Source organism: Gobio gobio, assembly GCF_949357685.1.
Source record: "Gobio gobio genome assembly, chromosome: 21".
Lineage (NCBI taxonomy): Eukaryota > Metazoa > Chordata > Actinopteri > Cypriniformes > Gobionidae > Gobio > Gobio gobio.
This window is the reverse complement of record NC_137117.1, coordinates 45,039,381-45,111,469: the sequence shown is the minus strand read 5'-3', so window position 1 is coordinate 45,111,469 and position 72,089 is coordinate 45,039,381. Positions and strand designations below refer to the sequence as shown.

The window sequence follows — 72,089 nt, the reverse complement described above, 5'->3', positions numbered from 1 at the left end:
GTTTTTGTTCTATTTCAGCAGCGAAAATAGTTCCAAACAAAGATCACAGCAGAACCGTAACGCATCTCACAGCATCAGTGTGTGTTAGTGAATGATTCAGCGTTTGAATGAATCGGTTGAATCAAAGATTCAATGACCTATTAGTAAACGATCGCCTAATTCTTGAATGATTCACTGAATCGACTCAATGATTCGCTCATTCAGACAGTCACAGCGCCACCTACTGGTGCTTTAGTTTCATCTTTCCAACATTTCTTATTTGTATATTCAAAAATATTTAAAATAATCTCATAACATTATTTAATACAGTTGTAATTTTTCAGTGTAAATAATTTAATTTAATTGGTAACAGCCTATAGTGTCTTATTCTAATTTAATTTATTGATCAAATTTAAAAATATAAAATGAAAGCTGAAGCATATCCTATATTTAATAAGATTATGGAAAAATGCCCTTTATAAAAAGGTAAAATATTTAAATATGTCAAAGCTGATTGAACTCTGGTGAGAATATTGCTTCAGAATAGATTATATTTACAAAGAAAATAAAAAATCCGGACAAGATAATTTTTTCCTCAGACAAGTGAATGACAAATGTACTTATCCGAAGGACAAGCATGTGAACCAGCTTAATGTCGAGTCCTGCAGAGGCTCCAAACGGTCCTCTTTATGTGTCCTGGATGCGGTGGGAATGTCGTGACTCCTGTTCTGTGTTCCTCAGGCGTTCAGGGAGAGCGATGAGGCAAAGAGCCGTCTTCTGGATTCCTACGAACTCATGCTTGGCTTCTACGGGCTACAGCTGCTCAACAGAGAGACTGGGGAGGTGAAGCGCGCCGAGAACTGGAGGGAGCGGTTCGCCAATTTAGAGAGGTGAGGTGTTCCTGCCTTCAGTCTTTTAGACCGATCATATCATCTAAAACAAATGAGAAGATGGCTGTTTAGTGAACACAGCATCAGTCCTCCATTTTGTTCAGTTTCCAGTCATTTAGATATTGTCTCAGGTGTGGATTAGTGGTCAAACCTTTTTTATTTTACATTTCCAATTAGGGATCGACCGATATGGATTCGTTCTTTTTTCCATCAGCCTCAGCCGGTGAGCGATACGGGCTGCAGATTTTCTTGAGCCGATATTTGGAGCCGATTCTGCTTTTGCTCCCTCAATTTACATCACAAAAATGACACCATGATCATGATGATAATTAAAAATTTACAATTTAAAAAAGGAACATTTATTGAACTAAAAAAAAACAATATTTAACAAATAGTAAAAACAGGCGAGGTAGAACAAGAAAAAAAGAGTTCAGTGGTGAGAATAAATATTTAAGCATAAATAAAATAATCACACTATTGCACAGTATCAACAAGCAAGCAGCATAATAAAGTGCACACTAACTTACTGTACTTCATTTAAAACTGTTTACAACATAGTCATTTAATGGTTACACTCTAAAAAATGCTGGGTTAAAAATAAGTTGGGTTGAATATGAAATAACCCAGCAAATTGGGTTGTTTTGACCCAGCGGTTGGTTTAAATGTTTGCTTAAAACAACCCAATTGATGAGTTAGTCCATTTTCAACCCAGCTTGGGTTATTTTTAACCCAGCATTGTTTAGAGTGCAGGTGCACTTCACTTAATCTCTTGTAGAGCAACACCAGCAGTAATTCAGGAAAAAATCTCCCAATGCTCCACGTGAAACTTCAGTCTTTCCGCCTTTTACCATCGTGTCAATTCTCAATTGATTTAGATTAATATGCGCGAGGGAGAGCAAGACAGTTTGAAGACGGTGAGAGCTGCCCTGTGGACGCTTGTCTGGAAATAATGCAGGGGGAAAAATATCGGCGAACGCAGCAGCCTTATATCGGCCGATACACGTAAAAATATCGGCAAACGCAGCAGCCTTATATCGGCCGATACACGTAAAAATATCGGCGAACGCAGCAGCCTTATATCGGCCGATACACGTAAAAATATCGGCGAACGCAGCAGCCTTATATCGGCCGATACACGTAAAAATATCGGCGAACGCAGCAGCCTTATATCGGCCGATACACGTAAAAATATCGGCAAACGCAGCAGCCTTATATCGGCCGATACACGTAAAAATATCGGCGAACGCAGCAGCCTTATATCGGCCGATACACGTAAAAATATCGGCGAACGCAGCAGCCTTATATCAGCCGATACACGTAAAAATATCGGCGAACGCAGCAGCCTTATATCGGCCGATACACGTAAAAATATCGGCAAACGCAGCAGCCTTATATCGGCCGATACACGTAAAAATATCGGCAAACGCAGCAGCCTTATATCGGCCGATACACGTAAAAATATCGGCGAACGCAGCAGCCTTATATCGGCCGATACACGTAAAAATATCGGCAAACGCAGCAGCCTTATATGGGCCGATACACGTAAAAATAGCAAATATCGGCCGATATATCAGTCTAACACTATTTCCAATGACTATAACTGATATCCAAGACGAAGCTGACCAATGGCCAATACATGCTGACCAGGGATGGAAATTAGCACCCGCCACCAGCCAAATGCGGGTGATTTTGTGTTGTGGCGGGTAGATTCGCTTCACCTACCGGCTACCGTGGCGGGTAAATAAAAATAGCATAGCCGACTGTTTCAGCTGGACAGCGGACACTTTTAGACGAGTCACACCTTCAAAAAGAAATGTGCCGTTACAAATCAAATTCACAATATGCAGTAGAGAAGTTAATTTGCGCGTGGTTGCGTTAAGCGGCTTTATTGCCATAGCGGCGGAGTCTCGAGAACATGCGCTGGAAACGTGCGCGGTTTTTTTAAAGACATATCGAGCTTGCGTCGCATCCACCGTTTGAACGCAAGAGGATCTCCAGATATAGAGCTGAATAGAAAAAAAGGTATCAATGGGTCTGTCCAGTAACTCGTGATGAACCTCAGGCGAACTGCACACTTTATGAGAAGCATTTCAGTTGCTCAGACTGACTGACTTAAAGCAGCAGCAGTGACACAGAGAGAGACCGGATAGCTGGACCGAATGGCTTCAGCCAAGTGCAAGCAAAACTCACGTAGGCAGGCTGACGTTTCACATGGGGTTTATTATCAGCGCCATTCCCATGCACTAATGGGGTAACGTTCGTTTGCAACACTTCACTGACAACAGCGTTATTGAATGGAAAAATAAACGATAAAGAGCAACAGAAATATATAAAGCATACATGCAGCTCACAGCTCGTGCTCCATCTAAGGACTGCCCACTCAGCGAGTGAGTGAAATAAGTGCCTTCCCCCTTAAAGGAGCAGCACCGAATTGTACTTGTTACAAGGTATAGGTCTATTGTTTTTTTAAATGGATAATATATTTATATAATATTCCATACATTATCAGAGCTTGGCAGACAGAATTATTATATATTTTTAGACAGGTTAATTAATAGATTATAGCCTAATTAATGTAATTATTAATGTATAATTTTAATCATACCTAATAAATAATCCTGCCATATAAAGTTTGCCCTTTATTAAAATAATATTTAGATAAAAATTGGACAAATAATTACATAATAACAGTCAAAATTTAAGTAAATTAATACAAAATTTAACCATTTTGAATTTCAGAATTGTCAAAAAAGTGATTAGTGGTTCAGAATGACTGCTTAAAGGGACAGTTCACCCAAAAATGAAAATTCTGTCATCATTTACTCACCCTCAAGTTGTTCCAAACATGTACACATTTCTTTGTTATGTTGAACACATTGGAAGATTCATTCCTACTATGGAAGTCAGTGGTGCCCCAGAGCAGCCTGGGTACAAACTTTCAGCAAAATATCTTCTTTTGTGTTCAGCAGAACAAAGAAACTCATACAGGTTTGGAACATCATGAGGGAGAGTAAATGATGACAGAATGTTTTAGTTTTGGGTGAACTATCCCTTTAAAGTGCACCAAATAGGCTTTAGAAATAAATTAAATAATCAAATGTAAAATAATATAAAAATGTTACATTGTCGTGAATGGGTGTCCCTTATTTTGCCAGACTGAAGGTGGCAACCCTAGTATGTCGTCAACACGCTTCAGAAGATGCCAAAACTAATAGTTTCATTGTTGGGACTAAAAACCTAAAACTGGAAGCCATAAAAGACCATGAATCATCCAAATGCCACATCCATTAATCTGCCCGACTCATTTAATGAAATTAATATCAGTTCATGGTTTGTGTGTGTATAAGAGAGAAAGAGAAAATGCCAGTATTTCATTGAGACTTGAGATTAAATAAACTGCTGAAGTATTGTAGAGCTTGTAGTATTAATTTTCACATGCAGTTACACATTGTCGGTTAAAAACAAGAAATGGCTGGTAAAAACATTGAGTGGCTGGTAGATTTTGAAATCCACCAGCCACAGTGGCCGGTGGACAAAAAATTTAATTTCCATCCCTGATGCTGACATATGTATATCACATTGACCCAACATGTAATTAAAAATAGAAAAATTGCATTATTCATTAACAAGATTTTAAAATCACCACATTTAATGGCGCGTTCACACTGCGCGAGTTTCAAACTCGTGGGATCGTGTGCATCAGATGGTGTGCGCTGTCCTGTATCTCGCTCTCATTGGCTGTAGGTCATCGCCAATGTCATTTTCAGTCAGAACACATTTCGGCAGGATTTTGAATCACGACAGGTCGAGATTTACCATGCAGGGCTCCAGACAAAAATATCAATTAAGGAGCCATTGGCTCCTATAAGGGAAAAACTTAGGCGCCAAATAATTTTTTCAAGTGCCACAAAAGAATGAACGTATTTAAATTTTTCATATGCAATTATATGGGCGGTGCTGAATTTCATTTTTGGCTTCTTCCATTCTTTCTCATTAAGACAACAGGTTAAGTAAAACATTTTTTTTTTTGTCTTTTTTGCCTGTGTAGAACTGAAACAACTTAAATCTATGCGCCTCTTAACATTTTAACAACACCACACACACAGAGCGATTTTCGCAGTTTTCTCCACTATAGGCTTTATTAATTTATTGTCATATACATAGAGCGCTTCACAGCTGCTGCACATCACACAGGCTGCACAACACTTGATTTGTCTTGTTAAACTACTTAAAACGCTCCCACATTTTTCTTTACTTTATTTCCTTCCTTTTGTTAATTTGGTAAATTTGGCAAATTAGAACCTGAAGAAAAAAGTTTTAAGCATGTTGATATTTCCAATCACTATGTTGGACAATTCTTACCAGAATCATTTCTATTAAGTTAGTGTATATTTTTTAGGTAAAAGTGTTAAATTATTAAGCAATATCTCATGTAGGATTTTTCCTTTGCGTTATATATACTGTCCACTAGGAGGTGCTCTAAGCATATCGCATCCTTGATTTGTTTTCACTGAATAGACGCTGGTTTTGTGAAAGAGTGACGCACGTTCGTTGCGTTTTACAGTGAAATGAGAGTTCTGTGTCTTTAATAATATCAACACATTAATTATTTATCTCTCATCCACCCGTAATTATTTACAATGTTATGATCCGCTCATCACAAACACACTCAAAAATATCCACTCACACACACACATCCGCTAAACTTCACTGCGGACAGATAAGCATGATCGAAAACATCTGTGATCTTATTTTTCCTTCAGATAACAAGTTAAGAGAGTCAATGCAAGGCAAGAAAGGAATTTTATTCCCTATTTAAAATAGCCGTCCGGCAGGCGGTGATACGTTTGGCGTATTCCTGTGAAGTTAAGGCAGTAACAGAAAAGTTTAATAAGAGTAAAATATATTGAGAATAAGTATCAGTATCAATTAAAAACGAGAATTGCTACTGATTAGTGACGTCCACACAGCCTTCCTGCACTTTTACAAGTAGAGTAGAGGACTGGATATTCATTCATGACACGTCTCTATCGCTTTCTATCTCTCTTTCTATCTCTTTCTATCTCTCTTTCTATCTCTCTTTCTATCTCTCTTTCTATCTCTCTTTCTATCTCTTTCCGGCCGTCAGTGTTGTTGCTTGATAGAGATGAGGGCTTTGAAAAAGCATGATATTTTCTGTTTTGACATCCGTTTCTGACGCGTATTTTGCAGCTCCGACTCAGCAGGTTTTTTCCTCTGTAACTTTGCTGCGCGTCGTCTCATTTTATTACGTCAACACACAACAAGACTGGTCGCCAATGGCGATCTCAGCAAAAATATCACTCGCAAATTAATATTTTTGGTGGCAAATGCGACCGTTTTAGTCTCAGTCTGGAGCCCTGCCATGCCAAACACTCAGATCGCGTCTTTGTTAATTCACACTGCCTGATTGTGACTCGCGTGCACGAGCACCGATTTTGCCTATGATTTCGCGCGTTTATCAGCGATTTCGCAAAACCTGTCGGCGAGTCATGAAAAATCAGTTCTTAGCAGCTAATAACTTGCATTGTAGTAGTAGTAATATAATAGGCCTACATGCTTTAATGTTCAAAAAAGTATTATTTTTCACGTAGTGTACATTAATGTAGCTCCTCTATTCCCAGTCTGTCTGAAATGCTCTGATTTCTACAAAGCCCCTCCTTCTGAAAAGCCCAGAGTGCTCTGATTGGCCAGCTCACCCAGTGCTCTGATTGGCCAGCTGACCCAGTGCTCTGATTGGCCAGCTGACCCAGTGCTCTGATTGGCCAGCTGACCCAGTGCTCTGATTGGCCAGCTGACCCTCAAGCGTGTCGGAATCGTAACTTCAGCTTCTAAGGCTTCTAAAGCGATTGGGGACACTACATTTTCAACTAAATATCCAAAAATAATCTAATTAAGTAAACTAAATTAACTATATAAACTAAATTACTGATCTAAAGCCCACATTGTCACTGTATGATAATTGAAATGAGCTGATGACATCACCGTTTTCTCCAGAGCGAATCAAATTATGCTGCATTATTTTCCTGTTTAACACTGTGAAGCTGCTTTGAAACAATCGGCATTGTAAGAAGCGCGATATAAATAAAGTTGACTTGACTTGATTGTAAACACAGTTAAAGGGGTAGTTCACTCACAAATGTAAATTCTGTCATTAATTCCTCACCCTCATGTCCAAACCCGTAAGACCTTCGCTCATCTTCAGACACAAATGAAGATATTTTGATGAAATCCGAGAGCTCTCTGACCCCTCCATAGACAGCTGTTTAATGAACACTTTCAAGATCCAGAAAGGAAGTATTAAAATAGTCCATGTGACTCCAGTGGTTCAGCTTTAATGTTATGAAGAGATGAGAATACTTTAGTGCGCAAAAAACCAAGTGAAAATAACAACTTTTTACAAGAATTAACTTTTTTGTGTGTGAACTAACTGTCATCGGCATCACCTATTAGTTCAAGCCCGAGTCAGATTTGTCAGAATGTTTCACAGTAAGTTTTTATTTTGTTACTCTTACCTTTCAGATATGACGTTATATGGTTTAATTCAATTCACAAAAAAAAAAAAAAAAAATACAGTATATTTTTCCTTTATTTAGGTGTGTATAGCCGGTGTCATACTCTCTGAGGCTGAGGACTTTTGGGTCGTACTTCTCAGGAACAGCATTACCAATAAATCTGAACTGATCCATTAGAAAACACACAGCGTCTCTGCAACAACACTACAATTCACTGAAGCCCCGTCTTCTTTCTTTCTCTGCGATGTGGCCGTTTGCAGAAGTAATATCTGGACTTGGATTGAGGCGTTTTAGGCAGGTCTGGATCAGTGTCTCTGTTAGACAGAATACATCTCTTTGAGGGAGACTATGAGCTTGGTAACAGATCTTTACAGGCACAAACAGATACATCACAGACTAGAGGAAGACGTTAAAAAGCATCCCTTTAACAGATGTAGGCTGATATATTTTGGTTACAGAGATTTTTAAATAATCTATTTATATCCATGTGAATGACAGAGAAAGGCTGTAATACTAATGTTGTAGATAAAAGAGGATAAAGCAATCCCCACCGCTATTTTGAAGCGTGTTCAACTTCATCAAGTGCACGAGGGAAGTGTTTGTGCAGACCCTTCTCCAACAGCCCAAGTCTATTATAATGTCTATTATGCTTTTTCTTACCATGTTGTCCACTGTTAGTAACTCTGGTTTACAACTCAAACACACTAAATACAACTATGGAAAGGCTGAGCTGGAGTGTAATGACGCACAGGCCTCATATCTTCAAATGTACTTCACAATTTCAATAAATTGACCCTATTAAGCCCTACACCCCAGTTTTCTAATAAAGTGTGTTTTCAAATGAAGGCGAGTCTGTAGAGCTGTTCCTAATAAGCCACTTGACAAATAGGATTTTTCTTTTTTTTTTTTCGACAAAACATTAAATTGTATTTTGGCTGATTTTTTTAATGTGGCTATTAACAGCTTTTATTAATTTTTGTTGTACAGCTTATCTTTGTAAGCATCACTCAGGCAGTGTCATAAAAATCTTTTCAATCCATCTTTAAAATGCCAAGATACAAAGTCACATCAGGTTGCAACAGATTTATTAATCTCTTAGTTTCAACTTTTTTAAAGGGCCCACACACACAGTTTCTGCCAGTCTCATGTTAATCTTGAGTAAGAGTCTTTAGTTTTATCATATTTATAACAGGCGTGCAGTGTCACAAGAGTCGCACACACACACACACACACACACACACACACACACACACGTTTGTTTTTGTGAAATGTGAGGACATTCCATAGGCGTAATGGTTTTTATACCGTACAAACCGTATTTTCTATCCCCTTACACTGACCCTAAACCTACCCATCACACACACACACACACACACACACACACACAAGAGCAAGAGCGCGAGCTTCGTTCGGGTTATGGAGGCCGTCGGCGGCGCTGGCATTTTGTTTTTAGACACGAGATCCACACAATGTCCCTAAAGAAGTGTTTCTGGTGTGAGGGAAAGATCACCTTCCCAAATAACCCAGTGTTAAGGGAACAGTGGAACAGTGGAGTTTGTGTTGCCAGAGTTGTGCAAGTGTGTGTGTGTGTGTGTGTGTGTTTGTTCCCGGTCACGAGTTGAAACCGCAGGCGGTGAGTGAAACTGCATCAAATGTCTGTGTTTTGATGGCAATTGACGCATAAGTGCATATAATGTGAACACCAACGTATAGTGAATCGAACGTTATCCAGGGATAATGCCATTGTGTGTGTGTGTGTGTGTGTGTGTGTGTGTGTGTGTGTGTGTGTGTGTGTGTGTGTGTGTGTGTGTGTGTCCGTCCATACAAGCAATTTTGCCCTTTATGATGTCATACAGGGCCATATACAATTTTTTTTTTCTTCTGAAACTTGTTTGAATCCTGAAGGAGTGTATTTGGCACTGAAATACTCCGTCATACGTCCATTTTGTGAAATTGTGGCCATGTTGTCCTAAATAAGTCAGAATGCATGAAGTAGCATTTACTGTTTTGTCTTTGAAGGCAGACAGCAAAGTGAGTGTCAGACAGAAGCAATGAAGTCGGCTCCAAATAAGAAATGAAGTGACCGTAACATTCGTGCATTTGCTACAAAATACATAAATATATTTCAAAATCACAAAAGGGCTGATCGGGTGTGATGTATCAAAACCATCCAAATAACTGCCTGATTTTTCTCTTCTTTTTTGTGCTTGTTTCTGTATATCACACATCACTGAATAATAATGTAATATTTGCTTTCAGAAACATGCACAATAACCTCCGAATCACCCGGATCCTCAAGAGTCTGGGAGAGCTGGGTTTTGAGCATTTCCAAGCCCCTCTGGTGCGCTTTTTCCTGGAGGAGACCCTGGTGAGGAAGACCCTCAGCAGTGTGAAGCGCAGCGTGCTCGACTACTTCCTGTTTGCCGTGCGAGACAAGCGTGAGCGCAGGAAGCTGGTCCGCCTCGCCTTTCTGCACTTTGAGCCCAAAGACAAGTTTGTGTGGTGCCCCAGGAAAATCCAAAAACGCTTCAAGAAGAAGTCGGAGAAGCGGCAGAACTCTTTATCTGGCAGCGGAGAGAGCGCAGCAAATGAGGAAAGCCATCCACGATACAAACACAAGGATGGAGAAGCCGCGAGTGAGCCAGTTGGAGATCTCATAGATGCAAAGAAGCCAGAGGACTCCGACAAACCCTCTGAGGGCTCATCGGAAGATCATCTAGATGCTCCTTCGGGAGAGTTGCCTCTCAATAATGGCACCAGTGTTGACAACGGAGAGATTGCTGGTGTTGAAGGCCAAGCAGGAGGAAAGCAGCCTGAAGCGGCTCCACAAGCGGAGGTCTCAGAGACTCTCTGTGAGTGTGTAGCTGGTTCTGCGGCCGGATCCAGCGACGGTGAGGATTCCCGGGATGAGATGGACAGTCCGGCTGACTCCCAGAGGGAACTTCTGGAAGAAACTGCCTCAGGTACAACTATGGACAGGACAGTATCTGACAGCCCCAAACACAACTCCCCAACGCCTAAAGAGCAGAGCGTCCGCTCGGAGAACCACCAGAACAACGGAATAAACTGCGACCAATCCAATGGATCAGAGAAGGAAGAGCCAATGGACATTGTGGACGCGAGTTCATAGCTCACCCATGAATCCTGAATATGATTACGCACTGAAAATGGACACTTTATAAACCTATTACGAGATGATTTGACCTTTTGTTTTCTAACGTTTATTTGTCCATGCTTTCAGATTCAGTTTTTTGTTGTTGTTCTGATTTGTTTTTTAAGTGAAACTGAAAGAAGAATGTGATTTTTACGTTCCACTAATAAACAACTATTGATGAAAATATGTCCATAGTGAATACACGTATGCTGTTTCTGCTGGCCGTGTCTTTTGCTAAGCTAATGGAGATGCCCAAGTTCAAAGATATGTTCAAAATAGAAGCATTAATATCTCTATGATCAGTTCCTTAGTGATTTTCTCAATGTTCAGCACATGCATTAACCCCCAATTTATAAATGAAAGCTTTTTACCTTTTGCGACATGCCCGTAAATGAACCCTTCATGGAATATTCTAGAATAAATGAAACCTCTTCACTTATGAATTACTGTTCATATATTGTTCTTTTGATGCTTTAAAAATGATTTCTCGTGTTCTCTGCACACATAATTATATGCTTTTTAAAGTCATAATTAAAGTGTACTTTGGTTTCTGCTTTTGATTAGGTGTATTTCCTGTTCTTTAAAACACAGTGAGCACTAATCATTTTAATAATAATATAATAATCAGCCTTTGTAAGGATAAGCTCGACATACATAGTATGAGGCTGTCGATACTGTATTATGACTGAAATTACTGAAGGTTTGTAAATATAAATAGTCACACATCATTTATGGAACATGCGTAATGGCAATACAACTATGAACATGGTAACAGAAATAGAGTGGTATATGAATATATTTAGTGCCATGTTATACAGGGCTGGACTGAGCTGGAGAGGGGTTTACTTTATTTATTTTGCAAGTGCATTGAATGCATTTACACTGCAATTAATTAAGATACATTTTTTAAATGGAAATATAATGGTTGAAAAAAAAAACCCGTTTTCAAAGCTGCGTCTAATCACACACTCTCTTGATTAGGTTCTTCATTTGAATAAGTACTTAGCAAGCCCTTAAACGATGTTCTACAGTCATGTGAAGAAGAAAGTACACCCTCGTTTGAATTCTATGGTTTTATGTATCAGTACATGATTAAAAAAAATAATAATCCGGTCCTTAAGTCTTAAAATTAGGCAAATACATCCTCAGATGAACAACTTCACATGATATATTACATTGTGACTATTTATTTAACAAAAAATAAAGCTAAGGAGCGATGTGGCATTCTGTTGAATATTTTAATAATAATTAAAAATTATGCACATTTGATCAAACTAAGTGTTATAGTATGACCAGTAGGAGACCATTGATGTGTAAACTGAATTTGGAGACACTACAGTGTGTAACATTGAAGTTGATTCATCTATTTTTGTTGTAACTCTTTTCGGGATTTGCGCTTTGCAGACGGCCCCTTATAGGTCGCCTGCTCATAGAGATAAATTTATATCATAAGGCTTGTTTTGATGAAAATTAGGTTGTAGCTTCTACGTTAAAGAGGGGCCATTTGTGTTTTAACAACGTTTAGCTCATGAGTTATTCATCCGGGAAGTTCAATTCTGGGAATATATTGCCACTATTGAACTAAGCACTGACTGTATTTCTTTATACTTAAGCCCAAATTCAAAATAAAACTCAATGAGCCGCTCCATTGTTAATGAGCTGTTTGAACATTTTCCACCTCCATGTTCCTTTAGGGTCTCCGTATCATTGGCTGCCCAGCCTGCAAACAACATCTACTTTGCCCCTGTAAAACACTGTAGTTTGTAGCTGAGACTGGAAGAGTTTGTTTTGTGTTGTTCAAGTTGAGAAGACGCTGTTTTCTGCTGCTAACGTAAATCCACTTTGATGAACTTCCAGGATGCCATCAGTACTGTTTGTATCACTGTGTGTACCTTTGTTGCTCAGAAAACCACATTTAAGATAAACAGATTTGTACCATTTGTCAAGCAAAAGGATTCTCGGAGGCAAAATGTTCAGTCATTTCTCCCACGTCTGCAGTATCTTTCTCTGTAGTTGCATTTACTAATTTTCTAGAGTCATCAGGAATGTTTTACACATCATAAAGATGTGCAATATGAAGATATGATTTTGACCACTTCATTAAGTTTGTGTTGTAGAAAGCCTTTCTTTAAAGTAAATTTCATTTTGTATAAATCTTAAATTTGTCATTAGCCAGTTTCCTGGATTAAATAAATAAGAAGCAAATAGTCTATAGCAGACAATATAATCATGACAATGATTTCAGACGAATACAATCAGAGTTATATTAATACATATCCTGGCTCTTCCACATGCGTTGCATGTGAACTGGAGCGCGTCTCATAAATAAACCGAAACTCAGGGTATCACAGACAAAAGAAATATGTCTATAGAAAACTTAAAATATCTACTTTTAAACGCAACAATTAGACTGATGTTGATTCCTTAAAATGGTTCCCTTTGGAGGGAACTTGCATTTTGTCATTGTAGTGACACTATGGGATTGCATTGTGAAGCATGTGTGAAATCAGTCCAATGGCATGGTGGAACGTCATAGATGGGTGACGTCATGACCAGGAAGCTATAAAACACACAGACAAAATAATGTTCTGTGCCTTCAGCAAGGAAAGAATGGAGACTTCACCCCAAGGTGGTGGAGCTCATATGGAGGGAGTTCGACTAGGCAGAAGTGGATCGTCTAGGTTACGATGGGAACCAGGGAACCTGCCCGGGGAGCGAAATAAACTCTCATATCCCATCTTAAGAGGGGAATGGCACGGCAAGCGAGACACAGAGAAAGCCTCCCCAAGTATTACCTGCTTGTAGCCAACACACAGGAAAAAACAAGCTCTACTCAGAGATTGTAGAATTCACAGACTTTAGGCCGCTACACACTCCGCAAGAACAGAGAAAAAAGTTCTCGCTCCCAGGGCTGCGAGAACAAAATGACATCATTTTGTTCTCGCAGCCCTGGTTTGGGAGTTCTTGCAGCTCGTTCTCGACACATCGTCTGAGCAGAACTTTTTTCTTGTGGGTGTCCGAGAACTATTGTGTGATTGGTCAGATTTTTAAAGTAAACTGCTTTTCTCGTGAAGTATGGAATGTCCTGGCCAGAACCAACTTTGTTCTTGTTCTTGCCACCTCGAGAAAACGAACAAATTTCTTTGTTCTTGCAGAGTATGTGCCAAGCTTTACCTTCTACTGCATCGTGATGTGCTGCGATAGCGGCAACATACTCTTTCAGGGTAGAGGGAGACAGCCTTCGCTCCTGCCCTTCTTGTGGGAAGGAAAGGACGACTCTGATCGGGCATTTACGGGGTCTTCTCGGTGAGTAGAACACCAGTCAATGAACAGACTCCACTTAAAAGCATAAGCGTGCCTCGTAGAGGGGTCTCTATCTGATGTGATTGTGTCTACTACATTGGGGGTAGGTTACTTAAGTCCTCCGCGTCCCATCCAGAGACACATGGAGGTTCCAGAGGTCTGGACAAGGGTGCCCCGTCCTTAAGAAAGCAGGTTCTTCCTCGGGGGAATCCTCCAGGGAGGAGCTGTCGTAAGGACCATCAGTTCTGGGAACCATCACAACTTGCCTCAGTGTCAGGGAGTAAAACAACTGGCAGTGGGACATGTCCATTGGCTGCATGATCGAGCTCACCCCAGAATGTGAATGGCACAAAGAGACCTGTGTTGCTTCTGACTCCAGACGAGGAGATGGCGGTGAGTTGCGAAATGCAACGGGTGCATAGACCACCTTGACGGTTGAAGTACTCAATGGTCACTGTGGACCAGTATATGCTTGCCCTGCAGCAGCGGTCGGAACTGGCGCAAGGCAAGGAATACTGCTATCAACTCAAGGCAATTGATATGCCACTGTAGTCACGGTCCTGTCCAGGAGCCAGAGGCAGCGCCCGTTGCACACAGCACCCCAGCCGGTGGTGGAGGCATCTGTTGAGACTACAACATGCCTGGACACTTGTTCTAGGGGAACTCCTGCCTGTAGAAAAGCAAGGTCTGACCACTGGCTGAAAGCTCAGCAACAGGCGGGTGTGATTGTCACCTGGAGTGTGGCATGGTGCCATGCCCATCTCGGGACTCGTCGTGTAACCAGTGCTAAAGCGGTCTTATATGAAGCAATTCCGGATGTGACCGGATGCCGTATGCCCCAGGAGCATCGGAAAGAAGTTCAGAACTTCTTCCTGGTTCTGTATACAACCACGAAAGATAAAAGCAAGTCAAGTCAAGTCAACTTTATTTATATAGCTCTTTTTACAATGCTGATTGTTTCAAAGCAGCTTCACAGTGTTAAACAGGAAAATAATGCAACAGAATTTGATTCGCTCTGGAGAAAACGCTGATGTCATCAGCTCATTTCAATTATCATACAGTGACAATGCGGGCAGATCAGTAATTTAGTTTATATAGTTAATTTAGTTTACTAATTATATTTATTTGGATATTTAGTTGAAAATAGTGTCCCCAACTGAGCAAGCCAAGCCAGAGGCAACAGTGGCAAGGAAACCAAAACCCCATCAGGCGACCTAATGGAGAAAAATAAACCTTGGGAGAAACCAGGCTCAGTCGGGGTGCCAGTTCTCCTCAGGCCAATTAACAAACAGCGTATGATTATTATTCTGGCAACTTTACAGGTCAGAGGTCATATTAGATCGGAATTTTCGAAAGATCGGAGGCAACACGCCGGAGACGGGTTTATTGGAGACAGGAGTACATGTGCGGGCCCGTCTGAAGTTTGCTAGAGAGCATTTGGATGATCCAGAAGAGGATTGGGAGAACGTCATATGGTCAGATGAAACCAAAGTAGAACTTTTTGGTAAAAACTCAACTTGTCGTGTTTGGAGGAGAAAGAAGAACACCATGCCTACTGTGAAGCATGGGGGTGGAAACATCATGCTTTGGCGCTGTTTTTCTGCAAAGGGACCAGGACGACTGATCCATGTAAAGTTAAGAATGAATGGGGCCATGTATCGTGAGATTTTGAGAAAAAACCTCCTTCCATCGCAAGGGCATTGAAGATGAAACGTGGCTGGGTCTTTCAGCATGACAATGATCCCAAACACACTGCCCGGGCAATGAAGGAGTGGCTTCGTAAGAAGCATTTCAAGGTCCTGGAGTGGCCTAGCCAATCTCCAGATCTCAACCCCATGGAAAATCTTTGGAGGGAGTTGAAAATCCGTGTTGCCCAGCGACAGCCCCAAAACTCAAATCACTGCTCTAGAGGAGATATGCTTGGAGGAATGGGCCAAACTACCAGCAACAGTGTGTAAAAACCTTGTGGAGACTTACAGGAAACGTTTGACCTCTGTCATTGCCAACAAAGGATATATAAAAAAGTATTGAGATTAACTTTTGTTATTGACCAAATACTTATTTTCCACCATAATTTGCAAATAAATTCTTTAAAAATCAGACAATGTGATTTTCTGGATTTCTCTCATAGTTGAAGTGTACCTAAGATGAAAATCACAATTGGTGGCTGACTAAATACTTTTTTGCCCCACTGTAAAGGAAGTTGACTTGACTTGAAATCTCACTTGCCAATGTCCATTGGCTTGTTTTGTACCACTTGAAGGTGATTGGGCTTTTAGGCGAGATCCCAATTCATCAGTCACTGACGTAACGTTGAACATACGTAACTGACTGGTAGGGAACTATTTGCATCTCAGAAAATGAAACACTCTCCAGGCTTAATCTAGTCCCAGACTAAAATGCATGTTTAAACTGTTGTAACTGAGATCATATTTCTGAATATGTCAGTGCCATTGTTTTGTCTCAAGATGCACAACAGTAATGTTTTTGAGTAAGGGAAAAGACCTGTTATTGTTTAATTATTTAATGTTGGACTTTATGTTTTATATGGTTTAACATTATCAAGTAAAACTATACATAGAACTAATTCAAAATGGTTTGCACATACTCAAATGATTTTTGTCCAATTTACATTAGTTTCTCTAGTTCGTAGAACTTTATTGTGGATTGTAGGAACTACTTAGGGCAGTCGTGGCCTAATGGTTAGAGAGTCCGGTAAGGCGAAGGTCGTGGGTTTGATTCTCAATATCGACAGGAAATGTACCGGAGCTGGTCATATAATTAGAATATAATCAAAAAGTTGATTTATTTCACTAATTCCATTCAAAAAGTGAAACTTGTATATTATATTCATTCATTACACACAGACTGATATATTTCAAATGTTTATTTCTTTTAATTTTGATGATTATAACAGACAACTAAGGAAAATCCCAAATTCAGTATCTCAGAAAATTAGAAAATTACTTAAGACCAATACAAAGAAAGGATTTTTTAGAAATCTTGGCCAACTGAAAAGTATGAACATGAAAAGTATGAGCATGTCCAGCACTCAATACTTAGTTGGGGTTTCTCCTTTTGCCTGAATTACTGCAGCAATGCAGCGTGAGGAGATCAGTCTGTGGCCTGAGGAGATCAGTCTGTGGCCTGAGGAGATCAGTCTGTGGCATGAGGAGATCAGTCTGTGGCCTGAGGAGATCAGTCTGTGGCAAGAGGAGATCAGTCTGTGGCATGAGGAGATCAGTCTGAGGCATGAGGAGATCAGTCTGTGGCCTGAGGAGATCAGTCTGAGGCATGAGGAGATCAGTCTGAGGCATGAGGAGATCAGTCTGAGGCATGAGGAGATCAGTCTGTGGCCTGAGGAGATCAGTCTGTGGCATGAGGAGATCAGTCTGTGGCATGAGGAGATCAGTCTGTGGCATGAGGAGATCAGTCTGTGGCCTGAGGAGATCAGTCTGTGGCATGAGGAGATCAGTCTGTGGCATGAGGAGATCAGTCTGAGGCATGAGGAGATCAGTCTGTGGCCTGAGGAGATCAGTCTGTGGCATGAGGAGATCAGTCTGTGGCATGAGGAGATCAGTCTGAGGCATGAGGAGATCAGTCTGTGGCATGAGGAGATCAGTCTGTGGCATGAGGAGATCAGTCTGTGGCATGAGGAGATCAGTCTGAGGCCTGAGGAGATCAGTCTGTGGCCTGAGGAGATCAGTCTGTGGCCTGAGGAGATCAGTCTGAGGCATGAGGAGATCAGTCTGAGGCATGAGGAGATCAGTCTGTGGCATGAGGAGATCAGTCTGTGGCCTGAGGAGATCAGTCTGAGGCATGAGGAGATCAGTCTGTGGCCTGAGGAGATCAGTCTGTGGCCTGAGGAGATCAGTCTGAGGCCTGAGGAAATCAGTGTGTGGCATGAGGAGATCAGTCTGTGGCCTGAGGAGATCAGTCTGTGGCATGAGGAGATCAGTCTGTGGCCTGAGGAGATCAGTCTGAGGCATGAGGAGATCAGTCTGTGGCCTGAGGAGATCAGTCTGTGGCCTAAGGAGATCAGTCTGTGGCCTGAGGAGATCAGTCTGTGGCCTGAGGAGATCAGTCTGTGGCCTGAGGAGATCAGTCTGTGGCATGAGGAGATCAGTCTGTGGCCTGAGGAGATCAGTCTGTGGCCTGAGGAGATCAGTCTGTGGCCTGAGGAGATCAGTCTGAGGCATGAGGAGATCAGTCTGTGGCATGAGGAGATCAGTCTGTGGCATGAGGAGATCAGTCTGTGGCCTGAGGAGATCAGTCTGAGGCCTGAGGAGATCAGTCTGTGGCATGAGGAGATCAGTCTGTGGCATGAGGAGATCAGTCTGTGGCATGAGGAGATCAGTCTGTGGCATGAGGAGATCAGTCTGTGGCATGAGGAGATCAGTCTGTGGCCTGAGGAGATCAGTCTGTGGCCTGAGGAGATCAGTCTGTGGCATGAGGAGATCAGTCTGTGGCATGAGGAGATCAGTCTGTGTTATGAGGAGATCAGTCTGTGGCCTGAGGAGATCAGTCTGTGGCATGAGGAGATCAGTCTGTGGCCTGAGGAGATCAGTCTGTGGCCTGAGGAGATCAGTCTGAGGCATGAGGAGATCAGTCTGTGGCCTGAGGAGATCAGTCTGTGGCCTGAGGAGATCAGTCTGTGGCCTGAGGAGATCAGTCTGTGGCCTGAGGAGATCAGTCTGTGGCCTAAGGAGATCAGTCTGTGGCCTGAGGAGATCAGTCTGTGGCATGAGGAGATCAGTCTGTGGCATGAGGAGATCAGTCTGTGGCATGAGGAGATCAGTCTGAGGCATGAGGAGATCAGTCTGTGGCCTGAGGAGATCAGTCTGTGGCATGAGGAGATCAGTCTGTGGCCTGAGGAGATCAGTCTGTGGCCTGAGGAGATCAGTCTGTAGCCTGAGGAGATCAGTCTGTGGGCTGAGGAGATCAGTCTGTGGCATGAGGAGATCAGTCTGAGGCCTGAGGAGATCAGTCTGTGGCCTGAGGAGATCAGTCTGTGGCATGAGGAGATCAGTCTGTGGCCTGAGGAGATCAGTCTGTGGCATGAGGAGATCAGTCTGTGGCATGAGGAGATCAGTCTGTGGCATGAGGAGATCAGTCTGTGGCCTGAGGAGATCAGTCTGTGGCATGAGGAGATCAGACTGTGGCTCTGCTCAGGTGCATTGTTGGGTCTGGCATATTGCATCTTCCTCTTCACAATACCCCATAGATTTTCTATGGGGTTAAGGTCAGGCGAGTTTGCTGGCCAATTAAGAACAGGGAAACCATGGTCCTTAAACCAGGCACTGGTTGCTTTGGCACTGTTTGCAGGTGCCAAGAAAATTAAATCTGCATCTCCATAAAGTTGGTCAGCAGCAGGAAGCATGAAGTGCTCTAAAACTTCCTGGTATACGGCTGCGTTGACCTTGGACCTCAGAAAACACAGTGGACCAACACCAGCAGATGACATGGCACCCCAAACCATCACTGACTGTGGAAACTTTACTCTGGACCTCAGAAAACACAGTGGACCAACACCAGCAGATGACATGGCACCCCAAACCATCACTGACTGTGGAAACTTTACACTGGACCTCAGAAAACACAGTGGACCAACACCAGCAGATGACATGGCACCCCAAACCATCACTGACTGTGGAAACTTTACACTGGACCTCAGAAAACACAGTGGACCAACACCAGCAGATGACATGGCACCCCAAACCATCACTGACTGTGGAAACTTTACTCTGGACCTCAGAAAACAAAGTGGACCAACACCAGCAGATGACATGGCACCCCAAACCATCACTGACTGTTGAAACTTTACTCTGGACCTCAGAAAACACAGTGGACCAACACCAGCAGATGACATGGCACCCCAAACCATCACTGACTGTGGAAACTTTACTCTGGACCTCAGAAAACAAAGTGGACCAACAGCTGCAGATGACATGGCACCCCAAACCATCACTGACTGTGGAAACTTTACTCTGGACCTCAGAAAACACAGTGGACCAACACGAGCAGATGACATGGCACCCCAAACCATCACTGACTGTGGAAACTTTACTCTGGACCTCAGAAAACACAGTGGACCAACACGAGCAGATGACATGGCACCCCAAACCATCACTGACTGTGGAAACTTTACTCTGGACCTCAGAAAACAAAGTGGACCAACAGCTGCAGATGACATGGCACCCCAAACCATCACTGACTGTGGAAACTTTACTCTGGACCTCAGAAAACACAGTGGACCAACACGAGCAGATGACATGGCACCCCAAACCATCACTGACTGTGGAAACTTTACTCTGGACCTCAGAAAACAAAGTGGACCAACAGCTGCAGATGACATGGCACCCCAAACCATCACTGACTGTGGAAACTTTACTCTGGACCTCAGAAAACACAGTGGACCAACACCAGCAGATGACATGGCACCCCAAACCATCACTGACTGTGGAAACTTTACTCTGGACCTCAGAAAACACAGTGGACCAACAGCTGCAGATGACATGGCACCCCAAACCATCACTGACTGTGGAAACTTTACTCTGGACCTCAGAAAACAAAGTGGACCAACAGCTGCAGATGACATGGCACCCCAAACCATCACTGACTGTGGAAACTTTACTCTGGACCTCAGAAAACAAAGTGGACCAACAGCTGCAGATGACATGGCACCCCAAACCATCACTGACTGTGGAAACTTTACTCTGGACCTCAGAAAACACAGTGGACCAACACCAGCAGATGACATGGCACCCCAAACCATCACTGACTGTGGAAACTTTACTCTGGACCTCAGAAAACACAGTGGACCAACACCAGCAGATGACATGGCACCCCAAACCATCACTGACTGTGGAAACTTTACTCTGGACCTCAGAAAACACAGTGGACCAACACCAGCAGATGACATGGCACCCCAAACCATCACTGACTGTGGAAACTTTACTCTGGACCTCAAGCAACGTGGATTGTGTGACTCTCCTCTCTTCCTCCAGACTCTGGGACCCTGATTTCCAAAGGAAATGCAAAATTTACTTTCATCAGAGAACATAACTTTGGACCACTCAGCAGCAGTCCAGTCCTTTTTGACTTTAGCCCAGGTGAGACGCTTCTGACGCTGTCTGTTGGTCAAGAGTGCGACAGCTGAAACCCATGTCTTGCATACGTCTGTGTGTAGTGGTTCTTGAAGCACTGACTCCAGCTGCAGTCCACTCTTTGTGAATCTCCCCCACATTTTTGAATGGGTTTTGTTTCACAATCCTCTCCAGGGTGCGGTTATCCCTATAGCTTGTACACTTTTTTCTACAATAAGTCGGTGACTTCGACATAATGTCTCTGTTCTCTCCTTCAGGGAACGAGGGATATATACGTAACCGAGATGTTTTTCCTGTGCGACTGAGGAGTTCTGCATTGCGACTCAACAGGGCACTTATTTGGAGAGATGATGCACCTCCATTTTTCCTGCATCCGTTTTGACATCCTCATCACATACGTGGGTACATCGTTACCAAAGCAACCCATGCATCAAAGATTTTGTATAAAACCATGCAAATCATTTAGCTAAATATTAGCCTGAATTGGTGAGTTTGGTTATGTCTTGACACACACAAATCTTATTGTGAGTGGACTCCACTGATGTAATTGTGTGTGTGTGTGTGTGTGTGTGTGTGTGTGTGTGTGTGTGTGTGTGTGTGTGTGTGTGTGTGTGTGTTGGCATGTTTTTGTGAAATATCAGGACACAAATGTGTATAATGACATGGGTATTACAAAAAGTAATCCCAAACGTTCCCCATGTCCTCACTTTTCAAAATGCTTATAAATCACACAGAACAAGGTTTTTTTTTCACAGAAAGTGAACTGCACAGTCTCCTGTGATGGGTAGGTTTAGGGGCAGGGGCAGTGTGTGTGTGTGTGTGTGTGTGTGTGTGTGTGTGTGTGTGTTTGATGGGTAGGTTTAGGGGCAGGGGCAGTGTGTGTGTGTGTGTGTGTGTGTGTGTGTGTGTGTGTGTGTGTGTGTGTGTGTGTGTGTGATGGGTAGGTTTAGGGGCAGGGGCAGTGTGTGTGTGTGTGTGTGTGTGTGTGTGTGTGTGTGTGTGTGTGATGGGTAGGTTTAGGGGCAGGGACAGGGGCAGTGTGTGTGTGTGTGTGTGTGATGGGTAGGTTTAGGGGTAGGGGCAGTGTGTGTGTGTGTGTGTGTGTGTGATGGGTAGGTTTAGGGGCAGTGTGTGTGTGTGTGTGTGTGTGTGTGTGTGTGTGTGTGTGTGTGTGTGTGTGTGTGTGTGTGTGTGTGTGTGTGTGTGTGTGTGTGTGTGTGTGTGTGTGTGTGTGTGTGTGTGTGTGTGTGTGTGTGTGTGTGTGTGTGCGTGTGTGTGTGTGTGTGTGATGGGTAGGTTTAGGGGCAGGGGCAGTGTGTGTGTGTGTGTGTGTGTGTGTGTGTGTGTGTGTGTTGGGTAGGTTTAGGGGCAGGGGCAGTGTGTGTGTGTGTGTGTGTGTATGTGTGTGTGTGTGTGTGTGTGTGTGTGTGTGTGTGTGTGTGTGTGTGTGTGTGTGTGTGTGTGTGATGGGTAGGTTTAGGGGCAGGGGCAGTGTGTGTGTGTGTGTGTGTGTGTGACATGTGTGTGTGTGTGTGTGTGTGTGTGTGTGTGTGTGTGTGTGTGTGTGTGTGTGTGTGTGTGTGTGTGTGTTGGGTAGGTTTAGGGGCAGGGGCAGTGTGTGTGTGTGTGTGTAACATGTGTGTGTGTGTGTGTGTGTGTGTGTGTGTTTGTGAGGTAAAAGCCCCCCTTGCCACCTCATACATTTATACAAATTTTAAACAAAATAAACCACTTTTTAAATTTATTTACACAGAAAGGATGTTGCTCCATAAATGTTCAATACAAACATATTGTTTCTGCACATGAAAAGAACATTTATCTTATGGTGTGCCTTTAGCCCCATTGTATTGAAATTAGAGGTGCACTAATATGCATTAATTCATCCTTAACTAATGCACAGATAATCAAGAGTTAATGTAAAACCATTTATTAATGATTACTGCATCAGAAACTAATGAAGAGACTATATGATTAATAGATGAAGTATTCAATAATTATTAACTAATTCAAAATTAATTCAAGAGCCATAACCACAATGACATATTAATAGGTAATACTAGTCATGTGCCTCAACAAGTAATGATACCTTTGCAAACGGTCAGCTAAGTTGAAATGCATGGCTTTGACCCATTGTGGTAATTAACACATTAATTTACATTATTAAGTAATATAATGTGTTATTAGGGAATTAATACATTATGTTATATTTAATTCATTGCAATTCATATATTACTTAATCTATTAATTAAAGTGTTACCAAATTAGAGTACCGTTGTTCTGTCATTAGTGATATTATAATGATCTGGTGATGATTGTTATTATGGGGTGCAGTGGAATTCTGAGCATGTCCCGCTGGAGCTCATGTCCATCCCCTCCGCCGACCGACTGCCCCTTTATCTGCCATCATAGCCAGAGTCTCCAGCACAGGGCACAGGACTGAGGCAGGACAGGAGCCATGGCCGTGTTCTCAGCGCTTCATTTACTCGTTCTGTTCCAGCTGCTGACATCCTCACTCGCCCAGGTAAGAGATGCGATGACCCTGCTGCTCATTTCTTCATCTCCACACTTCACTTCTGCCTAATAACACCCAGCGCATTGTGGGAACTATCAGTTCTCAAACGAGTTTATGAAGGTGTATTGAATCACTTATAAACATGTTTCAATGAGTTGTATACCGACTGAAATGTGCATTGTAAACTGTGCAGATTTCTAGCTGACCCTTCAATGGGATGTGTTGGTGTAACTTCAAGGGAACTTTAGGTATCTTTATTTCATGAGGGATAAAATCAGGTTACCCTGCAAAACCTTTTTTCCCAGTGTAATGTGATCGTCGCACAATGGCATCTTTGTCACGGTTTTTCACTCATTTGTGCTCATCATGCTGGTCTTTTTCTTACTGATATAAATGTAAAACTGTCTGAATAATAACCAGTTAGTTCCCTCTGATAAACAGATTTAATTCATCTTTTAATATGAGCTGTTGTTAGACATGAGGGAAACGGGACACTATATGAGCTGAGAACTGAGGGGTTTCTTTCTTTATCTTTTTTACATTTCTTTATTGGATTATTCTGGCTCTTGACTGTGTGTTTGTGTCTCCGGCAGAGGCCGGGTCCTCGCGGCACACCTGGAGCCCCGGGGCCATCAGGACCCCCAGGGAAAGATGGCATCGATGTGAGTATAGACGCAGGAAAATATTCCATCCATTCGCTTTATCAGTTCTTATTTGCTTCACATTTTAAGTGACAAACAAAATAATTTTCTTTTGTTTTTGACAGATTTAACTAATTCTCATTATGTTAATTTAATAATGTATCGCTAATAGGCAAGGTCCTTTAGTTTTCTAAACCGCATTATTATATTGCAGGTAGGCACAGTAATGGTTCGACTGTTTACACAAGCTGTGAATCGTTAAAGCCTATTACTTGTTAAAGGAAAAACTCTCAGGAATTTACGCATGTAAACGAGGAAAGCCGTGAATGTTTCCTTAGTAAACGAAAATCTGCTTAGGCAGCGCAGTGACAGAGAGCCCATTCATTCAGCCCCAAATCAAACACACACGTCTAGAGTTTCCCCGACCCCCTCCGGCATCGCACACACACTCCTCTCAGTGTTATTCAGCTCAGAGGAGACCAACAGACACACACATTATGACTGTAGTTATGATTGACTGTTATCTCTGCAGGGAAAACCTGGCCCTGCTGGACTTCCTGGAAAGCCTGTGAGTATCTCTGGACGTTTCAGATCTTCTCCGAAAGTATGAATCCAAGCACTGATTTACTCTGCTGGTGCAGTGTCCGAATCCGTGAAGATCCCGGAAGATGATTTGTCTGGCGCTCCCAAAGACTTTTATTTTGTGAAGATGTAAACATCAAATCTACACATGTCTGTTTTTAATCAGTTTCTCTGTTGATGGCAGGGGCCGAAGGGAAAAGCGGGGACCCCTGGGGCCGCAGGAAGCCCTGGACTGCCTGGTCTCCCTGGTGTGGATGTAAGTCATGAAGGAACAGTAGTATTTGCAGTGGCACACACACACTCTGGGGGATTTTTTTAACCTCATTTATATAAAGGAAATCATTAAGCGCTAAATGATTGGCTTGTCCTGTAGGGTTTGACCGGTCCGGACGGTCCAGCTGGCAAAGATGGACCCCCAGGAGCAGCAGTAAGTAACTCTCCACACCTAAACATAACCCCAACACACACTTTTCAGTTATGGCTTAAGCTCTTCTACTGTAGTATTTGTCTCTGAATCTCGTTCTATTAAAGGGGACCTTTTACAAGATGTAATATAAATCTCAGGGGTCCCCAGAATGTGTCTGTGAAGTTTCAGGTTTCCGCGGGGTCTTAAAAAGTCTAGAATTTCAAAATCAAAATTTTAGGCCTTAAAAAGTCATAAATTCGTGGAAGTATTGAGTTCTAGGTCTTTTTAAACAGGTCTTAATTTTCCTACGTCCATGTAACGCTACCTCTAATGCTCATTGAAATGCTCCCGCAGCGCTTTAGAATGTTTTTTTTAATTCTGGGTGTTGTAGTTCTTTCTTTCGCTAGTCCAACTATAGTTCGCTGTATTACGACTACAAATGAGACCAACATGCATCTTATATTGCAGCCAATCAGCTTTCGTGTTATTGGCGCGAGTCTCTTTCGGATTGTACCACAGACACATCAAACTGATTTTATTCTTCAGATAATAGTTCGCATTTCCACGATTACTAAATACAATGAAAAATCAACAATGCATTTTTTGAGATCCTGCATAATTCGTAATTTCACCACAAAATAATGGCAAGATAGCAAACTAAACAAGATTTATGCATTTTGTTTATTCTACTGTCATGTGTGACTATTGTGAATCTAACATAATCCAGTAAATGTGCTACCCTAATTATGAAAAAAAGTGCACATTTCTGGAAATCTCACCACAAATTCAGTCAATTTGATCTCAAATATCACCCAAAAAATGGGGAAGTGCAAGTTTATCGAATTGTTCAATTTGAATAAATACATTTACTTTGCAAGTAATTTTGTGACTGCATTTCCTTTATAGGTCTTAAATTTCATTCACAATGGTCTTAAAAATGTCTTTAATTTGACTTGATTAAACCTGCAGAAACCCTGCCTGCAGATCATTTATTTTAGGTAATATATGTCCAATTTGCCCCTCTTTGATGTGAGCAAAAACATGCGTTTTTGTGTGTGTAGCTTTAAATGCGAATGAGCTGTAGCGTCCCCTTTTCCAGCAGAGGGCGGAGCCTTTACAGCTCATGCTTCAAAGCCCTGTCCCAAATGGCTCACTTCATATGCACTTTCGGTCGTGTGACTTACAATGTCTGTTGAGTCCATGAGACCGTAGGGTGTCCCATTTGTCATTTTAGGTTTCAGAAGTGTGCTCGCAAGCGCCCCCTTTGCGGACGATATGCCCCCTAAATGCGCACTTTTGCTGAGTCCACACCTGTGCGAGCTCCACCGCAGACAAAGTGGTGTTACGTCACGAAAGTGCAAACTCGTAGGAAGATCGCGAGTGTTTAGGGTGCCATTTAGGACGGGGCCGAACACTCAGCAACAACAAAACTGGAGAATCTCACGCAGCCAAAATGTTAGAACTTGTCAGTAGCGGTGTGGTCGAACCGCAGTCAGACACCGATGGAGAGAGTTGAAGAAGTTGGTTAGTTGATGAATTTATGTAGTTGTTGTGGAGTTATGGATTTATGGATTAGCATGTTCCGTCGTGATCGTCTTTAAATTGTTGTACAGGTGCTCATGTGGGAACTGGAGTAGGATGTTGGTATCGACCCATCTTTCAGAATCAATCTTTATGCAAATCCAGTGTTGAACTGACCCTCGTTTGTGAAGCAGTCCTGCGTAAAATGATTTGCACGAACATATAAGACTTTACCTAATTTTTTTGGGCCACATTTCCTTCATAAATGAATTCATCCACTGTGTCCTCAGTGGCTCAGATACTGGGAGTCTGGGGTGGGCGATACACCGCTAGACACGATTAACCGATTATTTAAATGTCAACTGGTTGGTTGCTTATTGTTTGCATGCGTTTTTAAGCATTGCGGTTCAAAAAACCTAAACCATTGGAGCGCAATTAGCAGCGAAAGAGCACTAATTTGAGAGACAGGCTTTCTGTTTCTCTGCGCTGTCTGAGACGCGTGAGAACTGAACTGAGTGCCGTTTGCCGCCTTATTGGGCTTGAACGGTTAAATACACATACCTATGTGTCAAAGTGACATGTATTTGCAAGTAAACGGAGTCATTTATGTCTTATGTGAACGAGAAAGAGCTGAGAATTGAATATAGAAAGAACAACGCTCGAGTGTAATGGATCCGTGCTCTTAAAGTGACAGCGTCCACATTCACCTGCTGTCATTATAAAGCTAATCAAACAACAGCAAAAGAGAGAAAATCACTCACTGCTCTTGGCTGAATCATTTGTAATTTATAAGAATAAATGTATATTTTTTCTAGTCTTGTATTAGTCTTCAAATATTGAAAACGGTCATAAGAATTATGAAATTTTGATATCATAAAACGGTATTTAAAGCAAAAATAACTATATTGTGATATATATCGTTATCGTGAAATAAAATGAGTCGTATGTTGATATAAGATGTTGGTCTGTGGAGACTAGGGTTGGGTACCGAAATCCGGTTCCAATATGGAACCGGTACTTATATAACCGGTATGTACCGGACCGAATCAGAACGCTGATTTCGGTTCCTCATTTCGGTGCCAAAATTCAAACGTGCTTTCGCGCTTTGGCTGAGCCAGAGACAGACGCTCAGCGCTGGTCACATCACAACTCATGACAACTATTCAGTGTTTTCAACGACATCATGTTTATTTCAGGTTTCAGACATTTAAATGTTCATAAGTAACGTTAGGCTACTAGCAAAAAACACACACTGATGTCTATGAAAGCGGCAATGACAATCCTTTCAGACGGTTATAATTTGACTAACGTTACGTGTTTTATTCACATCAGATAAATGCACATTATATAGTAACTATATAGTTTACTCTATTCTTCTTCCAGTTCACTGGTCACTTACTTTCATGTATTTCGTGAGACGAGAATGATCTCAAGTGTTGTAACGTTAAATCCGACAGATCCGATTCTGAGGCGCAAACTAACATGGCGCCGCCCATTGCGCTTTATAGATCAACTAACACACATTCACTCACACATTTGAACCTCAGATAGTTCGTGACACAGTTAAGAAGTTTGTGAATATTTTGAATAAAAAGAAAAAACGAAATAAACCCGATACAGCTGAGCTGTCAGCGCTATTGCGGCTGCTGTGTCATGTGAGAAACATGACGCGTCACCATGGAAACATTAAGGCGATGCGTTCAAAAATATTTAGCCAGAGAATATGATCATATTTCAAAATAAAGCTGAAGCTCGAAGCTGGTTTGTAGCAGAGCAAGAATACAGACTACTGCTGTTATTACTGTAACTGTTTAGAGTTATATTAGGCTTGTTGTAGTTGGGTGGCTTAGGTTTTACTGTGAATTTGTAAATATGTCAATTATAATTTGTAAATAAGTAAATTGTGTTTTGTATTTATTTATATTCATACATTTAAGTATACATTAAACTTTTAATAAATGGTTCAATTTAAATAATAAATAAATAAATAAAAAGCCATTTAATGTCATCCACCTCGTTTGGTGGCCTTTTAAAAAAAAAAAGTATCGGTTCAGGCACCGTTTAGGCACCGGAACCGTTTTAAAAGTATCGGTTTGGCACCGGAATCGAAAAAAACCCAAACGATACCCAACCCTAGTGGAGACTCTTGTAATGTTTATGTGGCGCAGACATTATATCAACAGGTGCTATAGTGAGGATATAAACATGGCGGACTGTGTGCGGCTCACTCAGGGCGGGATCTATGCCAATAGGGCGGGGCTTGTGACGTCACAGTAGGGGAAATCTTGAACATTGTTATTTCAGACACTGTTTCTAATCTATGGGGATTATAAAAAAGGATTTCTATCATTATATCAGGTTGTTTACACACACTGTGGACACACATCTGTGTTCAGACACCATGTCAAAGTGAATTATGCATAATAGGTCTGTTTTGTGGCCATGAGTTGTGTCTTCATATTGTGTGCTCAGCGCAGCCACTAGCAGATCCGTATGGCAGTTTTAATGAGGATCAGGTGACTTCAGATGAATTCCCCTAATCCAGCCTGGAATGTGAAGTCTTCCCACCACAGGTTTTCTTTTAATTAGTTTCTTGAAATCAGAAGAAATCACCATCATCCTGTGTGACTGATAGCAGCGAGCCGTGACTGGGAAGTTCACGTGATATTTTATAAAAGAGAAAATGTGATGCGTAATATATGACTTTAGCTGTTTGACTCTGAACTAGTCAGTACTGAAGGATGAGTATGACTGCTTTTCATCAAGAGGCGTGTTGTTGAGAAATACTATTATTTCTATTATCAATCAAATTTTTTGGTGTAAAACATCCATCTCATCAAATAGTGAGTTAAGAAAGCTCTTGTCGTTTATGCAGTCACACAGAAATGTTTTGTTTACCACAAAATTTCTACCACTAAACAGTAAAAGCTGCAGTGGATGGCGTTAAAGGGTTAGTTCACCCAAAAATGTAAATTCTGTCATTAATTCCTCACCCTCATGTGGTTGGACACCCGTCAGACCTCCGTTCATCTTCAGACACAAATGAAGATATTTTAGTGTAAATCTGATGCTCTGAAAGGCCTCCATTGGCTCAATGCACGGTTCACTCTCAAGACCCTTAAAAGACACTAAAGACGTCGATACAAAGTCCATCTCACTACAGTGGCTCTACAATAACTTTATGAAGCGGCGACAATAGTTTTTGTGCGCAAAAAAACCCTAAATGACGACTTATATAGTGATGACGATTTCAAAACACGGCCTCATGAAGCTTCGAAGCGTTATGAATCAGTGAGTCGATTCAGCAGTTTGAATCGCCAAATTTCAGCAGTTTGGCACGCGATCCGAATCATGAATCGACTCACTGATTCATAACGCTTCGAAGCTTCATGAGGCCGTGTTTTGAAATCGTCATCACTATATAAGTCGTTATTTAGGGTTTTTTTGCGCACAAAACCTATTCTCGCCGATTCATAAAGTTATTGTAGAACCACTGTAGTGAGATGGACTTTGTAACGACGTCTTTAGTGTCTTTTAAGGGTCTTGAGAGTGAACCGTGCATTGAGCCAATGGAGGCCTTTCAGAGCATCAGATTTACACTAAAATATCTTCATTTGTGTCTGAAGATGAACGGAGGTCTGACGGGTGTCCAACCACATGAGGGTGAGGAATTAATGACAGAATTTACATTTTTGGGTGAACTAACCCTTTAAAGGCCAGTGTGTGTAGTCAGAATGAATGTGTGGCTTGTGTGTGTGAGTCATAGAGTGTAAAAAAATATGGACGTAGTGTCCGTGACGTCACCCATAGGATTGTGAAGAGCAGTTTTGAAGCGTAAAGTCGGCCGTCGCCATCTTGGCAGTGTGTTATCGCGCATCACTCCCGAATAACTGATAATGGGCAAAGAGGCGGGACGTGGGCGGAGCTGAAGTGACGTGATGACTAACAGACAGCAGACAAACGCCAATCCACCTGTCACTCAAAGTGGCCACGCCCTTAATTATGCAGGACTTTAAGGCTTTATATAATGTAAACGAATGAGTTATAAAAACATTCACCGCCTCACAGTCGTCATGAAGGGCAACATTAGCTGTACAGACCAAAACCACAATGTGTCCCAGACTGTAAACATGTGTTCTTCTGCTGTAAAGTTGGGCATTTTAACATTTTAACAGCTCCTTCTGGAGTCTGACTCTAGTGGCCAGTCGATGAACTGCAGTTTAAGTCACTTCCGTATTGGCTTCAAGAGAAACTGCGGGCAGTTGCCGCTTGGTGGTAATTCCAGTGGTCGTGTGTCTGCATCACCGCCTCTTCACCTCCTCTATGGAGCTCCTCTCAACATTGTCCATGATCAGGCCTACAACCGGTGGCATAGCGCAAATTGTGTTATGCGTGAGAACGAGTCCCAGACAGCAACATAGTGTTGGCTCAGATCCGGGCCACATCTGTTACATGTGGATTCCAAGCATACAAGATGTGGGCCGGATCCGGGCCTAAACTATGTTCCTGTCTGGGGTAGTATGCCATTGGCTCTGTTTGCAAGAGCGTGCCGGAGTGAGTTTGGGGCGGCTCCATCATTGGAAAGTGCTAACTGTTGCTGTCTTCTGTTTCTCAGTTGCCGACTGAGACTTACTGTTCTTCTTTTGTTGTTGTTGTAGGGAGACCCAGGACCTCCCGGACCAGGTGGACCCCCTGTATGTGCCAAGCTTGAGTAAATCCACAGTAAACACAGTCATATGACATTTCAGTCACAGGACCAAAAGAAGTTCTTCAGTCACACCTGCTACTTTATCATATGAAAGTCTCATAAACAATTTGAGCCGACCATCATTTTCTCAAGCATACAGACCGGCATCACTCTCAAAACTGATAAAACGTACCCATAGGGCCCTATCATACACCCGGCGCAATGAGACCCCAGGCGTTAATAATATGAGCCTATAGGCGGTGCACAACATGTACACTCTGCTTATTACACACACAGGAACACGCAATAACACACACACACACATGCCAAATATTACAAATAAAAGGTTTTTTCTCTGGAGAAGCGTTCGGTCTTTCCACTCTCGTATGTAAATAGCGAATCCGCCATGGCGCGAGCACAACTAGCTTTTAAAGGGAATGGGAGATGAGACTCTGATTGGTTTATTGCACATCCAAAACACACCCATGACTCATTAAGAGACTAGGCACAACTCTTTTGGATCATTCGCTGGACACGCCGGCCGTTTTTCCATTATTAAACTAGCAAAAGTGGATTCGGACACACTTCATGTGCTCAGATTGTTAAAATAGGGCCCAAAAACGTACACTCTCATAACATCAGCAAAAATGCAGTGTCATGATGCCAAACATGCCCAGGACTTGTCATGAGATCTGTTCTCTTGTCATCCTCAGGGCAGAGGCAGACCAGGAGCTCTGGTGAGTACAGCCCGTCACAAGCAAGAATAAGAGGAAGAATTACCCCAATATTGGCCCTGCTGTCTCAGTTCCGGAACCCAGGGCCTAATATTGACGCTTTTTGCACTGGCTCTGAGTTGGTTCATTTATTATCCAGCATGGATACTCAACAAATGTAAATGTGCCAAGCGTTTTCTCTGGTGTTTTCTGATCTCAGGGTCTTGCTGGAGAGAACGGGCTTCCAGGTGGAGCAGGACCTCAGGGGCCGCCGGTGAGTGTCTCGCTTATTCTACCCCCAAGTTGTAAGTCGCTGTGGATAAAAGCGTCTGCTAAATGCATAAATGTAAATGTAAATGTGTCTGCCACAAAAATATGTTGTCGTTCAACGCTGTTTACACCGCACACATGAAGATCACACGTTCTGGTACAGTGATTAGTGACGCAGGTCTGTGATTGGTTGTAGGGGCCCGAGGGTCTTCCAGGACTTCCTGGTCTTCCAGGCTTAGATGGACCTCCTGTAAGTACTTGCATCTCAAACTAAAAGTGCAGAAGCACATTTGTTTTGTTTGAATTATCCAATTTTATGTATCCTCCTCCTTCTTCTTTTAGGGGCTTCCAGGAACTCTTCCTGAAGGCAACGGCGATCTGTTGGTAAGTTGAAACCACTGTAACGTCCTCCAACACTGCGTGTGCAGCATACACACATCCATCTTTACATGTTCGTCTTACACAGTCTTGAGTTCTGTAGTGTAATCTCATTTTCAACACGCACCTTTATTTTAGCTTCCTTCAAAATCCCAATGACTACTGCTTCAGATGGAAGTGTTGTCTTATTAGGGAGCATAAATCTTCAGCGTAGTGTTTTAGTCAGGGCCACCTAATCCGAGATCAAGACCAGAGTGTTTTGAGACCAAGACAAGACCAAGAATTTGAGGGTTTGAGACAAGACCAGACCAGCACTCCTCAAATTCATCAAGATCCACATTACCGTTTGAGAAATGACTATCAATAATATAAGTAGATTATATTAAATATAATTAGAATAAGACACTATATAGAGCTTTTACCAATCAAATCATTAAAGGGTTAGTTCACCCAAAAATGTAAATTCTGTCATTAATTCCTCACCCTCATGTGGTTGGACACCCGTCAGACCTCCGTTCATCTTCAGACACAAATGAAGATATTTTAGTGTAAATCTGATGCTCTGAAAGGCCTCCATTGGCTCAATGCACGGTTCACTCTCAAGACCCTTAAAAGACACTAAAGACTAAAGTTACAAAGTCCATCTCACTACAGCGGTTCTACAATAACTTTATGAAGACGAGAATAGTTTTTGTGCGCAAAAAACCCTAAATAACGACTTATATAGTGATGACGATTTCAAAACACGGCCTCATGAAGCTTCGAAGCGTTATGAATCAGTGAGTCGATTCATGATTCGGATCACGTGTCAAACCGCCAAACTGCTGAAATTTGGCGATTCAAACTGCTGAATCGACTCACTGATTCATAACGCTTCGAAGCTTCATGAGGCCGTGTTTTGAAATCGTCATCACTATGTAAGTCGTTATTTAGGGTTTTTTTGTGCACAAAAACTATTCTCGTCTTCATAAAGTTATTGTAGAGCCGCTGTAGTGAGATGGACTTTGTAACTTTAGTCTTTAGTGTCTTTTAAGGGTCTTGAGAGTGAACCGTGCATTGAGCCAATGGAGGCCTTTCAGAGCATCAGATTTACACTAAAATATCTTCATTTGTGTCTGAAGATGAACGGAGGTCTGATGGGTGTCCAACCACATGAGGGTGAGGAATTAATGACAGAATTGTCATTTTTGGGTGAACTAACCCTTTAACAACACAATTCATCTTCACAGAACACCTCGCAGTTGTGGACTTGAAACAAAATCCTCTAGAGTGCTCTTAGTCTGAGACAGAGACAAGACGAGTACAAATTTGGTTGAGACCAAGACCTTCAAGAAATGTCCTAAAGACCGGTCTCGAGTACCACAACACTAGCGGTCTTGTTTTTCTTTGCATGCAGATTGATAGCATCATTGTCTTGTTTGTAGTGTCCGGCCATCTGTCCTCCGGGTCCTCCTGGACCGCCTGGAATGCCCGGATTCAAGGTACTTGATCACAACAGGATAAAACATCTGTCTCTCGTTACAGAAGATATGACGGATTGCTGAGCTGCTTCTGTGTTTTCCTTTAGGGTCATACAGGTCATAAAGGAGGCAAGGGAGAGTTGGGGAAAGATGGTGAGAAGGTGAGATTCTACAAGCCTCTGAAGAGTTGCAACTTTTCCAGATTGAAACTGAAGCAGAGCTGGTTGTAATGTGTTTCTATCGCTGTGTCTTCCCATCAGGGTGATCAGGGCCCGCCGGGTCCGCCGGGAATCCCAGGGACAGTGGGTTTACAGGTGGGACAGCGTCTTACTGTACCTCAGCTAGACTTGACCAAGGCTTTGAGGCAAGGCCGTAACCGGGTCTTCAACATTTGGGGGAGGAGGAGATTTAAAGGGAATAAAGAAAAAGTTAACAATTTGCAAATAAATATGCACACATTCACTCTTGAGGGCCGTTAAACACCAAGCTGATGGTCAATTGTCGGGCCAGAATCAGCATGTCGAATCTGCGTCAGTGAGAGAGAGAACTCTGATTGGCTGTTCAGTTTAGCGAACAAGTCAGTGCAGGCAAAAGTGATGAAAGCCAGCAAAGAAGTCAAGACGCCACAGACAGAATTATACGTCATCTTACCGGATCATTCCAATGCAGTTTGTTTACAGTTTTCATACCTGCGTCTCTGTTTCTCTTTTTGAGCAGACTTCCTGCTGATATAGGCAGATATTTACTCACACACAGGCGCGAGCTGGCAGTCGCCAACTGTAGTATTTGCAGTGTGTTTGTCTGCAAACCAACACAACACTCAGCTTTCACCAGAGCTAGTTCTGCTTATGCCTAATATTTAGAAAACGGCGTTACCTGTCTCACACATTCAGTTACAAATGACATTTACAGGCTGTAATTCGTTCAAAAGCAGGGTTCCCACTTCTCCTGGAAAACCTTGAAAACCTGGAAAACACATGGAAAGTTAGAGAAAATGTAAAATGTCCTGGAAAATGTTGTTGTCCTGGAAAATTATTTTAAAAAAAGTTAAAGGGTAACTTCAGTGATTTAGCATTAGGCTTTGTATCAGTAGAAACCCGGTAGTATATTGGAATTATGGTACTTTCCCCCCTCATATCCCCCTGAGACGAGAGAATTATGCATTTTATTTCTGGAAAAAATCCTCCGATGACGCAAATATCGTCATTTTGTGTCATCGGAGGATTTTTGGCCAGAGGCTACAGACTAAAGGAGCCGGTTCCGCATGTTTTCAACCCCATAACCCCATAACCAACGCCCATAGGGGTGGGATCTCACTCAGAATTATTTTGAGATATAGTCAGAATTGCGAAATTCTGACTTTTTTTCTCGCAATATCGAGTTTATATCTTGCAATTATTACTTTTCTCAGAATTGACATAAAGTCCAAAAGTTTGAGGGAAAAAAGACTTTTTGCGAGAAAATCACAATTGCAAAAAAACCAAATTCAGAATAGCAAGATATGTCGCAATTACCCTTTTTTTTAAAGTTCTGTGGCGGAAACAAGCTTCCTTAGTCATAATGTATGATTAAGAGCTCATATTAAAAACTGATTTTATAGTTAAGTCATGGCAATAAACTGTGCGCCTTTTAAAGACTTAGAGAGCGATATATTACTTTAGGAGTGATCCTTGTCTTTTATTCTCACTGTAGTAAAATTGAATATATCCTGGAAAAGTCCTGGAAAATGATCGCTGAAAAAGAGTGGGAACCCTGAAAAGGATCATTACTCGTTTAACAACTGCCAAATATTAAATGCTTAGGTACTTACATCCAGAGTAAGTTACTCTAAAAAAGTAATGAATCCACTCATTTTCAACAGTGTGATTAGATTCCTGTACAAATGACTCTCTCTTAGAGTACTGGATTACTTATATTACTTTCTAAATCCCTCATCAACCTCGACCCGTTGAACAAGACAAGGATAGACACAAAACTGCACTTTTAATTCTTTCAAATAAACAACATACAATTGAATTCATTATTCTTGAACTGACCAAAGTGTGTAAAGGGAGAAGGCCACATTAAACACATACTACTATCACTATTAAAATGGGTTGTGTAGTCTATTTAATGCAGTTACATCAGAAGTAACTAATTCAAAACAAGAGTAATCCCTTACTTTACCTTTTTAAAGGGAAAAGTAATCAGACATCACTTTACAGTAGTAACTTTCTCTGTTAAACACTCATCTTCTGTGAACCGTAAGGCCGGCTTCTTTGATTTGATTGGCCATCTTGATCATTGTGACATTGACAGGCGCTGTTAGACCTATCATCCTAACTACAGTGAGAGAAGTGGAGAGATGCAGAGCATGAAGAATATCAAACGTCGGGGTGGAAAATGTGGGCATATATTTGATTATTGTGTGTGTGTGTGTGATGTCTACCTCAATGTCTGATTATTACAGCCCTGGTTGACACCTGGTATGAAGACCCTTGACCATATTAGGGGTCAGCACAGTTTACTCCTGATAGCCTGGTCAAATCAATTGTTTATTGCTCTTGTAAAATGGAGCAATATGATAAAAGAGCCTAGTGTTAAATAATTCTGTGTAGAATAAAACAACGAGACTATGATCACAATTGCCAATCAATGAAATCTTTTAATATGGCAACTTCCTCATTGTCCTATATTGGCTACTGTATTTTACAAATGCTTCGTGACGTGAAATGTGGTGATTTTTGGAGCTTGTTTTTGGCTTGCACTCATTGTTTTGTGTCCTCTGGGTCACTGAAGGGCTCTCGAGGGCTGAGGGGTCTGCAGGGTCCAGTCGGAGCAGTAGGAGACCGAGTAAGACCTCAATAACACAAAGTACATTGATTCAGACATATGCAGATTGATTTTCCTTCATCACTTGCATCCACCTCTCTATGTAGGGATTGCCTGGATTCAGAGGCAAACCTGGAATCGCTGGCGTCATTGGAAAAACCGTGAGTTTGCACATTATTCCCATGCCAGTGTATTTGAGAGGAGTGAATGTCATCGAATGGCGTCTGACGTGTGCATCTTCTGAATAGGGGGATGCTGGGGACAAAGGACCTGAAGGTTTCAAAGGGCCCAAAGGAGAGATAGTAAGACACATTTGTCATCACATTACTTGTTAGATGCAGTCACTTGTAGATCCTTCATTCTTTTTTTTAGTTTAGTTTATATTCCAGGTTAAATTCTCAATGTCATCCTCTCAATAGGGAAAAATAGGCCCCAAGGGAGTACCTGGAGGTGCGGGACCTAAAGGCGAACCTGTAAGGAAATGTATTATCTGCTGGCTGTTATGATGACCGTTCGATTTTCCCATAATAACGGTCTCTGTGCTTCTTAGGGCATCCCTGGCAGGGATGGGAAGGATGGGACTCAAGGACTGGATGGTGAAAAGGTCATTGTTTCCTGCTAAGACACGTCTAGGCTTTCCTTCTCTGTGTCCAACGATAGTGATGCTGATGCTGTATGTTTGTGTTCACAGGGGGATGCTGGGAGACCGGGAGTATCTGGTGAGAAAGGACCTAATGGTCTGCCTGTACGTATTATCATCCATTACACTGTTGAAAAGCTAAGCACGCAGATTAAATATTAATATGACGAAAGGAATTCTGACCCTGGAGCACAAAACCAGTCATAAGTCTCACGGGTATATTTGTGGCAAAGTCAATTTCCCACCGTAAATATATCAAAAATGTATTATTAGTAGTAAAGGTCTTCATTTGGACAACTTTAAAGGAGATTTTCTCAATATCTCGATTTTTTTTGCACCCTCAGATACCAGATGTTCAAATAGTTGTATCTCAGTCAAATATTGTCCAAACCACACATCAATGGAAAGCTCATTTATTGAATATGTATACATCTCAATTTCAAAAAAAAATAATTGTCCCTTATGACTGGTTTTGTGGTCCAGGGTCACAAATATGAATAATAAATGTAGTTTGTGATCTTTTGTCATTCATTTTTGCTTGTTTTTGAATGTGTAAAGGTTTAATTCACCTCATTTTAGTTGCTGTGTTTGATAATAACATTTGCTACCTCAGAAGTTGAATGTATTGTTCACTGGTTTTTTTTTGTATCATTGTACAACTCACATCATGTGTCTGTGTATAATTCAGGGTTTGCCAGGAAAAGCTGGTGCAAAAGGTGCCAAAGGAGGAGTGGTAAGCATATCTCCACTGCTTTAGATCAAATTTTACATGCAAATGTCTTTTAGAGACGTTGTCATCATAGTTCCAGCACAGAAACAATAATCATTTTTTATACAACACAAGAATTTATGTTGTTTCTTAACGTCCATTCAGTGTAAAATAATGTTAAACCTTATTTAAGAAACACATTATTTTCTTTATTTTAAATAGGGTTTGAAATAGGAGATACTCTCAGTTTTTCTATTGCCGCTTTTCTATCGTCGGGCCGAACGATAAGGAACGGTTTCCGTCATGTTTCCACACTATCCTGGCACGGCACGATTACAAACCGCTCTGGGCCTGGAGTTGGAGTTACACGTCATCTACTCTTTTGAGAAAATCTCATACCCTGAGTTCAGTAAAGGAATTTCCCCTTCAAAGCATCCATTCAAAGGGCAGCTTATAAAACTACTTCAAATCCCAACAATACTCGGGGAGGGAGGCAAATGAAATGAAGGACGCTTGTGGACTGCCCAGCAACCCAGAACATTTCTACTTTAGACCTTAAATCTGGAGAATATAGCTCTCCCGATGGGCGGCAGGATGTCCTCAGACACATGCACAACCTACAAACTAATCTGAAAGTGTGTTTGCCGATAATGCACCGACATGCACAAGTAATGGAGCACAATATGAAACAGGCGACAAGAGCAGTTTCTTTTAACCAAAACTCGCTCCATTCCTGTGCCAATTCAGCAATGGTTGGTTTCAAATCCTCCCTCAGGAGGGGCGATGAATGATAATAGAGCGAGATCCTCTACATTCTCTCCATCTGACCCTGGACCTGAGCTCCAGAGGAGGACGATGACCCACAGCAGCGGACTGCAACTTTCAAAGGGTTAGTTCACCCAAAAATGTAAATTCTGTCATTAATTCCTCACCCTCATGTGGTTGGACACCCGTCAGACCTCCGTTCATCTTCAGACACAAATGAAGATATTTTAGTGTAAAGCTGATGCTCTGAAAGGCCTCTATTGGCTCAATGCACGGTTCACTCTCAAGACCCTTAAAAGACACTAAAGACTAAAGTTACAAAGTCCATCTCACTACAGTGGTTCTACAATAACTTTATGAAGACGAGAATAGTTTTTGTGCGCAAAAAAACCCTAAATAACGACTTACATAGTGATGACGATTTCAAAACACGGCCTCATGAAGCTTCGAAGCGTTATGAATCAGTGAGTCGATTCAGCGGTTCAGAGCGTTATGAATCAGTGAGTCGATTCAGCGGTTCAGAGCGTTATGAATCAGTGAGTCGATTCAGCGGTTCAGAGCGTTATGAATCAGTGAGTCGATTCAGCAGTTTGAATCGCCAAATTTCAGCAGTTTGGCGGTTTGACACGCGATCCGAATCATGATTCGACTCACTGATTCATAACGCTTCGAAGCTTCATGAGGCCGTGTTTTGAAATCGTCATCACTATGTAAGTCGTTATTTAGGGTTTTTTTGCGCACAAAAACTATTCTCGTCTTCATAAAGTTATTGTAGAGCCACTGTAGTGAGATGGACTTTGTAACTTTAGTCTTTAGTGCCTTTTAAGGGTCTTGAGAGTGAACCGTGCATTGAGCCAATGGAGGCCTTTCAGAGCATCAGCTTTACACTAAAATATCTTCATTTGTGTCTGAAGATGAACGGAGGTCTGACGGGTGTCCAACCACATGAGGGTGAGGAATTAATGACAGAATTTACATTTTTGGGTGAACTAACCCTTTAACGTTAGTCCACACTAAGTAGGATGTAAGGATTAAGCATGGTTCTCCTAGAGAAGCAAGAAACCGCTCTACTCTCCAAACCCATAAAGCTGGAGAGGGGGATCAAATAAATAAGCCCCAAAAGCCTCCGGGTGCCTCTCCATGAACTATTTGTACAATTAAATGGGAATCGGAAGATCCCTGAACACTCAACACTTCACTTAGCATGAAACAGTTACGCACTTATTTTGTTGAAGTTGGCCTAATTAACAGATGTATATTGAATATAATAAAATAAGAATGTGAAATGTATATATGCTTCAGTGTTTCAGACATATTGCTCATGGGACTTTGTTCCCGGTCTTTTTTGCTCTTTGGTCTGGTGTTTCTGACTCTAAACGAATCAGAATGGATTTTAACTTTAAATGGTGTATAATTCAACCATCCTTCTCCATTCAGGGCAATCCAGGAAAGATGGGAGAAGCAGGACCATCTGGAGAGCCAGGTATACCTGTATGTATCTGACTTATGACCTGATATGAACAGTTTCTGAGAGTGGGAATGCATGCTGGTTTCAGCTAATGTTACTGTGTTTCTGAATGCTGTATATATAATTAGACGGGTCATTTAGTAAGATCGGATGAGGCTATTGATACTCTGTGTAATTACTGAAGCGGACTCCTCCCGCAGGGCGAGATTGGCATCCCTGGAGAGAGAGGACTGGCTGGACCCAGAGGAGTGTCTGTAAGTAACAGCAGACATTAGACACGGATCAGTTATCATGTAGAGATTATAGAGCTATTTCAGCTGAACCCTTCACACACACAGCTGCATCTGAGTCCTGGACATGTTGCTGATTCGCTGATTCTGACACCACACAACCACAAGTGAAAATGATTGGTTTTTTCATCCCGCTTTTCCCTTTTGTGAATGAATTGTCTCGAATTGCAGGATCTCAGATTGGCTCATAACACACATTAGCAGGAAGTCAAACAGCTGGATCCTGAAAGATGCTGATGTGCTCTTTGTGGTTGTTCATGGTCAAGCTCAAGGCACTATATAGAGCTGTTAGGGTTAAACAAATTATAGATATATATATGGCTTTAAGACGTTATGTGCAAGTTTATATATTTCATATAAAAGCTTCATATAGGTTTTATAATTGTATTGTCTTTTAATGCTTTATCTGCCTGTTTATTAGGGTGGAATTGGACTTCCTGGAAACATCGGAGGCCAAGGTGTTAAAGGATTCCAGGTACGTTGCACATGGGAATATTTCAGTGGATAATATCAGGTGCATCAACAGGAAAACTCGAATGATAAGTGTCTATGGTGTCTCTGCCCGCAGTCAAATCTCATTGTGGAAAATTAATCAGAGTCAAAATTGCAAAATAAGTCGAAAATAAGTCGCACAGAGTCAAAATTGCATTGTTGACAGGAAAACAACACCAACAATCAACGTTTAACGGCATTATATAATGTAAAGGAATGAGTTATAAAAACATTCACCGCCTCACAGTCGTCATGAAGGGCAAAGTTAGCCATAAGCAGGTGTAAACGTATTTTTCTGCTGTGAAGTTGGGCATTTTAACATGGAGGAGATACAGATTTCAGTCTCTAGTGGCCAGTCGATGAATTGCAGTTTAAGTCACTTCCGTGTTGGCTTCAAGAGAAACTGCGGGAGGTTTAACACTATAAACATATTTTATATTTCCCTCACTCCACAACAAATCTGTCAAATGTAACAGTTTACAGAACATCAGTGAAAAATGTATAAAAATACACAAATGTTTCATTATAAACCCCAAGCTCAGACAAATGAAAGGAAAAACAATTCCCAGTGTGTAGAAAATGCCTTATATAAATAAACCTAATGTGCCTTACATTGGCTAACAAGTCCAAACTGGCTCAAATTTGAATGAGGTGAGATAAAAACTGAACCCACAAGATAAAACATTTCTGGACGGGCCAACAATCAACGTGTTGAACTGACTGATATTCACCATCATTTACAGAGTTAGAAAAGTCATGTGACATCAAAGAATGTGAATATAACATAATCAGATGAGCAACTCGCACAGAACACAACATCATGAGCTCACGCACAAACCCATATTCACAATGTGTGCTTTGGTTACTAAACTACTATAAGCTATTATGAGAACAGGACTTCACTTGTGTATCAGTATCCACATAAAACTCCTTCTCATGCCTAATCATACATTCTATTAAATAAATAATATAATGATCAAATCAATGAATGCATAGTAGTGTTGATTTTGTCGGCTAATTTTAAATGTATTCTTAGTCAAATGCGCTTTTGAGTTTTTATCATATTTAGCCAACCTTGCCCTGTTTTTGTTTAGTCGAGTGTTCGTCGACTAAATGTCTTTTTGTCTAGTTTTAGTCACTGTAAACATTTCCGTCATGCTGTATAATGGCTAAACTGATAATAACGATTACTTTACTCTAAATTATAATCACAATGATTGTTGTTTAAGAAATCTATTTTACACTTTGACCTATAGGAGCACTCGTACGCATGGTTTATTTGACCTCATCTACTGTAGTGATTTATTATAGGCTATTTATCATATCATTTAACACTCTCATTATGAAAACTGGTTAGCAAGAAACTTCTCTCAAAAATGAAAACAATGACATTCCTGATAGTAATTCTAATAATTCCAAATTACATGAATATTTTTCTATTAAAACGAGAGCAAAAATTGCCACACAGAGGTTGTGTAAGTGCATTTATTGAGCAAAACCATAATCGCAAGTAATACAGGCGAGATCATGTTTGTATTTATTACAGTTGATCAGTGAGAAGGTTTGATGGAATATCTGCATTCGGTCAGATCATCAGCGCTTGTTCTGTAGAGAGAGTGTGTACATTGGCATGTTGGATTTTGTCAGATTGCAAAGATTAAGTAAAACACAGTCAGAAAAAGTCTCGTTTTGACAGAAAAGCTCTGATTGGGTGATTTGAACTCTTGACATCTGGCAACTGCAAGCATGAACACTACAGAAGTATTTTGGTAAAGTTTTGATTTTTTTAAACTACAGCTTGGTTTTGTATTATTTCGTCAACGATATTGCATGTTCATAAAGTCACAGTTATTGTTTAATGACGTTGGTGTCGTCTCGTCTTCGTCTAGTCATGGAAGAAAAGCTCGTTAATGAAATGAACACTAGTGCGTAGGACAGGACAGAGACCAACAATAGTCCGTCACATGACCCTTTTTCAATGCCCAGACTGCAACAAGGGCAGTTTTCTCCACCTCAATCGCACCACAACTACTTTTGGTGTCTAAGAAAAATGCAGTTTGAACAAGGATATTTTCAATGAAATGCAAAATGGCCAATGACAAGTCTGGTATCATCGTTCTGGCACTGAAACCCAAGGAGTCAAACTAGAGAATTAGTCACATTCACAAACTTTTCAGGTGTCTCAGGGCATGGCGATGACTTCAACTTCAAAATGGCCAACATTTTACATCTGATTCTGGTGTGACCCAAGGGATAAAAAGGAGCCCGTTCTTCATCCGAAATGAAAATTCAGTCATTAATTGGCAAACATGTTGTCGAAAGCAAAAAAGGAAGAATTGCCTGCTTGCGCTTGTTCATCTTTGGCAATAATGATGAATCTTTTCTGTCTTTAAAAATGACGCAAAGCTGCGACCCGTGTGTTATATTCAGTTCTGAAGGCATGTGATGGGTCAAATCTGTCATCTGATGCACGTTATGAGTTTTAATAATGACAGCTGTTTCAATGAATAAATGTTATTAAATGTATTGTTTGTTTGTTTCCACACAGGGTGTTAAAGGAGCTCTGGGAGATCCAGGTCTGCCTGGTCCGACAGGAATCAGAGGCGGCTTTGGTGAGAGGGTGAGTGATGCAGAAACTGGTGCTTTCAATCAAAACTCTTGCAAACTAGTTTAAAATGTCAAGCCAACATCAGAGTTCTTCATGAAGTTTCCTTTCCAGTTTTTAGTTTTCTCTATGGACACAGGCTGATGCAAACAGATTGACATGTAGAGTTTAGTTTTGGTTTAATCACAGACACAGAACAAAGCCTATCTGTGCTCTCTGCTCCACTCACACACACCTGCTTGCTTCAATACCCAGTTGTATTCACACACACACTCTCTGTCCGTCTCTCTCTCAGGGTCCAGTCGGAGCTGGAGGGTCTAAAGGAGATATGGTGAGACTGCATACTCTACGATGAAACAACGACAGTCAAGCCAGCTTTATTTATATAGCGCTTTTACAATGTTTCAAAGCAGCTTCACAGTGTTAAAACACAGCCGCTCAGTTTATTTATTAAGCGAGCAGGGCACCCACCCAGTAGAGCATTAACTATGAATTATGATTATTAACAAGAATAACTTGTGATATAATGGATGAACTGTAAGCATGTGTTTCTCCACTGTTTTAGGGAGTTGCTGGAAGTGATGGTTTACCGGGGGAGAACGGAGAGCCCGTATGTAACTCAATCATCTTCTGTTCATTTACACTCATCAAAAACATTTCTCAGACTCTCTTTCCTCTTATTTCAGGGTCCGTATGGTCCCGTCGGACAGAAAGGAGAGGTGAGATCTTTTATTTCGTCTTTTCATAAATGTTCCTATTTTTAAGTTATATTTATTTGCATATTTGCCTGTTTATTTTTACTTTAAATCCAGAATATAGTGATTCCCAATCTTTTTTTCTTATATATTTTGATGTACTTTTTACCATGTACTCTAAATCCGTCTAGTGGGCAGTGTCAGATTTCATATTACAAAATGTATTTTAAATACTTTATAATCAAAACCTTATCTCATCTTCACAAAACACAGGAAAGGTCTGAGTCTCATGGTTCCATATTTGGTGACTGTTTTGTGATGGAAGTGATATTTGGACAGAAATGTATTCATTTGTTACAGAATGCATAATATAAAAAAAATCAATGGAATGTGGATGACACCCGGTGGATATTTTTGGTACAGCGCCTAAACATTTTTGTGATATCAACTTCAAATTTGCAACACAACTTGGTTTGACATATGGCTTCGATTTAATAGTGATTTTAGAGTAAAATTATTTTTTTATCTAAAATGTTATCTTTAATTTACAGTCAATTGAAACCAGGTCCGGCTTTGAGATGCAGGGTGGGCCAAGTTAAATTCCTGGAGGGCCCAGACTTTTAACATAATTTTTTCCCCGTAACAAAACTTAATTTTATAACAAAAGAGGCAGGTCTTGAGAGGAACTCTCTATATTTGCAGGGCTCAATGGATAGAATCAGGGTAGGACTGCGGGCCCTGGGCTTGAGTTTATGTTTGGGCCCTTTACGCTACAAATGACCTCAGCTAGAACATCAAAAAATACACAACAATTAAAAATACTGTTCATCTCTGGCTTTACTGCTCTGCGTTATTTCAGGGTTTGATCTTCTCTCGACTCTCTGACTGGGCTTGGCATGTTGCATATTAACTGTTCTAGGAACCTCAATGTATATTTTAAAATTATTAAATGTCACATCTGTGTCCTCTTATGTCAAATACAAATTGTACATCTTATGTTAAAATGTAATGTAACCTTCACCCTTTAAATACTTGTCTCTCCCCACCCTGTGTTCTAGTCTGGTAAGCGTGGTGAACTGGGAGCCAAAGGCGTTGTGGGACCGCAGGGAGAGATCGGAGGCAGAGGAGCTCCTGGAAAACCAGGACCGATGGGATTCCAGGGAGAACAAGGTTTCCCAGGGGTTGCTGGAAAGACTGGAGTTCCTGTAAGTAACTATTGCGTGTTGTGATTGCTCTAGACCCCAGATGTGTGTTGTGATTGTGCTCTAGACCCCAGATGTGTGTTGTGATTGCTCTAGACCCCAGATGTGTGTTGTGATTGCTCTAGACCCCAGATGTGTGTTGTGATTGTGCTCTAGAGCCCAGATGTGTGTTGTGATTGCTCTAGACCCCAGATGTGTGTTGTGATTGTGCTCTAGACCCCAGATGTGTGTTGTGATTGTGCTCTAGACCTCAGATGTGTGTTGTGATTGCTCTAGACCCCAGATGTGTGTTGTGATTGTGCTCTAGACCCCAGATGTGTGTTGTGATTGCTCTAGACCCCAGATGTGTGTTGTGATTGCTCTAGACCCCAGATGTGTGTTGTGATTGTGCTCTAGACCCCAGATGTGTGTTGTGATTGTGCTCTAGACCTCAGATGTGTGTTGTAATTGCTCTAGACCCCAGATGTGTGTTGTGATTGTGCTCTAAACCCCAGATGTGTGTTGTGATTGCTCTAGACCCCAGATGTGTGTTGTGATTGTGCTCTAGACCCCAGATGTGTGTTGTGATTGCTCTAGACCCCAGATGTGTGTTGTGATTGCTCTAGACCCCAGATGTGTGTTGTAATTGCTCTAGACCCCAGATGTGTGTTGTGATTGTGCTCTAGACCCCAGATGTGTGTTGTAATTGCTCTAGACCCCAGATGTGTGTTGTGATTGTGCTCTAGACCCCAGATGTGTGTTGTGATTGTGCTCTAGACCTCAGATGTGTGTTGTGATTGCTCTAGACCCCAGATGTGTGTTGTGATTGTGCTCTAGACCCCAGATGTGTGTTGTGATTGCTCTAGACCCCAGATGTGTGTTGTGATTGTGCTCTAAACCCCAGATGTGTGTTGTGATTGCTCTAGACCCCAGATGTGTGTTGTGATTGTGCTCTAAACCCCAGATGTGTGTTGTGATTGCTCTAGACCCCAGATGTGTGTTGTGATTGTGCTCTAGACCCCAGATGTGTGTTGTGATTGTGCTCTAGACCCCAGATGTGTGTTGTGATTGCTCTAGACCCCAGATGTGTGTTGTGATTGCTCTAGACCCCAGATGTGTGTTGTGATTGTGCTCTAGACCCCAGATGTGTGTTGTGATTGCTCTAGACCCCAGATGTGTGTTGTGATTGTGCTCTAGACCCCAGATGTGTGTTGTGATTGTGCTCTAAACCCCAGATGTGTGTTGTGATTGCTCTAGACCCCAGATGTGTGTTGTGATTGTGCTCTAAACCCCAGATGTGTGTTGTGATTGCTCTAGACCCCAGATGTGTGTTGTGATTGTGCTCTAGACCCCAGATGTGTGTTGTGATTGTGCTCTAGACCCCAGATGTGTGTTGTGATTGCTCTAGACCCCAGATGTGTGTTGTGATTGCTCTAGACCCCAGATGTGTGTTGTGATTGTGCTCTAAACCCCAGATGTGTGTTGTGATTGCTCTAGACCCCAGATGTGTGTTGTGATTGTGCTCTAGACCCCAGATGTGTGTTGTGATTGTGCTCTAGACCCCAGATGTGTGTTGTGATTGCTCTAGACCCCAGATGTGTGTTGTGATTGTGCTCTAGACCCCAGATGTGTGTTGTGATTGCTCTAGACCCCAGATGTGTGTTGTGATTGCTCTAGACCCCAGATGTGTGTTGTGATTGCTCTAGACCCCAGATGTGTGTTGTGATTGTGCTCTAGACCCCAGATGTGTGTTGTGATTGTGCTCTAGACCCCAGATGTGTGTTGTAATTGCTCTAGACCCCAGATGTGTGTTGTGATTGTGCTCTAGACCCCAGATGTGTGTTGTGATTGCTCTAGACCCCAGATGTGTGTTGTGATTGTGCTCTAGACCCCAGATGTGTGTTGTGATTGCTCTAGACCCCAGATGTGTGTTGTGATTGCTCTAGACCCCAGATGTGTGTTGTAATTGCTCTAGACCCCAGATGTGTGTTGTGATTGTGCTCTAGACCCCAGATGTGTGTTGTAATTGCTCTAGACCCCAGATGTGTGTTGTGATTGTGCTCTAGACCCCAGATGTGTGTTGTGATTGTGCTCTAGACCTCAGATGTGTGTTGTGATTGCTCTAGACCCCAGATGTGTGTTGTGATTGTGCTCTAGACCCCAGATGTGTGTTGTAATTGCTCTAGACCCCAGATGTGTGTTGTGATTGTGCTCTAGACCCCAGATGTGTGTTGTGATTGCTCTAGACCCCAGATGTGTGTTGTGATTGTGCTCTAGACCCCAGATGTGTGTTGTGATTGCTCTAGACCCCAGATGTGTGTTGTAATTGCTCTAGACCCCAGATGTGTGTTGTAATTGCTCTAGACCCCAGATGTGTGTTGTAATTGCTCTAGACCCCAGATGTGTGTTGTAATTGCTCTAGACCCCAGATGTGTGTTGTGATTGCTCTAGACCCCAGATGTGTGTTGTGATTGCTCTAGACCTCAGATGTGTGTTGTGATTGTGCTCTAGACCCCAGATGTGTGTTGTGATTGCTCTAAACCCCAGATGTGTGTTGTGCTTGCTCTAGACCCCAGATGTGTGTTGTGATTGCTCTAGACCCCAGATGTGTGTTGTGATTGCTCTAGACCCCAGATGTGTGTTGTGATTGCTCTAGACCCCAGATGTGTGTTGTGATTGCTCTAGACCCCAGATGTGTGTTGTGATTGCTCTAGACCCCAGATGTGTGTTGTGATTGCTCTAGACCCCAGATGTGTGTTGTGATTGTTCTAGACCCCAGATGTGTGTTGTGATTGCTCTAGACCCCAGATGTGTGTTGTGATTGCTCTAGACCCCAGATGTGTGTTGTGATTGTTCTAGACCCCAGATGTGTGTTGTGATTGTTCTAGACCCCAGATGTGTGCTGTGATTGCTCTAGACCCCAGATGTGTGTTGTGATTGCTCTAGACCCCAGATGTGTGTGTTGTGATTGTGCTCTAGACCCCAGATGTGTGTTGTGATTGCTCTAGACCCCAGATGTGTGTTGTGATTGCTCTAGACCCCAGATGTGTGTTGTGATTGCTCTAGACCCCAGATGTGTGTTGTGATTGTGCTCTAGACCCCAGATGTGTGTTGTGATTGCTCTAGACCCCAGATGTGTGTTGTGATTGTGCTCTAGACCCCAGATGTGTGTTGTGATTGCTCTAGACCCCAGATGTGTGTTGTGATTGCTCTAGAGCCCAGATGTGTGTTGTGATTGCTCTAGACCCCAGATGTGTGTTGTGATTGCTCTAGACCCCAGATGTGTGTTGTGATTGTGCTCTAGACCCCAGATGTGTGTTGTGATTGTGCTCTAGACCCCAGATGTGTGTTGTGATTGTGCTCTAGACCCCAGATGTGTGTTGTGATTGTGCTCTAGACCCCAGATGTGTGTTGTGATTGCTCTAGACCCCAGATGTGTGTTGTGATTGTGCTCTAGACCCCAGATGTGTGTTGTGATTGCTCTAGACCCCAGATGTGTGTTGTGATTGTGCTCTAGACCCCAGATGTGTGTTGTGATTGTGCTCTAGACCCCAGATGTGTGTTGTGATTGCTCTAGACCCCAGATGTGTGTTGTGATTGCTCTAGACCCCAGATGTGTGTTGTGATTGCTCTAGACCCCAGATGTGTGTTGTGATTGTTCTAGACCCCAGATGTGTGTTGTGATTGCTCTAGACCCCAGATGTGTGTTGTGATTGTTCTAGACCCCAGATGTGTGTTGTGATTGTTCTAGACCCCAGATGTGTGTTGTGATTGCTCTAGACCCCAGATGTGTGTTGTGATTGCTCTAGACCCCAGATGTGTGTTGTGATTGCTCTAGACCCCAGATGTGTGTTGTGATTGTGCTCTAGACCCCAGATGTGTGTTGCGATTGCTCTAGACCCCAGATGTGTGTTGTGATTGCTCTAGACCCCAGATGTGTGTTGCGATTGCTCTAGACCCCAGATGTGTGTTGTGATTGCTCTAGACCCCAGATGTGTGTTGTGATTGTGCTCTAGACCCCATATGTGTGTTGTGATTGCTCTAGACCCCAGATGTGTGTTGTGATTGTGCTCTAGACCCCAGATGTGTGTTGTGATTGCTCTAGACCCCAGATGTGTGTTGTGATTGTTCTAGACCCCAGATGTGTGTTGTGATTGCTCTAGACCCCAGATGTGTGTTGTGATTGCTCTAGACCCCAGATGTGTGTTGTGATTGTGCTCTAGACCCCAGATGTGTGTTGTGATTGTGCTCTAGACCCCAGATGTGTGTTGTGATTGCTCTAGACCCCAGATGTGTGTTGTGATTGCTCTAGACCCCAGATGTGTGTTGTGATTGCTCTAGACCCCAGATGTGTGTTGTGATTGCTCTAGACCCCAGATGTGTGTTGTGATTGCTCTAGACCCCAGATGTGTGTTGTGATTGCTCTAGACCCCAGATGTGTGTTGTGATTGCTCTAGACCCCAGATGTGTGTTGTGATTGTGCTCTAGACCCCAGATGTGTGTTGTGATTGCTCTAGACCCCAGATGTGTGTTGTGATTGCTCTAGACCCCAGATGTGTGTTGTGATTGTGCTCTAGACCCCAGATGTGTGTTGTGATTGTGCTCTAGACCCCAGATGTGTGTTGTGATTGTGCTCTAGACCCCAGATGTGTGTTGTGATTGCTCTAGACCCCAGATGTGTGTTGTGATTGCTCTAGACCCCAGATGTGTGTTGTGATTGTGCTCTAGACCCCAGATGTGTGTTGTGATTGTGCTCTAGACCCCAGATGTGTGTTGTGATTGTGCTCTAGACCCCAGATGTGTGTTGTGATTGCTCTAGAGCCCAGATGTGTGTTGTGATTGCTCTAGAGCCCAGATGTGTGTTGTGATTGCTCTAGAGCCCAGATGTGTGTTGTGATTGCTCTAGAGCCCAGATGTGTGTTGTGATTGCTCTAGACCCCAGATGTGTGTTGTGATTGTGCTCTAGACCCCAGATGTGTGTTGTGATTGCTCTAGAGCCCAGATGTGTGTTGTGATTGCTCTAGACCCCAGATGTGTGTTGTGATTGTGCTCTAGACCCCAGATGTGTGTTGTGATTGCTCTAGAGCCCAGATGTGTGTTGTGATTGCTCTAGAGCCCAGATGTGTGTTGTGATTGCTCTAGAGCCCAGATGTGTGTTGTGATTGCTCTAGACCCCAGATGTGTGTTGTGATTGTGCTCTAGACCCCAGATGTGTGTTGTGATTGCTCTAGACCTCAGATGTGTGTTGTGATTGCTCTAGACCCCAGATGTGTGTTGTGATTGTGCTCTAGACCCCAGATGTGTGTTGTGATTGTGCTCTAGACCCCAGATGTGTGTTGTGATTGCTCTAGACCCCAGATGTGTGTTGTGATTGCTCTAGACCCCAGATGTGTGTTGTGATTGCTCTAGACCCCAGATGTGTGTTGTGATTGTGCTCTAGACCCCAGATGTGTGTTGTGATTGTGCTCTAGACCCCAGATGTGTGTTGTGATTGTGCTCTAGACCCCAGATGTGTGTTGTGATTGCTCTAGACCCCAGATGTGTGTTGTGATTGCTCTAGACCCCAGATGTGTGTTGTGATTGCTCTTGTGCTTCTGTTGTAGGGCAAACTGACGAGTGAGCAGCACATCAGAGAACTGTGTGGCTCAATGATTGATGGTACACTCTTTGTTCACTCTTAAATTGACCAGACTGTATTTCTGAAAAGCTGTCGTCTTACGATCTGCTCATGTTGACCTTAGATCAGATAGCTCAGTTAGCTGCTAATCTGAGAAGACCCCTGGCTCCTGGTGCTGTGGGACGTCCTGGACCAGCGGGGCCTCCAGGAAAGCAAGGAGAAGTGGGGTCCATTGGCCACCCCGGAGCCCTTGGCCCACCAGGCTATAGAGGCCTGCCAGGAGACCTGGGGGATCCAGGCCCTCGAGGTGAGAGACTGCTCATGCTTTTAGTAGTGCTGGGCATCGATTAAAAAAAAAACCTAATTAATCGCACTTTTTCTGTAATTAATCGCAAGTTTTTAATATTGTACATTTTTAATATTTTGATATTGTTACTCTCCAAATTAATGTATAAACAATTTAAAGACAGCATATTTTAAATATGTGTTGTATTGTCATATTTTTATGAATGAAGGCCAGTATCACTGATACTAAAGTCTCTATGAAACATTAATGACGTTACATTACAGTATAACTGAAAGCTCCCAATTTCAACATTTATTAGGCTTTAAAAAAAAACTTTTAATTTAAGTGAACTTAAAACAATCTTTACATAAACCCAAAATAATAAATGTTATATTTACCCATGGCCTTCCCTGTTATACATATACAGAAATCTAATAGTTATCTTTCTTAACTGCATAAATAATAAATGAAATATAGATGAATCATCATTAAAGCTAAAAATTTCTCTGTTCCCGTTGTTCTTTGATGAACATTAATGACATCATCATCAGTGCTACTGTCACTTTAAGAACAGCCGCGGATCTCACGCGCTGTCCCGCGCATCTCATTTCCTCACAACTCTTTAAGTTCATTTAAGACGTTATTTAACTCATTTAAGACTCCTAATATGAGAATACTCAAAATCCTCTGTGTTATTGTTTGTTCAAGAGCAAAAGAGAACTCGATGTGAGCAGGAAACTGACGCGAGTCTATCTATGCGTCGAGTGTGTGTGTGTGTGTCCCTTGATTAGCTGACATGAGACGCATCCACACACACACACACACACACACACACACACACACACACACACACACACACACACACACACACACACACACACACACACACACACACACACTTGTGTCTTGTCGCGCTTGGAAGCATTTACATGAATAAGAGCGAGATGATCATGTAACGCTAAGCAAAAATGGATATAAAAACGGACGCTGCGTTATTTGCGTTAAATATTTTTAATGCGTTAAGCTGAAAAAATTAATCGCCCGCGTTAATTTGCCCAGCCCTAGTTTTTAGTTTATAAGGATAATGTGTGTCGAGAAAATGTAAGCTTCCTGAGTTTTACCTCTAAAGTGTTTCAAGGGCAACAACCAAATCTAGATTTTGACATTTTGAAAATCGAGATGCTACATCGCTGGTTTTTAATCTCGGTCTTGTGGACCCAGAGCTCTTCACAGTTAACAATAAAGTATATAACAATAACATTTAAGCTCATGTAGAGTGAACAAAAAAAAACTTAGGTTGCCACCTGTGCAATAAATCCATTCGGGAAATTTCCTCACAACTAAATATTCCACTCTCAACTGTTAGTGGTGTTATAACAAAGTGGAAGCAATTGGGAACAACAACCACGAAAAGGAAGGCCACATAAAATCACAGAGTGGGGTCAGCGCATGCTGAGGGTCACAGAAGTCACCAACTGAGTCAATAGCTCCAGACCTCCAAACTCCTGTGGCCTTCAGATGAGCTCAAGAACAGTGTGTAGAGCTTCATGCAATGGGTTTCCATGGCTGAGCAGCTCATCCAAGCCTTATATCACCAAGTGCAATGCAAAGTGTGGGATGCAGTGGGGTAAAGCACGCCGCCACTGGACTCTAGAGCAGTAGAGACGTGTTCTCTGAGTGACCAATCACGCTGCTCTGTCTGACAATCCCATGGACGAGTCTGGGTTTGGCGGTCGCCAGGAGAACGGGACTTGCCTGACTGCATTGTGTCAAGTGTAAAGTTTGGTGGAGGGGGGATTATGGGGTAGTTTTTCAGGGGTTGGGCCCTTAGTTCCAGTTAAACCTTTGGCAATATAGTGTATAATTGCAGGATTGCAGTCCAGGATTTAATATGCTTTCATGGTGAATAATGCTTTTTGAATAATGATTGCAGGCTGAATAGAGTTATGCTCACCCCTAGTAGTTCCTAATTGGTTGTTAGGGTGTTCTGGCTGGAATCTACTCGGCCTTTTTTCACCTGTTATCAGCTGCCAATCTGCGCTGGGATTGTTAATGCATGAACTAAAATGAATGCACAGTGAACTCGAAAATGAATTCTATTTAAACATCTTCTGGAAGTGTACAGAATCTCCTGATCCAAAGGCGAAGAAGACACAGAAACAAACAATAGAAGCATTGCTGGCGCTCATGTGATCTAACACGGGCATCAGACATTAAAAGTGCGAGTGAAATGAACCCATGAAGCTCTGGGGGTGTTGATGGACTCCATCTGTGCTTGATCAGTGTTCTGAGTCTGATCCGGATGTAGTCTTTGACAAAAACGTGATTTTTTTAATGCTTTTTTATGAAATGATCAAGTGTTGATTAAAAAGAAGGGTTTTTTGGCACAGAGTACACTTTCTTTAAAAAACTATTTGTTATTACTGTATGTGTATGAACACAGGAACAATGTGATATTCTAACATAAATACATTAACCATAACTGAAATGAATGTCTCTGCATCTGGTTTGTGCAGGCGATGTGGGTGAGCAAGGTGATAAGGGCCCCATGGGTAAAGCCCTCGAAGGGCCCGCTGGAGCCCAGGGGGATCAGGGTATGTACAGTCTTCACAAGCACACTCATATACATATACTCTAATTATCTATGCTTAGCTTTGTGTTATAAGTTCAGTTAATCACCAGCCACTCATCCATGGGAACCGATCCGGGCTGTACTACCACCTCTGGACTAACTAGCACATTTTTACATGCTAACAATTTAGTTAACCCTTAATCGTCCCTTGGGGTCCAGCTGACCCCACTGGACTTTTCCTCCATTTTTTAAAAGTGTTCCCTTCATCTCAGGGCCATGAGACTCGGTGACTTTTCCTAAATAATCTATCTAAACATGCACAAAAAATCTGGGCTTGATTTGGTTGTTCTAAAGTTGTGTAAAAAAAAATTTACCGTTTAAGTCCCTCGGGGTCAGATTGACCCCACATTGAAAATGAATGGGAAAGTGTAAAAAATACATTTTTTTCACTTTTTTTGTCAATTTTTTTTTACTAAATCCAGTATAAATCTGAAAATTTCCACATTTATATCAAGGTCTGGTCCTAGAGCATAAACACAAAGTAGAACGAACTTTCTATCTCATACACACACACGTACACACACACACACAAACATACATATGTGTGTGACTGCAACAGAGAGTATTTTATTAAAATTGGCTAATAAAATCAACAAAACTGGCATAAATCTGAAAGATTTTCATACATAAATGAAGTACTAATACTAGAGCACAAATGCAATATGGAACAAGCATGTTCACTCACACGCACACACACACAAACACAAACACAGGTGTCTGGAGCATTTTTTTGGATTTTGGCAATGAATGGGAAAATGTAAAAAATGCTTTTTTTCACTTTGTTTGTAAAAAAAAATCAACTAAATTCAGTATAAATCTGAAAATGTCTACATTTATATCAAGATCTGGTCCTAGAGCATAAACACAAAGTGGAACGAACTTTCTGTCTCATACACACACGCACACACACACAAACAAACACACACATGTGTGTGACTGTAACAGAGAGCATTTTTATAGAAACTGGCAAATAAAATCAACAAAACTGGCATAAATCTGAAAAAATCCCATACATAAATGAAGGACAAATACTAGAGCACAAATGCATCATGGAACGATCATAAGAAAGAGAGAGAAAAGGGCAAATAAAAGACAGATGAAAGGCAGCTTAACTTCTGCATAACTTCCCTATGGACCTCTATTGGATAATGTGGTCATTGCACTCTCTCTCTTTCTCTTTAACTATAATTCCTAAAGTTTTTCCACAAACCTACAGATGGCGGTATTCTATCCCTAACACATAGAGCAATGTCCAAAAACTATTTATATTTATTTAAGATCATCATTCAAGTGATTTTTTCATAAAAAAATATTTTTTAATGAGCCAATTTATGACATAGTTAAGTATTTGTGCAGTAAATAGGTAAAAAACTACCAAATACCCACAAAAACACAGCATAAATGTATAGTTGAGAAGTAAATAAAAAAAATGATATATAGTTTTCCATGTAAAAAAATTATATTTCCTTATGCAATCGCTCTGTAAAAGTTTGGGGTCTATCTGAGCCCAAGGGACTCAAACGTAAACCCTACTTGAGGGACGATTAAGGGTTAAGTGTGTTTTTTTAAATGTAATTTAACATAAATGTTAAAGGAACACTAGGCTGAAAATAGGCTCATTTTACAAGTCCCCTAGTTGAGTTTTACCGTTTTTGGATCTGATCTTTGTATCTGCACTTTTAGCATTAGCTTAGCATACATCATTGATTCTGATTAGTCCATTAGCATTTCATTCAAAAAATGACCAAAGACACTTTCAATATTTTTCCTATTTAAAACTTGACTCTTCTACAGTTACATCGTGTGCCAAGACCAACTGAAAATGAAAAGTTGTGATTTTCTACACCTATATGGCTAGGAACTACTTTCTCATTCCTGCGTAATAGTCGCGGATCTTAGTCACAGCTAAATCCACAACACACAGAACCATGGCTAATCACAGCTAAATCCACAACACACAGAACCATGGCTAATCACAGCTAAATCCACAACACACAGAACCATGGCCAATCACACAGCTAAATCCACAACACACAGAACCATGGCCAATCACAGCTAAAGCCACAACACACAGAACCATGGCCAATCACAGCTAAATCCACAACACACAGAACCATGGCTAATCACAGCTAAATCCACAACACACAGAACCATGGCCAATCACAGCTAAATCCACAACACACAGAACCATGGCCAATCACAACTAAATCCACAACACACAGAACCATGGCCAATCACAGCTAAATCCACAACACACAGAACCATGGCCAATCACAGCTAAATCCACAACACACAGAACCATGGCCAATCACAGCTAAATCCACAACACACAGAACCATGGCCAATCACAGCTAAATCCACAACACACAGAACCATGGCCAATCACAGCTAAATCCACAACACACAGAACCATGGCCAATCACAGCTAAATCCACAACACACAGAACCATGGCCAATCACAGCTAAATCCACAACACACAGAACCATGGCCAATCACAGCTAAATCCACAACACACAGAACCATGGCCAATCACAGCTAAAGCCACAACACACAGAACCATGGCCAATCACAGCTAAAGCCACAACACACAGAACCATGGCCAATCACAGCTAAATCCACAACACACAGAACCATGGCCAATCACAGCTAAATCCACAACACACAGAACCATGGCCAATCACAGCTAAATCCACAACACACAGAACCATGGCCAATCACAGCTAAATCCACAACACACAGAACCATGGCTAATCACAGCTAAATCCACAACACACAGAACCATGGCTAATCACAGCTAAAGCCACAACACACAGAACCATGGCTAATCACAGCTAAAGCCACAACACACAGAACCATGGCTAATCACAGCTAAATCCACAACACACAGAACCATGGCTAATCACAGCTAAATCCACAACACACAGAACCATGGCCAATCACAGCTAAATCCACAACACACAGAACCATGGCCAATCACAGCTAAATCCACAACACACAGAACCATGGCCAATCACAGCTAAATCCACAACACACAGAACCATGGCCAATCACAGCTAAATCCACAACACACAGAACCATGGCCAATCACAGCTAAATCCACAACACACAGAACCATGGCTAATCACAGCTAAATCCACAACACACAGAACCATGGCTAATCACACAGCTAAATCCACAACACACAGAACCATGGCCAATCACAGCTAAATCCACAACACACAGAACCATGGCCAATCACAGCTAAATCCACAACACACAGAACCATGGCCAATCACAGCTAAAGCCACAACACACAGAACCATGGCCAATCACAGCTAAATCCACAACACACAGAACCATGGCCAATCACAGCTAAATCCACAACACACAGAACCATGGCCAATCACAGCTAAATCCACAACACACAGAACCATGGCCAATCACAGCTAAATCCACAACACACAGAACCATGACTAATCACAGCTAAATCCACAACACACAGAACCATGGCCAATCACAGCTAAATCCACAACACACAGAACCATGGCCAATCACAGCTAAATCCACAACACACAGAACCATGACTAATCACAGCTAAATCCACAACACACAGAACCATGGCCAATCACAGCTAAATCCACAACACACAGAACCATGGCCAATCACAGCTAAATCCACAACACACAGAACCATGGCCAATCACAGCTAAATCCACAACACACAGAACCATGGCCAATCACAGCTAAATCCACAACACACAGAACCATGGCTAATCACAGCTAAATCCACAACACACAGAACCATGGCCAATCACAGCTAAATCCACAACACACAGAACCATGGCTAATCACAGCTAAATCCACAACACACAGAACCATGGCCAATCACAGCTAAATCCACAACACACAGAACCATGGCTAATCACAGCTAAATCCACAACACACAGAACCATGGCCAATCACAGCTAAATCCACAACACACAGAACCATGGCCAATCACAGCTAAATCCACAACACACAGAACCATGGCCAATCACAGCTAAAGCCACAACACACAGAACCATGGCTAATCACAGCTAAATCCACAACACACAGAACCATGGCTAATCACAGCTAAATCCACAACACACAGAACCATGGCCAATCACAGCTAAATCCACAACACACAGAACCATGGCCAATCACAGCTAAATCCACAACACACAGAACCATGGCCAATCACAGCTAAATCCACAACACACAGAACCATGGCCAATCACAGCTAAATCCACAACACACAGAACCATGGCTAATCACAGCTAAATCCACAACACACAGAACCATGGCTAATCACAGCTAAATCCACAACACACAGAACCATGGCCAATCACAGCTAAATCCACAACACACAGAACCATGGCTAATCACAGCTAAATCCACAACACACAGAACCATGGCCAATCACAGCTAAATCCACAACACACAGAACCATGGCTAATCACAGCTAAATCCACAACACACAGAACCATGGCTAATCACAGCTAAATCCACAACACACAGAACCATGGCCAATCACAGCTAAATCCACAACACACAGAACCATGGCTAATCACAGCTAAATCCACAACACACAGAACCATGGCCAATCACAGCTAAATCCACAACACACAGAACCATGGCCAATCACAGCTAAATCCACAACACACAGAACCATGGCCAATCACAGCTAAAGCCACAACACACAGAACCATGGCTAATCACAGCTAAATCCACAACACACAGAACCATGGCTAATCACAGCTAAAGCCACAACACACAGAACCATGGCCAATCACAGCTAAATCCACAACACACAGAACCATGGCCAATCACAGCTAAATCCACAACACACAGAACCATGGCCAATCACAGCTAAATCCACAACACACAGAACCATGGCCAATCACAGCTAAATCCACAACACACAGAACCATGGCTAATCACAGCTAAATCCACAACACACAGAACCATGGCCAATCACAGCTAAATCCACAACACACAGAACCATGGCTAATCACAGCTAAATCCACAACACACAGAACCATGGCTAATCACAGCTAAAGCCACAACACACAGAACCATGGCCAATCACAGCTAAATCCACAACACACAGAACCATGACTAATCACAGCTAAATCCACAACACACAGAACCATGGCCAATCACAGCTAAAGCCACAACACACAGAACCATGACTAATCACAGCTAAATCCACAACACACAGAACCATGGCCAATCACAGCTAAATCCACAACACACAGAACCATGGCCAATCACAGCTAAATCCACAACACACAGAACCATGGCCAATCACAGCTAAATTCACAACACACAGAACCATGGCCAATCACAGCTAAATCCACAACACACAGAACCATGGCCAATCACAGCTAAAGCCACAACACACAGAACCATGGCCAATCACAGCTAAATCCACAACACACAGAACCATGGCCAATCACAGCTAAAGCCACAACACACAGAACCATGGCTAATCACAGCTAAATCCACAACACACAGAACCATGGCCAATCACAGCTAAATCCACAACACACAGAACCATGACTAATCACAGCTAAATCCACAACACACAGAACCATGGCCAATCACAGCTAAATCCACAACACACAGAACCATGACTAATCACAGCTAAATCCACAACACACAGAACCATGGCCAATCACAGCTAAAGCCACAACACACAGAACCATGGCCAATCACAGCTAAATCCACAACACACAGAACCATGGCCAATCACAGCTAAATCCACAACACACAGAACCATGGCCAATCACAGCTAAATCCACAACACACAGAACCATGGCCAATCACAGCTAAATCCACAACACACAGAACCATGGCCAATCACAGCTAAAGCCTCAACACACAGAACCATGGCCAATCACAGCTAAATCCACAACACACAGAACCATGACTAATCACAGCTAAATCCACAACACACAGAACCATGGCCAATCACAGCTAAAGCCACAACACACAGAACCATGGCCAATCACAGCTAAATCCACAACACACAGAACCATGGCCAATCACAGCTAAATCCACAACACACAGAACCATGGCCAATCACAGCTAAATCCACAACACACAGAACCATGGCCAATCACAGCTAAATCCACAACACACAGAACCATGGCCAATCACAGCTAAAGCCACAACACACAGAACCATGGCTAATCACAGCTAAATCCACAACACACAGAACCATGGCCAATCACAGCTAAATCCACAACACACAGAACCATGACTAATCACAGCTAAATCCACAACACACAGAACCATGGCCAATCACAGCTAAAGCCACAACACACAGAACCATGGCCAATCACAGCTAAATCCACAACACACAGAACCATGGCTAATCACAGCTAAAGCCACAACACACAGAACCATGGCTAATCACAGCTAAAGCCACAACACACAGAACCATGGCTAATCACAGCTAAATCCACAACACACAGAACCATGGCCAATCACAGCTAAATCCACAACACACAGAACCATGGCCAATCACAGCTAAATCCACAACACACAGAACCATGGCTAATCACAGCTAAAGCCACAACACACAGAACCATGGCCAATCACAGCTAAATCCACAACACACAGAACCATGGCCAATCACAGCTAAATCCACAACACACAGAACCATGGCCAATCACAGCTAAAGCCACAACACACAGAACCATGGCCAATCACAGCTAAATCCACAACACACAGAACCATGGCTAATCACAGCTAAATCCACAACACACAGAACCATGGCCAATCACAGCTAAATCCACAACACACAGAACCATGGCCAATCACAGCTAAATCCACAACACACAGAACCATGGCCAATCACACAGCTAAATCCACAACACACAGAACCATGGCCAATCACACAGCTAAATCCACAACACACAGAACCATGGCCAATCACAGCTAAAGCCACAACACACAGAACCATGGCCAATCACAGCTAAATCCACAACACACAGAACCATGGCTAATCACAGCTAAATCCACAACACACAGAACCATGGCCAATCACAGCTAAATCCACAACACACAGAACCATGGCCAATCACAGCTAAATCCACAACACACAGAACCATGGCCAATCACAGCTAAATCCACAACACACAGAACCATGGCCAATCACAGCTAAATCCACAACACACAGAACCATGGCCAATCACAGCTAAATCCACAACACACAGAACCATGGCCAATCACAGCTAAATCCACAACACACAGAACCATGGCCAATCACAGCTAAATCCACAACACACAGAACCATGGCCAATCACAGCTAAATCCACAACACACAGAACCATGGCCAATCACAGCTAAATCCACAACACACAGAACCATGGCCAATCACAGCTAAAGCCACAACACACAGAACCATGGCCAATCACAGCTAAAGCCACAACACACAGAACCATGGCCAATCACAGCTAAATCCACAACACACAGAACCATGGCCAATCACAGCTAAATCCACAACACACAGAACCATGGCCAATCACAGCTAAATCCACAACACACAGAACCATGGCCAATCACAGCTAAATCCACAACACACAGAACCATGGCTAATCACAGCTAAATCCACAACACACAGAACCATGGCTAATCACAGCTAAAGCCACAACACACAGAACCATGGCTAATCACAGCTAAAGCCACAACACACAGAACCATGGCTAATCACAGCTAAATCCACAACACACAGAACCATGGCTAATCACAGCTAAATCCACAACACACAGAACCATGGCCAATCACAGCTAAATCCACAACACACAGAACCATGGCCAATCACAGCTAAATCCACAACACACAGAACCATGGCCAATCACAGCTAAAGCCACAACACACAGAACCATGGCCAATCACAGCTAAATCCACAACACACAGAACCATGGCCAATCACAGCTAAATCCACAACACACAGAACCATGGCCAATCACAGCTAAATCCACAACACACAGAACCATGGCCAATCACAGCTAAATCCACAACACACAGAACCATGGCCAATCACAGCTAAATCCACAACACACAGAACCATGGCTAATCACAGCTAAATCCACAACACACAGAACCATGGCTAATCACACAGCTAAATCCACAACACACAGAACCATGGCCAATCACAGCTAAATCCACAACACACAGAACCATGGCCAATCACAGCTAAATCCACAACACACAGAACCATGGCCAATCACAGCTAAAGCCACAACACACAGAACCATGGCCAATCACAGCTAAATCCACAACACACAGAACCATGGCCAATCACAGCTAAATCCACAACACACAGAACCATGGCCAATCACAGCTAAATCCACAACACACAGAACCATGGCCAATCACAGCTAAATCCACAACACACAGAACCATGACTAATCACAGCTAAATCCACAACACACAGAACCATGGCCAATCACAGCTAAATCCACAACACACAGAACCATGGCCAATCACAGCTAAATCCACAACACACAGAACCATGACTAATCACAGCTAAATCCACAACACACAGAACCATGGCCAATCACAGCTAAATCCACAACACACAGAACCATGGCCAATCACAGCTAAATCCACAACACACAGAACCATGGCCAATCACAGCTAAATCCACAACACACAGAACCATGGCCAATCACAGCTAAATCCACAACACACAGAACCATGGCTAATCACAGCTAAATCCACAACACACAGAACCATGGCCAATCACAGCTAAATCCACAACACACAGAACCATGGCTAATCACAGCTAAATCCACAACACACAGAACCATGGCCAATCACAGCTAAATCCACAACACACAGAACCATGGCTAATCACAGCTAAATCCACAACACACAGAACCATGGCCAATCACAGCTAAATCCACAACACACAGAACCATGGCCAATCACAGCTAAATCCACAACACACAGAACCATGGCCAATCACAGCTAAAGCCACAACACACAGAACCATGGCTAATCACAGCTAAATCCACAACACACAGAACCATGGCTAATCACAGCTAAATCCACAACACACAGAACCATGGCCAATCACAGCTAAATCCACAACACACAGAACCATGGCCAATCACAGCTAAATCCACAACACACAGAACCATGGCCAATCACAGCTAAATCCACAACACACAGAACCATGGCCAATCACAGCTAAATCCACAACACACAGAACCATGGCCAATCACAGCTAAATCCACAACACACAGAACCATGGCTAATCACAGCTAAATCCACAACACACAGAACCATGGCTAATCACAGCTAAATCCACAACACACAGAACCATGGCCAATCACAGCTAAATCCACAACACACAGAACCATGGCTAATCACAGCTAAATCCACAACACACAGAACCATGGCCAATCACAGCTAAATCCACAACACACAGAACCATGGCTAATCACAGCTAAATCCACAACACACAGAACCATGGCTAATCACAGCTAAATCCACAACACACAGAACCATGGCCAATCACAGCTAAATCCACAACACACAGAACCATGACTAATCACAGCTAAATCCACAACACACAGAACCATGGCCAATCACAGCTAAATCCACAACACACAGAACCATGACTAATCACAGCTAAATCCACAACACACAGAACCATGGCCAATCACAGCTAAAGCCACAACACACAGAACCATGGCCAATCACAGCTAAATCCACAACACACAGAACCATGGCCAATCACAGCTAAATCCACAACACACAGAACCATGGCCAATCACAGCTAAATCCACAACACACAGAACCATGGCCAATCACAGCTAAATCCACAACACACAGAACCATGACTAATCACAGCTAAATCCACAACACACAGAACCATGGCCAATCACAGCTAAAGCCACAACACACAGAACCATGGCCAATCACAGCTAAATCCACAACACACAGAACCATGGCTAATCACAGCTAAAGCCACAACACACAGAACCATGGCTAATCACAGCTAAAGCCACAACACACAGAACCATGGCTAATCACAGCTAAATCCACAACACACAGAACCATGGCCAATCACAGCTAAATCCACAACACACAGAACCATGGCCAATCACAGCTAAATCCACAACACACAGAACCATGGCTAATCACAGCTAAAGCCACAACACACAGAACCATGGCCAATCACAGCTAAATCCACAACACACAGAACCATGGCCAATCACAGCTAAATCCACAACACACAGAACCATGGCCAATCACAGCTAAAGCCACAACACACAGAACCATGGCCAATCACAGCTAAATCCACAACACACAGAACCATGGCTAATCACAGCTAAATCCACAACACACAGAACCATGACTAATCACAGCTAAATCCACAACACACAGAACCATGGCCAATCACAGCTAAAGCCACAACACACAGAACCATGGCCAATCACAGCTAAATCCACAACACACAGAACCATGGCCAATCACAGCTAAATCCACAACACACAGAACCATGGCTAATCACAGCTAAAGCCACAACACACAGAACCATGGCCAATCACAGCTAAATCCACAACACACAGAACCATGGCCAATCACAGCTAAATCCACAACACACAGAACCATGGCCAATCACAGCTAAATCCACAACACACAGAACCATGGCTAATCACAGCTAAAGCCACAACACACAGAACCATGGCTAATCACAGCTAAAGCCACAACACACAGAACCATGGCTAATCACAGCTAAATCCACAACACACAGAACCATGGCCAATCACAGCTAAATCCACAACACACAGAACCATGGCTAATCACAGCTAAATCCACAACACACAGATCCATGGCTAATCACAGCTAAATCCACAACACACAGAACCATGGCCAATCACAGCTAAATCCACAACACATAGAACCATGGCCAATCACAGCTAAATCCACAACACACAGAACCATGGCTAATCACAGCTAAATCCACAACACACAGAACCATGGCTAATCACAGCTAAATCCACAACACACAGAACCATGGCTAATCACAGCTAAATCCACAACACACAGAACCATGGCCAATCACAGCTAAATCCACAACACACAGAACCATGGCCAATCACAGCTAAATCCACAACACACAGAACCATGGCCAATCACAGCTAAATCCACAACACACAGAACCATGGCCAATCACAGCTAAATACACAACACACAGAACCATGGCTAATCACAGATAAAGCCACAACACACAGAACCATGGCCAATCACAGCTAAATCCACAACACACAGAACCATGGCTAATCACAGCTAAATCCACAACACACAGAACCATGGCCAATCACAGCTAAAGCCACAACACACAGAACCATGGCTAATCACAGCTAAATCCACAACACACAGAACCATGGCCAATCACAGCTAAATCCACAACACACAGAACCATGGCTAATCACAGCTAAATCCACAACACACAGAACCATGGCCAATCACAGCTAAATCCACAACACACAGAACCATGGCCAATCACAGCTAAAGCCACAACACACAGAACCATGGCTAATCACAGCTAAAGCCACAACACACAGAACCATGGCTAATCACAGATAAAGCCACAACACACAGAACCATGGCCAATCACAGCTAAATCCACAACACACAGAACCATGGCTAATCACAGCTAAATCCACAACACACAGAACCATGGCTAATCACAGCTAAATCCACAACACACAGAACCATGGCCAATCACAGCTAAATCCACAACACACAGAACCATGGCTAATCACAGCTAAATCCACAACACACAGAACCATGGCTAATCACAGCTAAATCCACAACACACAGAACCATGGCCAATCACAGCTAAATCCACAACACACAGAACCATGGCTAATCACAGCTAAATCCACAACACACAGAACCATGGCCAATCACAGCTAAATCCACAACACACAGAACCATGGCCAATCACAGCTAAATCCACAACACACAGAACCATGGCCAATCACAGCTAAAGCCACAACACACAGAACCATGGCCAATCACAGCTAAATCCACAACACACAGAACCATGGCCAATCACAGCTAAAGCCACAACACACAGAACCATGGCCAATCACAGCTAAATCCACAACACACAGAACCATGGCCAATCACAGCTAAATCCACAACACACAGAACCATGGCCAATCACAGCTAAATCCACAACACACAGAACCATGGCCAATCACAGCTAAATCCACAACACACAGAACCATGGCTAATCACAGATAAAGCCACAACACACAGAACCATGGCCAATCACAGCTAAATCCACAACACACAGAACCATGGCTAATCACAGCTAAATCCACAACACACAGAACCATGGCCAATCACAGCTAAAGCCACAACACACAGAACCATGGCTAATCACAGCTAAATCCACAACACACAGAACCATGGCTAATCACAGCTAAATCCACAACACACAGAACCATGGCCAATCACAGCTAAATCCACAACACACAGAACCATGGCCAATCACAGCTAAATCCACAACACACAGAACCATGGCTAATCACAGCTAAAGCCACAACACACAGAACCATGGCCAATCACAGCTAAATCCACAACACACAGAACCATGGCTAATCACAGCTAAAGCCACAACACACAGAACCATGGCCAATCACAGCTAAATCCACAACACACAGAACCATGGCTAATCACAGCTAAATCCACAACACACAGAACCATGGCCAATCACAGCTAAAGCCACAACACACAGAACCATGGCTAATCACAGCTAAATCCACAACACACAGAACCATGGCTAATCACAGCTAAATCCACAACACACAGAACCATGGCCAATCACAGCTAAATCCACAACACACAGAACCATGGCCAATCACAGCTAAATCCACAACACACAGAACCATGGCTAATCACAGCTAAAGCCACAACACACAGAACCATGGTCAATCACAGCTAAATCCACAACACAATTTGTCGGCTGCAAGCCTGAAACTTTCTCTGCAACTACACAAACTTAGTGCCGGTCACATTGAAAGTTCCCGAGCTGGGCTACTTTCAGACGCTGTAATATCATTGCCATGGTACGGCCGCGAAGATCCGCGACTATTACACAGGAATGAGAAAGTAGTTCCTAGCCATATCGGTGTAGAAAATAACAACTTTTCATTTTCAGTTGGTCTTAGCACACGATGTAACTGTAGAAGAGTCAAGTTTTAAATAGGAAAAATATTGAAAGTGTCTTTGGTCATTTTTTGAATGAGATGCTAATGGACTGATCAGAATCAATGATGTATGCTAAGCTATGCTAAAAGTGCTACCGCCAGATACAAAGATCGGCTCCAAAAACGGTAAAACTCAACTATTTAACTCTAGGGCACTTGTAAAATGAGCCTATTTTCAAAAAAAGTGGAGTGTTCCTTTAAGCAAGTTTTCATTTTACTTAATAAGGTACATTTACATACAGTTGACAAGCTACAACAAACTATTTATTTGACTCTTCATGTGTGTTTTCCAACGCCTGGTCCACTTTGAAAAGAGAAAATGGCCACTGGAGTCACACTTAACTGAACTTATGAAAGTCCAACACAAAGCTGAGCATAGATCATTACAGTATATGAGAAATCAGTCATAGAGTCAAGAGATGTCACTGTACCGGATCTGGAAGTGTTGTCTTATTAGGGAGCATAAATCTTCAGCGTAGTGTTTTAGTCAGGGCCACCTAATCTGAGATCAAGACCAGAGTGTTTTGAGACCAAGACAAGACCAAGAATTTGAGGGTTTGAGACAAGACCAGACCAGCACTCCTCAAATTCATCAAGATCCACATTACCGTTTGAGAAATGACTATCAATAATATAAGTAGATTATATTAAATATAATTAGAATAAGACACTATATAGAGCTTTTACCAATCAAATCATTAAAGGGTTAGTTCACCCAAAAATGTAAATTCTGTCATTAATTCCTCTCCCACATGTGGTTGGACACCCGTCAGACCTCCGTTCATCTTCAGACACAAATGAAGATATTTTAGTGTAAATCTGATGCTCTGAAAGGCCTCCATTGGCTCAATGCACGGTTCACTCTCAAGACCCTTAAAAGACACTAAAGACTAAAGTTACAAAGTCCATCTCACTGCAGTGGTTCTACAATAACTTTATGAATCGGCGAGAATAGTTTTTGTGCGCAAAAAAACCCTAAATAACGACTTATATAGTGATGACGATTTCAAAACACGGCCTCATGAAGCTTCGAAGCGTTATGAATCAGTCAGTCGATTCATGATTCGGATCGCGTGTCAAACTGCTGAAATTTGGCGATTCAAACCGCTGAATCGACTCACTGATTCATAACGCTCTGAACCGCTGAATCGACTCACTGATTCATAACGCTCTGAACCGCTGAATCGACTCACTGATTCATAACGCTCTGAACCGCCTCACTGATTCATAACGCTCTGAACCGCTGAATCGACTCACTGATTTATAACGCTCTGAACCGCTGAATCGACTCACTGATTCATAACGCTCTGAACCGCTGAATCGACTCACTGATTCATAACGCTTCGAAGCTTCATGAGGCCGTGTTTTGAAATCGTCATCACTATATTAGTCGTTATTTAGGGTTTTTTTGCGCACAAAAACTATTCTCGTCTTCATAAAGTTATTGTAGAGCCGCTGTAGTGAGATGGACTTTGTAACGACGTCTTTAGTGTCTTTTAAGGGTCTTGAGAGTGAACCGTGCATTGAGCCAATGGAGGCCTTTCAGAGCATCAGATTTACACTAAAATATCTTCATTTGTGTCTGAAGATGAACGGAGGTCTGACGGGTGTCCAACCACATGAGGGTGAGGAATTAATGACAGAATTTACATTTTTGGGTGAACTAACCCTTTAAGTCACTTATAGTCAGCAAACAGACGTGCGATTCTTTGTTCTTTTCCAGTTCCCTGCGAATCATGGTCTTATATTGTTCTAATCGTTGCTTCTCTGTGGCCCTCAGGTCTGCCAGGCGCTCATGGTATGGTCAAAGATGGCCGAGACGGAGCACCTGGAGATCCAGGAGAGCCAGGAGAAGCCGGAAGAGCCGGAAGAACGGGACACCAGGGATCTCCGGGAATCTGTGACACTTCAGCGTGCCAAGGAGCAGCGGTTCACGGGAAGTCCTCCAACCCCAAGAACCATTAACAGCAGAAAGAGCGTCCCTTTAGGAGAGCTCTGGGAGGAGAAGCGGAACTGGAGAAGTGTCAGCGTTTCCAGAGCTGAACAAACGTTGAGCTTGAGAGCGGCATGTTCAAGATTCGGTGTGACTCAAGAACATCCTCAGGCTTGAAGCACCAGCACGTGTAGATACAGCAGAAGAACACACACATCACACCGTCAAACGAGCTGAAAATATCTCAATCCTTGTAACGATATCTCAATCCTTGTACATTTAAAGTGTATCGTTTCGGGAGCGCTTTTACAGCGCCGCAAAATCTGAAAAAAGTCTTGTTTGAGGCAGCAAGAAACGAACAGATATATTGGATGTATTAATGAAAACCCTGCCATTTAATTCTTACATTTAGTTTCAAATTCCACCGTTTGATGAACGAGATGCTTCAGACACACTTCCTGTAAAATATGTCATTGGCCATCTGTGGGCTTTATCAGCCGTATCCACTAGATACTGGTGCTGTAACTATTAAATATGATTTTAAATACTATTTATTATTTCTGAGTTACTGTTGTGTGTACAGCGAGTTTCTACAGCATGGTATTGTAAGAACAACTGAATAAAGCCACTTTTCAGTAAATCATAGAGCTCATGTCTCTGAACCGTTCAATAACACACCAATGCATTAAATAGATCATATTTATTGAAATGACTTTTCATACATTAATACAACAAGGGCCGTGCCTTTCAAACAAACAAGGCATAAAAATACAAGCCATTAATAAAAATGCACATGACAGATTTTCTCTGCATGACAGTATAATGTCTCAAAACAATCAACAGTGTGTGAAGCCTCGTTCTCCACTCGACCTGGCCTATCAGAACTAACTGAGGGAAAAACGCCAGTCGAATGATAAAATGATAAACCAGTCAGTTGTGTGAAGACGAGAGCCCGGGTTCGGGCGTGTTTTGACTGGGTTCCAGATGTGCTACTGAAACACAGCTGGGCTTCAGCCGCAGTCCAGTCTTGCCACAGAAAGTTCTCTGGAAGTCCTGGAAAGGATTAGTTCAATTAAGTGGCTTTTATAAACGTGCTTTAGAAAATAACATTACTGTGTCGAGACAAAACAATGGCACTGACATATTATAAGATCTGATCAAGTTGCTTTCAGTTAAAACAGCTCAAACACGCATTAGTCTGGGACTAGCCTAAGCCTCGTCTGTGAAACCGGGGGTACACACCGATCAGACAGAACATTATGACCACTGACAGGTGAAGTGAATAACACTGATGATCTCTGCTTCAGTGGTGCGTTAGCATATACATAACAATCCCAATAATTAGCCCAAATCTCCATCTGGAGCGGTTATCTTGCTGTGAGATCTTCAGGAAGGGCTGCAGAAGGAACTTTATTAAAATTGATCATCTCCAGATTTATTTATTATGTACTTGCAAAATACATGCTTTACCGGACTTGACTTATTTTCCGTGATATCATATCAGACCAGGTCCTAACATCCTTAACACTGCAAGCCAGATTAGCACTATTATGATACCATAAACATATCTTCGGTATTTCTGAAAAGGTCCCGTTCACACATGATCTGTTAGCGGTTATTGCCCAGTAAAGACTGCAGTGTGAAAGGGGATTATGACTCCTAAATCCTTCAAAAACACGGATGTATTCAAAAATGTAGTTCTTTAGAACTATTTTCATTGGCGAAATAAAGCAAAGACATCAATATTAACAAAGTTGGGTCTTAACTGTCATTTAATAATAGCTTTTTTGTGTATTTCTTTCTGTTGTATAAAATCTTTCCCATCTGAAGTCAAGGTCCCGGTTGGAAAGAAATGGGCCGTATGTGTACGAGTGTGTGTGGGTTGCGTCAGGAAGGGCATCTGGCATAAAAACATGTGCCAAATCTAATTCAAAATGCAGACACTGCAGATGAGCAGAACTAATATTAGGACGAAGAACAACTCATACAAGAGCATTTTTTTGCCTCCGTATTTTGACATTTCCGACTAAATCCAGTAGGATTTAAGCAGCGCTTATTAATCTTTGTTCATGTTAATTTCAACATTTACTAATGCATTATTAAAATCTTGTTAACATTAGTTACTGCACTGTGAACTAACATGAACGAACCATGAACAGCTGGATTTATATTAACTAACGTTAACAAAGATGAACAAATACAGTAACACATGTACTGCTCATGGTTAGTTCATGTTAGTTAATACACTAACTGATGTTAACTAATGACCATTATTCTAAAGTGTTACCTTTTATTTGACCTTAAAATTACTTAATTTGATTTAAAAAGCACCTGCTGTAGCATCTTAGTTTTTTTCGTTGCACTAAACATTATTTGATTTAACATTTTGGAACAATTATATACTTTGGTTTTATTGAATTTCACTGGTAAAGACTTTTTTTTCTTTACACTGAATTTAAAAATAAATGCTGATTTAAGTAACATCTTTGTGTGGATTGCAGAATATGCAGTTGCCTTTAATTTCACCTTTCAGCCTTTTCATTTCCAATTCAATATCCCGTTAATTTCAGATTGCGGACTTGT

General features: G+C 42.2%; 2 protein-coding genes across 3 annotated transcripts in view; both read left to right on the top strand.

Annotated features, from left to right (window-relative positions):
* ogfr (opioid growth factor receptor) overlaps positions 1 to 11,109 on the top strand; it is a 19,322-nt gene extending 8,213 nt beyond the window's left edge. For both annotated transcript variants that reach the window (XM_079803131.1, XM_079803132.1), the window contains 2 exons: positions 721 to 869; positions 9,662 to 11,109. In XM_079803131.1, coding sequence (XP_079659257.1) covers positions 721 to 869; positions 9,662 to 10,532 — 1,020 coding nt within the window. In that variant the 3' untranslated portion in view covers positions 10,533 to 11,109. The remainder of the gene's footprint in view (positions 1 to 720; positions 870 to 9,661) is intronic.
* A 12,183-nt stretch (positions 11,110 to 23,292) lies between these two features.
* col9a3 (collagen, type IX, alpha 3) lies at positions 23,293 to 70,152 on the top strand. Its single transcript, XM_079803126.1, has 32 exons — positions 23,293 to 23,486; positions 24,071 to 24,139; positions 24,651 to 24,686; positions 24,885 to 24,956; positions 25,074 to 25,127; positions 31,286 to 31,321; positions 32,028 to 32,051; positions 32,248 to 32,301; positions 32,494 to 32,547; positions 32,640 to 32,681; positions 34,100 to 34,156; positions 34,243 to 34,296; positions 34,396 to 34,449; positions 36,914 to 36,967; positions 37,054 to 37,107; positions 37,195 to 37,248; positions 37,366 to 37,419; positions 37,497 to 37,550; positions 37,638 to 37,691; positions 38,275 to 38,319; positions 40,498 to 40,551; positions 40,729 to 40,782; positions 41,240 to 41,293; positions 43,859 to 43,930; positions 44,211 to 44,246; positions 44,481 to 44,525; positions 44,602 to 44,634; positions 45,669 to 45,815; positions 51,395 to 51,449; positions 51,533 to 51,715; positions 54,211 to 54,288; positions 69,354 to 70,152. The coding sequence occupies exons 1-32, from the start codon at positions 23,421 to 23,423 to the stop codon at positions 69,536 to 69,538; spliced, it is 2,037 nt and encodes a 678-aa protein (XP_079659252.1). The 5' UTR covers positions 23,293 to 23,420; the 3' UTR covers positions 69,539 to 70,152.
* Positions 70,153 to 72,089: the final 1,937 nt, after the last annotated feature.

Bases quoted from the DNA above. Each gene is read 5' to 3' on its own strand.
- col9a3 (XM_079803126.1), top strand. From the start codon at position 23,421: ATGGCCGTGTTCTCAGCGCTTCATTTACTCGTTCTGTTCCAGCTGCTG. The intron at 40,552-40,728 runs GTATGTATCTGA...CTCCTCCCGCAG, and splicing joins CTGGAGAGCCAGGTATACCT to GGCGAGATTGGCATCCCTGG. The intron at 54,289-69,353 runs GTATGTACAGTC...TGTGGCCCTCAG, and splicing joins TGGAGCCCAGGGGGATCAGG to GTCTGCCAGGCGCTCATGGT.